The sequence below is a fragment of the Pyrus communis genome, chromosome 6 (assembly GCF_041283825.1).
Source record: "Pyrus communis isolate YQ-2024b chromosome 6, ASM4128382v1, whole genome shotgun sequence".
Taxonomy (NCBI): domain Eukaryota; kingdom Viridiplantae; phylum Streptophyta; class Magnoliopsida; order Rosales; family Rosaceae; genus Pyrus; species Pyrus communis.
Genome location: NC_142570.1, coordinates 20,333,019 through 20,403,818, shown reverse-complemented (window position 1 = coordinate 20,403,818; position 70,800 = coordinate 20,333,019). Strand labels below are relative to the sequence as shown.

General features: G+C 36.5%; 7 protein-coding genes, 2 long non-coding RNA genes and 1 other non-coding gene across 20 annotated transcripts; 4 read left to right on the top strand and 6 right to left on the bottom strand.

Annotated features, from left to right (window-relative positions):
• Positions 1-15,615: 15,615 nt before the first annotated feature.
• Positions 15,616-20,364, bottom strand: LOC137711372 (uncharacterized). Its single transcript, XM_068450605.2, has 7 exons — positions 19,954-20,364; positions 18,312-18,400; positions 18,103-18,178; positions 17,343-17,392; positions 16,959-17,267; positions 16,395-16,433; positions 15,616-16,308 (listed from the first exon to the last, which is right to left on the bottom strand). Exons 1-7 carry the CDS (start codon positions 20,126-20,128, stop codon positions 16,132-16,134), a joined length of 915 nt encoding a protein of 304 aa, XP_068306706.1. The 5' UTR covers positions 20,129-20,364; the 3' UTR covers positions 15,616-16,131.
• A 3,629-nt stretch (positions 20,365-23,993) lies between these two features.
• Positions 23,994-27,608, top strand: LOC148696419 (uncharacterized). Its single transcript, XR_015963678.1, has 3 exons — positions 23,994-25,971; positions 26,148-26,784; positions 26,917-27,608. It is a non-coding gene; the product is annotated as an uncharacterized LOC148696419 (long non-coding RNA).
• Positions 27,609-27,977: 369 nt separating this feature from the next.
• LOC137710322 (2-oxoglutarate-dependent dioxygenase 21, chloroplastic) lies at positions 27,978-32,829 on the bottom strand. 11 transcript variants are annotated; one of them, XM_088695917.1, is made up of 6 exons: positions 32,570-32,829; positions 32,133-32,471; positions 31,919-31,982; positions 29,641-29,839; positions 29,337-29,554; positions 27,978-28,724 (listed from the first exon to the last, which is right to left on the bottom strand). In XM_088695917.1, the coding sequence occupies exons 2-6, from the start codon at positions 32,200-32,202 to the stop codon at positions 28,160-28,162; spliced, it is 1,116 nt and encodes a 371-aa protein (XP_088552043.1). In that variant the 5' UTR covers positions 32,203-32,471; positions 32,570-32,829; the 3' UTR covers positions 27,978-28,159. The 11 variants fall into 11 exon arrangements, with proteins under 11 accessions (XP_088552043.1, XP_088552045.1, XP_088552044.1 ...); XM_088695919.1 differs by having other exon boundaries at positions 32,133-32,364; positions 32,570-32,771; XM_088695918.1 differs by having other exon boundaries at positions 32,133-32,521; positions 32,615-32,753.
• A 296-nt stretch (positions 32,830-33,125) lies between these two features.
• On the top strand, positions 33,126-35,606 carry CTF2A (FAD/NAD(P)-binding oxidoreductase family protein). The gene is made up of 6 exons (XM_068449256.2): positions 33,126-33,364; positions 33,492-33,638; positions 34,048-34,113; positions 34,215-34,377; positions 34,597-34,825; positions 34,919-35,606. The coding sequence occupies exons 1-6, from the start codon at positions 33,126-33,128 to the stop codon at positions 35,437-35,439; spliced, it is 1,365 nt and encodes a 454-aa protein (XP_068305357.2). The 3' UTR covers positions 35,440-35,606.
• A 678-nt stretch (positions 35,607-36,284) lies between these two features.
• On the top strand, positions 36,285-38,404 carry LOC148696418 (uncharacterized). Its single transcript, XM_088695924.1, has 2 exons — positions 36,285-36,845; positions 37,459-38,404. The coding sequence occupies exons 1-2, from the start codon at positions 36,825-36,827 to the stop codon at positions 38,023-38,025; spliced, it is 588 nt and encodes a 195-aa protein (XP_088552050.1). The 5' UTR covers positions 36,285-36,824; the 3' UTR covers positions 38,026-38,404.
• Positions 38,405-38,514: 110 nt separating this feature from the next.
• LOC148696417 (uncharacterized) lies at positions 38,515-42,390 on the bottom strand. Its single transcript, XR_015963679.1, has 2 exons — positions 39,291-42,390; positions 38,515-38,946 (listed from the first exon to the last, which is right to left on the bottom strand). It is a non-coding gene; the product is annotated as an uncharacterized LOC148696417 (long non-coding RNA).
• Positions 42,391-50,458: 8,068 nt separating this feature from the next.
• LOC137710502 (ras-related protein RABD2c) lies at positions 50,459-52,738 on the top strand. Its single transcript, XM_068449543.2, has 8 exons — positions 50,459-50,697; positions 51,044-51,116; positions 51,277-51,324; positions 51,407-51,454; positions 51,662-51,733; positions 51,827-51,982; positions 52,107-52,210; positions 52,373-52,738. Exons 1-8 carry the CDS (start codon positions 50,684-50,686, stop codon positions 52,464-52,466), a joined length of 609 nt encoding a protein of 202 aa, XP_068305644.2. The 5' UTR covers positions 50,459-50,683; the 3' UTR covers positions 52,467-52,738.
• A 235-nt stretch (positions 52,739-52,973) lies between these two features.
• LOC137710501 (Tetratricopeptide repeat (TPR)-like superfamily protein) lies at positions 52,974-55,676 on the bottom strand. The gene has a single exon (XM_068449542.2). The coding sequence runs from the start codon at positions 55,437-55,439 to the stop codon at positions 53,412-53,414; it is 2,028 nt and encodes a 675-aa protein (XP_068305643.2). The 5' UTR covers positions 55,440-55,676; the 3' UTR covers positions 52,974-53,411.
• Positions 55,570-55,642, bottom strand: TRNAE-CUC (transfer RNA glutamic acid (anticodon CUC)). Its single transcript has one exon. It is a non-coding gene; the product is annotated as a tRNA-Glu (tRNA).
• A 1,395-nt stretch (positions 55,677-57,071) lies between the features above and the next one.
• On the bottom strand, positions 57,072-60,248 carry LOC137710298 (RGG repeats nuclear RNA binding protein A). Its single transcript, XM_068449230.2, has 7 exons — positions 59,730-60,248; positions 58,574-58,907; positions 58,411-58,476; positions 58,157-58,292; positions 57,875-58,033; positions 57,741-57,797; positions 57,072-57,477 (listed from the first exon to the last, which is right to left on the bottom strand). Exons 1-7 carry the CDS (start codon positions 59,902-59,904, stop codon positions 57,295-57,297), a joined length of 1,110 nt encoding a protein of 369 aa, XP_068305331.2. The 5' UTR covers positions 59,905-60,248; the 3' UTR covers positions 57,072-57,294.
• Between the last annotated feature and the right edge of the window lie 10,552 nt (positions 60,249-70,800).

Here is a 70,800-nt window from a genome sequence, read left to right as displayed (position 1 = left end):
CTCTACACGACGTCACTGCTGAAGTCAACCTTCCAGAAGCTTGTCCGAGGAATTGGTATGCCTAACTATTCATATGCAATGCTTGTAGTTCTCATTTGGAAGTTATGTCAAACTCAGGGGGAGTATCCAGAAGTATACTCACTTGATCTTAATGTACTTTTTTTCCCTACGATTAGGAGCATTTTTCCCACTGGATTTTTGCTACCTAACTAGGTTTTAACGAGGCACCCATCCTGGGCTGATCATACCCTTAAGAGCTATCCTACTTACGTCCAAAAGATGTATAGTTTTGACTTAATGCAACTTCCTATTTTCTCCTTAGACTATGGGTTTTTCCCCACCTTGGGTTTTACCATAGCGAGGTTTTGTAAGTTTTACTTTTTATGCATTCTTCAATTGATTTAAAACTCGCATTCGCTCGTTGTGCCGACGACTTCATCAAATGTACTTGCTTCATCACTGAAGACCTGATGCGCCACTTACTTGAGTATTTACACACTCAAAGGGGAGTATTGCAGTCCTATTAGATTAGGAATGTAATTGTGTAAATCCTAGTATATCTTGGAATATCTCTTATATTACTATTAGGAGTAGATTACCTATTAAATGTTGTAATCCTAAAGAGAAAGGTTTTACCTATCCTACTACTATAAATAAAGGCACAATGGGGTAGAATAGAACACACCTCAATTACACACATCTCTCTTTCTCTCTATCTATGCCGCACCCCTCTGTCTCTCTGGCCCCCTTAATTGTTCAATAAATTATGCCTACAACAATTTTAACTCCGATTTTGATGATTGTTTTTCCAGATACACTCCTTTATCCAATATGAATACAATGAACTAATTCGATTATCAATTTAAAATATTTACAATAGCCACTTCGCCCACCCGATACTAGTAGCCTAATGTATCAAACCTAGAAGACTACTTGTTTTAGTATTTTCTTTTTTGTTCGGACATCTTGTATGTACATTTTCATATATTTTATAATTAAATACATTTTCTTGGTTTATTAATTATTGTTTAGAATTTAATTACAATATTTATTAAAAATTAAATAAAAAATATTTTTGCCAAAAAAAAAAAAGGGTTTGCGTGACGAAGAAGTAACCTGCGTCGCGCAAACCTTTTTTTATTTTTATTTTTTTTATTTTTTTATTTTTTTATTGTGGCAAAAATATTTTTTATTTAATTTTTAATAAATATTGTAATTAAACCCTAAGTGTTTGTTGAAAGTATAAATACCCTACATTCAACTCAAATGCTAAATCATACATTCAGATCTTACTAAATGAAGGAAAAAATACATTTCAGTTTCTTCTAGTTGGCAATTACAATGCATAAGCATTGCACATAATCCCACCAGATCTGATTCTAAACCTAACCAAGATTACAATACACATAAGTGACAATCCGCCAATGCCATCAATGCACAACACTATAATTACCAATGGTTGTCTCCACAAATACCGATGCACACACTTCAATATACTAACAGCCACATGAATCCTAAATGTATAAACACCATTCACACTCACAAGTTGCTTTAAGAATTAAACGTGTTTAAAAAGAAAACATATGAATTACATAGAATTCCTTTTCAGAATTTGGAATAATGTAATGTCGAACGAAGAACTTCATATGTCTCCGAAAGGAGTTATATCACACTGAACAACTTCCAAATAAAATTCTCCACAATTTTTCACATTTTTTGAATCATGAATAACCCTCCAACTCACATTAAGAAATTGAAAGGCTTAACAAGCCCCAATTTTCATAAAACAAAGAATGAACACATCTATCACTTCGTTAATCATGGATTTAATTTCCGCATATTTTGATCCCAATAGGTAATAAGTCATTCACAAACAAACAAAAAAGATCAAAATTTTCAATATATTGGGTAATATTAACCAAAATTTCAATACAATCATATATGAAAAAAAATGGAGGAATAAATATATATACCATCGAAATTGATGGGATACACATTGTACAAAACTAGTTTCAACGATCCAACTGTCAAACCTTTTGTATATACTTCGAGATCACATACGTCAAAAATCGTAAAAATCAAACATTCAGAGATTAAGTAACGGGACAAAACTTTTCGACGGTTATAAACAAAATCACCATTTAACAGTAGTTTTAACTCCGATTTTGATGATTTTTTTACAGCTACACTCCTTGATCCTATATGAATACAATGAACTAATTCGATCGTCAATTTAAAATATTTACACAAGTGGATACCACAAAATCTTGTGTTATATACTTAATGAAAGTATAAATAAACTCCAAGTGTTAGTGAATCTATTGTTTTGATGAGATACGCATTCTACGAAACTAGTTTCAAAGATCGAACCGTCAAACTTGTTTGTATATACTTTGAGATCGCGTACGCCAAAAATCACAAAAAACAAACATTTAGAGATCAAGTAATGGGACAAAACCTTTTAACGATTATAAACGAAAAATCACGATTTAACGGTTCTTTGAACTTCGATTTTGATGATTTTTTTACAGCTACACTTCTTGATCCTATATGAATACAATGAACTAATTCGATCGTCAATTTAAAATATTTACACTAGTGGACCACAAAATCTTATGTTATACTTAATGAAAGTATAAATAAACTCTAAGTTTTAGTGAATCTATTGTTTTAATGGGATATGCATTGTACGAAATTAGTTTCAACGATCCAACCGTCAAACTTGTTTGTATATACTTCGAGATTGCATAAGCCAAAAATTGCATAAAACAAACATTCAAAGATCAAGTAACGGGACAAAACTTTTTGACAGTTATAAACGAAAAATCATGATTTAACAATTCTTTTAACTTTGATTTTGATGATTTTTTACAGCTACACTCCTTGATCCTATATGAATACAATGAACTAATTCGATCGTCAATTTAAAATATTTACACTAGTGGACCGCAAAATCTTATGTTATACTTAATGAAAGTATAAATAAATTCCAAGTGTTAGTGAATCTATTGTTTTAATGGGATACACATTGTATGAAACTAGTTTCAATGATCCAACCTTCAAACTTGTTTGTATATACTTCGAGATCACATACGCCAAAAATCGCAAAAAAAAAATTCAGAGATCAAGTAACAGGACAAAACTTTTTGACGGTTATAAACGAAAAATCATGATTTAACGGTTCTTTTAACTCCGCTTGTGATAAATTTTTATAGCTATACTCCTTGATCATATATGAATATAATGAACTAATTCGATCTTCAAAATTTACACTAGTGGACCACAAAAACCCTTTGCGCGAAGCAGTTTGTTCATCACGCAAACACCCTTTGCATGACACATTGGTTGGTGCGTCGCGCAAGTTATTTTTTTTTTTAATATCTATGTTTTCCTTATAAGCCGTGATGTGGTGGTATGTGCAAACTGGGACATTTCCCTTCAATTATTTCAGCATTTGTATTTCATGTGAAACTATTTAGTATCAATTTTTTTTTAGTTGGTCCTTTTTTCTTGAGAAAATTGGTGGTTTAATTAGCACCTTGAATCTTGATAATGTTTGTTATTATTTTGTTTTCTTTAATAACAAGAAGAGAAAGGAATAGAGAAAAGGATGGAAGAGTTGATGAAGATCAAAAGGAGAATAAACAACAATAAATATTAAAAATTACTGATTGCTTTTAGTTTTTATTTTAAAATGTAGTTTTTGTATACTTTATCTGTCTCTCTCTCATTCGCACATAGCCCGTACATCTACTATTTTTCTTTCAATGTTACTCAATACAGAAATTGTTCTTCCTATTGTCTCCCTGTTATGGCTTTTGACTTGTGTTAGAATACAGGACAAAAAGACAAGAAGTGAACTTTTTGGTTTCACTTTGCGCGATGAAGGCTGGCGTCACGCAAAACTGCTTTGTGTGACGAAGGTGGGCAATTATCGTGCAAAACATCTTTGCGTGATGTAGGTACACCTCCGTCGCGCAAAGTAGTTTTGCCCAATGCCAGTCTTTGTGAGATGTTTTTTGTTTAGCGTTGCATAAACATATTTTGCATGACGAAATTTGCTCCGTCACGCAAGTTGCTGTCATGCAAACATATTTTTGTGCTAGTGATATTGAGTAGATATCGTAACTAATCATAATTCAAGTCCAGAAGAAATGTATGCATGCCATGTAAAACTATACTAATTAAAATGGAGGGGTTTCTTTAAATTATTGTATGTTGGTGGGATGCTTTTGTCATTGCGATTCCCGTTCAAGTTTGGTGGGGCAAGGGATGGATACCATTAGTGCGACCCAGCAAGTCTTTAAGTTGTGCAAAGAGAAAAGTATTTTCCATTAACGTGGTGCGCAGGACGAAGTCCCCAAAAGACTTGCGATTTCAGGGTCACCCTACAAACAGTGACAGATCCCGGAAATAATATTAAGAGGGTTAGTAAAAATAGCGCAAGCAGGGTGCAAATTTTTTTTAACAGAAATAGCATGCATATCATCATTTCATCGAGTCTTGGTAGGCTTGAAGTTATTTGGAAATGCATATTGCACACCTGTTAATGCCTCATTTGCATGTGTAATTAACATGTTTCAAGGCTGCTCCCATATGAATGCTTAACAAAGAAACACACTTATCTTAAACACACTTACATTGTGTGATATCATTGCATCTCATTAATATATTTGTCCAATAATGATGATGCTTTGTTATTCTCTGAGATCACCATTTCATTTACTTTGCATTTTTGGATAATTTTTTACTTGTTTCTTTCTTTTTTTTCTATCTACAATTGTAATCACAACCAACAAACAAGCCAGAGGTAAATAATATTAGGACTAGACTATAAAGGGGCAACACCTCTCTAATTCATTTTATCAAGCAATTGAAGGGCGTACATGAAGGGCAACTCCAACCTTTAAAGGGGCAGCACCCAAGTCATCCATGGACATTCACCAAAGTTCGAAAAGTCAGCACTCAAATTATTCCTAGACATTCACTAAATTCGTGGAGGGAGGTGGGGGTCAGCTGACCCTCTTGCCCCTCAATGCATCCGCCGTTGCCTACAAATAAGTGGAAACAATTAAACGAAAGAAAAAAGAAAAAAGAATACAATCAACGTCCACCACAAACCCTTGTGCATCTTCCTCTCTCTTTCTGTAGTCTCTTTCTTTATCATCTGTCATGAAAAATTGTTCCTGCCACAGGTCTGCATGGCACTTTCATGCCTTTATTTAATGTTTCTAAGAAACATATTTTCCTGTTGAGTAAATGAAGCATGCCAAAGTGATTCCCTAACTCTTTTCATTTAAGCGATATTTTAATTTACACCGAATGCGACACATTAAGTTTAACGTTTGACTCTTCTAATTCCAATAGTAAAAATATACCATGCCAAAATAATTTGTTTACGGCCTAGATTATAAAGGTACGTATGATAACTAATTCGTTATTTAATTTTCATATTTTATGCTATAAATAGAGGAAAAATATGTTGGAGAAATGAGGAATGGAGAAAGGTGAGAGGAGGGTAGACAAATATATGAAAGGAATATGTACGTATGTAATGAAACACAAAATGAAAACTGAAAATAAAAGGCTGAAAAATATAAATTTAAGTTGTTTTCATCATTCTACGTTCCTCAATTTTCTTACACATATATTTTCTTTTATTTCTAGTATCAAGAATGAAAAATAAAAACGAAATAGTTATCAAACAAACCCTAAAGCATTTAGCGACAAAATCAAATCGATGCGCTTTGTAGAATATTGGCCAAACCACAGAAAAGGTTATTCTCCGTATATATTGGCCAAACAAAATCAAATCAACCAGCTGCCCTTATAGCATGAAATTCTAATCACTTAAATGTTTGCCACAATAAAGATTTTATAATTACTCCTGGACTCTCTATATATCTCCACCCCTATTCCTCACATAATTCCCACTCACTCACTCTCACCTCTTCCTCAACCAAACCCTAACTCTCCCTCTCTCTCTGTGGCTCTCAGCTCTGACAGAGCCATGGCCCTCACACGTGCCATGCTTTTCCTCACAATGTCACTTGCTGTTGTAGCATTGTCCATTGCTCAAGCGCCATCCTCAGCACCATCCTCAGCACCGACATCTTCCACCCCATCAACGCCCACCACCATGGCACCTTCGCCGATGACTATGATGGCACCACCGCCACTGTCTATGATGACACCACCGCCAATGTCTATGATGACACCGCCGCCCATGATGACACCACCACCAGTTATGCCGCCTCCAATGGCGGCTTCCCCTACCGGAGTCAGCCCATCAAGTCCAAGTCCAATGGGTGCCCCAGAAAGCCCAACGCCATCTGCAATAAGCACACCACCAACCCCAACTCCACCCTCAGGTGCTTTTGTGCATGGAAGTAGCATGGCCTTGGTGGCATTCTTAGGTGGAGTTGCACTACTTTTTTAATCACAAAAAGGCCCTCGTTTGATATTTATCTGTAGATTAGAGATGGTGTATCATCATTATGTGTATTCTTTGTTTTCCATACTTCTTCTTTTAAAACTTTTTTACCCTTTCTTTTATTTTTTATTTTTGTTGACGACTTTTGGGAGCTCCATGTTATGATGATTTGTGAGAGGAGGGTGATGATAGTTTGGAGGACTCAATTTGTTGGATGTACTTAATTAATAGCAGCTCTTGTTTTGTAGCATTTTCATGAGGACTTTAAGAATAAAGAGAGACCCTCTCATTCTTGTTTGTGTTTCCAAATCTTATACAATCTACATTCCTAAGCATAGATACACGTTATTTATATTGTTCACTTCAATTTCATATGGTTAAGCAATGCAACAAGTCTCACAGTTTTAGAACCAGACTTATATTGTAATTAAAAAAAGGAAAAATTAGTATCCGGTCCCTAATTACTAATGTTCATTGATTGAAACTTTATTAGTTTTTAAATTTTGATCAAAGTCCCTAGTATTAATGCAATAATGAATTTACATGTCAATTACATAATTTTTAAAATAAAAATTAATAATTGATTTAGCATTTTAATACTCACACCTTTATTAAACTCCTAACTAATTTTCAATTCAAAACATTTCCAAAATAAAAAAAAAAATTAGAATAAGTTTGTACCCCTCAAGTTTTTTATAAATAGGTTTTCAATTTTTTAATATTATATGCACACATTCACGTAATTTTTCAAATTTTTAATCTTAAAATGTACTATACCAATTTGTTGTATGTAAAATGTACCCATTTTTTTTTTATATAAAATCTATTCAATTTTTTTTCTTCTGAATACATCTTTAAACTTATATGGGTACATTTTTTTTTTTATTATTTGAGAATGTATCCATATCAAGTTTAATCGAAGAAACTTACTAATGTTATTAAGCCTAATATCTACTATTTTTTTTGTGGTTTTGAAGATTGTACCAATATTTTGGTACAATACTTTTTTTTGTTAATTTTGATGAATGTACCTATGTTTATACACATACACACACAAAATATATTGGAGAGTATAATTTATATTTTAATATTTTTAATCCACAAATTATGAGTTTTTTATTTATATTTAAAATCTCATTAATATAAACAACTATATATTTCAATTTTTAATTAAAAAAAATATAGTAACCTACATAGAATTACGTTATCACATTAATTTCAGGGACTTCGATCAAAAATTGAAAACCAAAGGTTTCAGTCAAAGAATATTGATAATTAGGGACCGCATCTAAAATGTCCCAAATGCTGAATATGTAGAAAATGCACCATAAAACATTACAAAGACACGACGGATTTGCAAATAACACATTGAAAGAGGGATTAGCTAATCCCTCTCATATGACTTTATAACGCTTACATGAAGTATTTTCTTTATAACCTGACTTTCAATTCTATGGTTTAGAAATCTCTTACCCAATAGCTTTATGATTATTGAAAACAAAAAGCCATAACTACATTTACATAATCTATTAATCAAATATTGACCATGAAGGTTCTAAATTAATTTCTCAACATTGTAATTGTTTATATCTAGCAACTAATCATGGCTTAGGCATTAAGTGATAGAATAACCTTGAACTGTTTGATAAAGATGCATGGGAGAAAGAATGAATATATCAAAGAGCTTTTGATAACAACTCAACCAATTAATCAAAAAGGGAAAAGGGGAAAAGAAAAAGATGTTTAAAAATGCCTGCCCTAAGAATAGAAAAGGTAGTTGGCTTGCTGGAATTGGTAGGTGGAGGAGTGATGAATCGATTGGTATGTAGTGGAAGTGGTGGTGAATGAATGAAGAAAGATTGAAAGGGTTAAGGTGCTAGCTGTATGGACTAGGATTATGTGGAAGAAATGGAATGTTGAATTGCTTTTGGGGATAGGACATATGGTGTCCTTAGATTTGTGTTCTTTTCTTTTCATACAACTATACTGTAATTCTAAGGAGACTTTCTCAAAAGTAAGACTCTTCATGCTACCTCATTATTTAGCACAATATTTTGTAATGTTGACATGAGAATAGACATTAAACTATGAGGTGGTAGAGAGTCTATGGAGGATCTCATTTTTTGAGAGAATCTCCTTAGCATTTTTATGTAAGGAAATGAATTGTACTAAGTCGCACAATAAATCAGCAATAATTTAGTATCGAACTCGTATTTGCAAGAGTCAAATGTAACCTACTTACATGTAAAAAATAATATGAGTAGACCGTAGTACTAGTAGTTTTTGTTTTTATTTAATTTTTTAAATTTTTTATTGTAGGTTAAAGGATTAAAGGTGAATGGGCTTCCAGTGGTGGTTCGTGATGGGGATATAATGCATGTGACAAAACAACATAAATAGGAAAGTGATGTGCACATGGTTCTTTAGCCCCACAAAAAAATTGGGAAAGGGAGAGAGTTTTTGCATGCTTTGTACATAGGATTACAAATTTGGTTCAATACATTTTGTGTTTTGTTAGTCTTTTGCTCATTTCAGCTTCGATTCCTCTGAATTAATGCTCATACAAAATTTAGACTCGTTACAGAAGTACGAAATTATGATCGATGCTTAAAATTTTTTATTATATTTTTTTTAAAGTGATAATAACAATATTCTAATCAACGAATTTGTTTTTGTAAAAGAAACAAATTCAACTCGAACAAAATTTTAGATTCGATAAAGAAATAAGCTATCTTGGATTTAAGTATCATATTCTAGTAAGTAAACTTGTGGGCAACTCATTTTTTACTATGAGATAATCTGGACATGGATTCAAGCTTAGTTTTTTCTTCATATATATATATATATATATATATATATATATATATATTACGTAATGAGTCCATATAAGTCCACAAGGGATGCTTATGCATCAACATTACCTTGATTGGCTAAGCCCAAAAACATCGGGAAATCACTTTAGCCCAGATTTCCTGTTTTCACTAAACCTCAGAGCATCATGATTTGTTTGGTTAATATTCTTGATCTCGATAACGTTTGCAACTATTCACAAAGTGACTAGGACATCACACACTCGGCAGCTCAGTTCTCCCAATACCTCAGGAGATTTTTTCCCATTATTCTTTCACTTGACCTAACTAATCAATTTGCTCATGAATTAGGATTGGGGAACACCCATATTTTGACATTCATTTTATAGAGCCCACTCTGTAGGCAGCTGACTTCTCCCAATACCTCAGGAGATTATTTTCCCAATATTCTTTCACTTGACCTAACTAATCAATTTACTCATGAAGTAGGATTGGGGAACACCCATTTTTTGACATTCATTTTATAGAGCCTACTTTGTAACTTTTTCAATAATTCAAACCGTCTATCTTTTAAGTATTTTCTAACAATTGTTTCTACCAAAAATCACTTGCACGTGTATATATATATATATATATATATATATATATATATATATAAAGAGAGAGAGAGAGAGAGAGAGAGAGAGATTCCTTCCGTTGAGAGATTCCTCAATAATTGTATTTGAGGGACATTTTGTGTTGTTCATTCCGTAACTTTTTTTTAACAATCCAAACGTTTATATTTTAGCGCATCATTTATACAGTATTCTTACAAAAATTAGACAAATTCAAAACCATTAAGACATCCAATTGGAGTAAAGAAAATAGATTAATATTGTAGCCAGAAATAATCCCAAAAATCCAGAAGACAATATGTGAACTGTTCCAAGAATACAAGATTGCCCTCATTAAAATGGTTAGGACCCTCAACTGTTCTCACCCGCAACTCAACATTCCTAAAGGTCTAAGCAGCTAACTATGACTACTTAATTGTGTTGTGGAAAAGTCAAAGGTATTAAAAATAGGGTTAATTACTAAATCCTTTTTTTTTTGTTTAAAGTTCAACTTAACCAAGTAAGGATCCCTCTCACAATCAATTAGGGATACTTCCATCATTATTCAAGATATTTCCTCCTAATTAATATCGTAGGAATATTCTTTCCTCATTCATCCAACGGATGACACCTTGGCCAATAAGATGCCTCCATGTATAGGGCAAAACCCACCCCATGGTTGGCGACCTCCTCCTACAAATACCTCTATCTCCATCAAATTTTGGTGAGCTTTTTGCTACGCATACAACTCTTTTAAGAGAAACTAACTTCAAGACTGAAGATGGAGGATTTTGCTACCACAAATACGGTTTTTCAAAGAACGCTAATATGTTACCCATTGTTCTAAAAATCACGGCCTATGCGCTAGGCGGCTTGTCACCACCTCGATTAATGTCTAGGCATTTGAAAATTAAGAAAGGGCGCCTGCCTAGACCGCCTAGGCACCCTCTAGCCCGCCAAGACCCGCCTAAGTTGCAACTCACTTAGACAGAAAATAGATAATTTTCATTTTGCATTTTATTTTTTCACTAAATTGTAAGGGACTTGTTGAATACTTAAATGAACACACATTAGATGCTTGTTTCCCATGTTTTCATTATGTTCCAATATCTCATAATATATATGTCATTTTATTTTGCAGTTTATGATGAAATTATATATATTTGAAGTATAAATAGACACTTATTTACATGAAATATAACAGATATAATTAAATCCGCATAGGCGCTAGGCCTTAGCCCGCTACCGGACTAGCGCCTAACGTCTTTTAGAAGCTGGATGTTACCATTTAATCCAACGGTCAAATTGTTTTGGGTTTTGGGTGATTTTTGATAGAGATAATCTTTGAAAAAAGACCTAGATAATAAATTGTTGGATCGTTGAAATACGACACAGGATCGTTGATCTCACAAAAGATGTCTCAAATAAACTTATTTGAAGGATCCCTCAACAAAAGGGAATTATATATAGATATGACCAATTCACAAGTTTCATATTTAGAATACTTTGATGACTATAATATGCAATCTTACGTTGAAACTTAATAGTCATGTTGTAACATCGATAAATTTGAAGATGGATGTTGTAACAGAGATGGATGTAAGGGGTGGGGGCATCTCTCCAACTCCTTCAGAGGTTGCAGCGGTGGAAGCAGTCTCAGCAGGGAGAGAAGCTCGAGGAGTAGAGGCAGCAACAGTCTTGGCTTTCTTCTTCGGCCAAGGGATAGGGATCCCCGTGAGCCCAGAAGCTAGGGGAGGCCTAGGAAGAGATGTTCTGGTCCCAAATATGAATAACGATTACTGGTCATTCATGATATTCACTAATAATATCTTATGTCTATGTTGTAACAAGACGTTAGCATTATAACAATTAAAGTTGATCCATTACCATTGTCATTAGTAATACAATCTTAGTGTTCTTCTTCATTTATAAGTCAGAGTTCTAAAATTTGACTATCGTGGACAATAAGTTCAATACCACAATATTGAGCTAGGCTCAGTGACGTAGCCTAAATACTCCACCCAATGTAAAATATCGTTGAAAAAAAAATCAAGATAATTCATTGAATTTACTCTGTAGTCTAAATTAATTCTTTAATTGTATTAAAACAACAGGCACTGGTACCTTTCTTTTATTTTAATTATTTTGGGTAAAGGGTACCGTATAACTTTCGATTACGAAATATACATATAGGTGCAAACATAATTCCTCATTTATGTGAAAAAAGTTCAGTTTAAAATTTTCAGTGAGGAAAAGTATATTTTCTTATGGAGGAGGCTTCAAAATTTTATTTATTTTTTTGAACAAACGATATTATCTACATTAAGAGTGCGAGAGAATAGGCTAAGCCTCACAATGGGCTAACAATAATGTGGTTCAAATTCACTTTTAGGGAGAATCGAACGTAAGATCTCATATTTATAAGTGAAAAGAAATACTACTAGACTGTAGTACTAAGTGGCATGAGGCCCCTATTGTTAAGATACAGGTCTCTTCTTCGCTAATCTGTAACACTAAACACTAAAGTTTATTGTTCATGATGAGAATCTTTGAAAGAAAATTTAGGGCATATTTGGTATCCATTTCGGATACCATTTTATTTTAAAAAATAAAATAAGGAATGGAGCTAAATTACTTATTACCGATTAAATTTCAAAACCAAAAAAAATAGGATCTAAAGTGATAGCAAACAGGCCTAAATTTCTTGATCACTTTGGGAACCAACCTTCACTATCTTTTTCAGCCTTGACTATCTTTTAGCTCGCTGAAAGTCATTTTTATTTTATTTTAATATAAGCGATATTTTGTTTTTGTTGAACGATAAATTTTGTTGGATTAGTTAGAGATGGAATTCGAACTCATGCCGCCATGCAATTGATATTTTTACTCTATATTACTTTACGGAAAGAGAGAGAGATTGAACTCGGAACACAATGGATTGAAGAAAAAAAATTTAAACACTAAGACAATCGACCACTTGTTATGAATTTGGTGGAACACAAAATCCTTGTCTTTCTCTGTCCGAGAATTTGTCGGAACATTGTCCGTTACAACAACTATCAACGCATGTAGGGCTGCATCGACCTATACCCTGGTTGCGTACCTTAGCACCTAATCGTCTTTCAATCGGTTTCGACAGCCGTTCAATCGGTTTCAACGGTCGTTCGATCAGTTTCAACGGTCGTTCAAGTTCGAGGCCATTTGATTGTTGTTGTTCGCATTTGTTATGGCATTTGCACGTTGGTGGATTAGACGACATATTCCAAACCCAGTTGCCGGAAGGATAGGGAGATTCACAATTTGATTTGCAGCAAGGATTTTCACATTCACAACCGCCCAAATCATTAGTGCAATAGGATTCTCCCTTTACCAAGTCACCATTAAATGCTACAAAACCCATAAAAATGGATTAATCATTTTGTTTTTTAAACAAACGATAGAATATTTTACACTAAACCGTTAGAAATATTACTTAAGAGGAAATGAGAAAGACTAAAGAACCAAATTGTTCATTTGGTACACTTGATTGAATTGAAATGGATAACCGACCAGTGATAAATTATAAAATTATGGTCAGCTAGAGAATTAAACTTATCCATTCCAATCCTTCTTAAAATAAAAAGACATTCGCTTTCATTGTCAATAACGCTTGGAATTTGAGAGGTTTCCATTTTAATCTAATCACGCGTACCAAACAAGCTCAAAGTGTTTACCTGTCGTCGACAATGTGAGGAGAAAGAAATAAGTAGCTGGGGAGAGCTTGGCCATCTTGAAAGAAAAATAAAAAGTCTCTTCCTTTGCTTGTATTTTTTGTTATATGTTTTTAAAGAACAAAAGGAGCAAAAATAGCATGGTGACAGATTACGAAATCAAATCAAACAGGATATCTACAACCTTAAAAATAGATTTATAATTTATTTAATTCAATTACCTTTATGTTTGTTTGATTGCTTAGAATGGGATTAACCCACCCAAAATAGGTCTTTCTTGCTTAACCTAGAAAACTATTTTTTATTTTATTTTTTAAATACAATGATATATTTTATACTAAGAGAACATGAGAGTTCGGCTAAACTACACAATGAATAACCTAATTTGGTATTAAATTCGTCAACCACGAAATTCAAACCAAAGACCTTTGACTTACAAATAAAGATGAAGGTTACCAGATCGTAGTACTGTTGACACCTGATCTTCTTGATAGGCCATCAAATAGGAAACACCAGAGAACCTGGACCAATGGCCCACATCTCAGGACAGTAAGCCTACACACTTAAAGCCCATGGGCCTTGCTACCGCGTGGCCCACTTATGATGGAATAAAGCTTTTTGATACAGTAAAATACTTCCTCTTTGAGTTTTGATGTATTTTTAGTAGGACAACAGGGCATCTACGTCAAATAGCGAAAAACAAGTAATGCTAGAGAGAACACATTATTGGACCGCGTAAAGACTGCATTGTGTGATACATGGAGTCTACTTATAAACACTTTATACTTCCATCTATTTTCTCCTTTGTTGTTGTTTGCATTTGTAATGGCATTTGCACGTTGGTGAATTAGACGATGTATTCCAAACCCAGTTGCTGAAAGGATAGAGAGATTCGCAATTTGATTTGCAGCAAGGATTTTCACATTCACAACCGGCCAAATCATTAGTGCAATAGGATTCTCCCTTTACCAATTCACCATTAAATGCTACAAAACCCATAAAAATGGATTAATCATTTTGTTTTTTAAACTAACGATAGAATATTTTACACTAAACCGTTAGAAATACTACTGAAGAGGAAATGAGAAAGACTAAAGAACCAAATTGCTCATTTGGTACACTTGATTGAATTGAAATGGATAACCGACCAGTGATAAATTATAAAATTATGGTCAGCTAGAGGATTAAACTTATTCATTCCAATCCTTCTTAAAATGAAATGACATTCGCTTCCATTGTCAAAACTCAATAACGTTTGGAATTTGAGAGGCCTCCATTTCAATCTAATCACGCGTACCAAACAAGCTCAAAGTGTTTACCTGTCGTCGACAATGTGAGGAGACAGAAATAAGTAGCTGGGGAGAGCTTGGCCATCTTGAAAGAAAAATAAAGTCTCTTCCTTTGCTTGTATTTTTTGTTATATGTTTTTAAAGAACAAAAGGACCAAAAATAGCATGGTGACATATTACGAAATCAAATCAAACAGGATATCTACAACCTTAAAAATAGATTTATAATTTATTTAATTCAATTACCTTTATGTTTGTTTGATTGCTTAGAATGGGATTAAACCACCCAAAATAGGTCTTTCTTGCTTAACCTAGAAAACTATTTTTTATTTTTTTATTTTATTTTTTTAAATACAATGATATATTTTACACTAAGGGGACATGAGAGTTCGGTTAAGCTATACAATGAGTAACCTAATTTGGTATTGAATTCGTCAACCACGAGATTCGAACTAAAGGCCTTTGACTTACAAATAAAAATGAATATTACTAAACCGTAGTACTGTTGACACCCGATCTTCTTGATAGGCCATCAAATAGGAAACACCAGAGAACCTGGACCAATGGCCCACATCTCAGGACAGTACGCCTGCACACTTAAAGCCCATGGGCCTTGCTACTGCGTGGCCCATTTATGATGGAACAAAGCTTTTTGATACAGTAAAATACTCTCTGCGTGGCCCATGGGCATCTACGTCAAATAGCGAAAAACAAGTAATGCTAGAGAGAACACATTATTGGACCGCGTAAAGACCGCATTGTGTGATATATGGAGTCTACTTACAATAATCAAAACAATTTATTGCAACGGTCAATTAATGTAGTTACAATTCATCGCTCTCGTATTAAACAGCTTGAAAAAAAAAGGGTACTTTCTTGCGGTGCAAAACATGACCATAACGCAGAGAGTATGCCACGAACCAAAGGAAACAAAAGCTGCAGCCAATTTAAAAGAAATGCAATCGTCTGTGCCTAACAAATGTGTTCAATGAACGTAAAGGACGATGTTAAGCACAAAGGTACCCAGAAACAAGGAGGTAAATTTTAACCAGTGCACCTCACCTCAACTGGTTTGTATATGTAATGCTTACCTCTGTAAGGTAACTTGGATTATTCTTGTACGGTTTCTTTGATTAGCTTGTAACCCAGTGAACCCAGATAATGCTCCTTGGTGTTTGTTTGGCCGGGTAGCAAATCCATCAAGGTCCAAACTCTATGTTAAAAGGGGCGTTGGTTAATAACTTTTGTTGCTGTCATTGAACTTGAAAGCCATCTAACAGAACTTTATACTTCCATCTATTTTCTCCTTTGTTTTCTTCGACACTCAAAACAATCTGTACATGGAGATCTGTTTTTACTTGAATAACTTGCTTGCAGCTTGCTAGGTGAGACTTTCAGGTCTTCCACTAGTATGTGGCGAAGCTTATCGTTCTCCTCCATCAGCTCTTCAATGACTTGCTGGTGTTTCAATATCTGATGCATAGGCAATTTCAGTTTGCCAATTTTAATTTATATTAACAAATAAAGCAATGCTAACAAAGGGAAATATTAAACATTACCATTTGAAGGATTTTGTTCTCCGACCTCAAGCGTCCAGCCTACATAAGTAAAATCAAGAATTAGATAATCACTTAACATATTAGCATATTAGGGATCAGATCAGTATGAAAAGTAAGAAATCATGGACACATACGTCAGTGGAGAGTTCATTTGAATTGTCCATCAAATGCATATATGCAATTGTATACTTTTTGAACTGCTTTTAGGCGGATAAGTAATTTCAATAGCACTTAGATTGTCATTAACTAAAAACTTCACAATAACCACATCTGCAAGAATTATTGTTGACCTAATCCCAACAACAGACTTATAACTGCAGGCACCCCCACCAAAGAAAATAAGAAGAGAAAGTGCCCCTGGCCCCTTCTGTAAGGTTGCAAGAAAGAAGTTACTTCAGATAAATGTTTTTTCTTTTCTCGAAACTTTCTACTAACGGAGTCAAACCAAAGGGTATGCAGTAAAAGTCAAGAGAAACGTATCATTAATGCTCTGATGATTGGAAATTATAAATAATCCTCTAAGCAAGGAAATTGACAAATAAATATGTTTTATTTGTTACATACCCCTTCATTTGGTTCACTGTCCTCTCCCTTCAGAAGTGGACTCTGAAGAAAACTGCTGAGAACTTTTTCTGTTCGACTACCAAGAGGTGTATCAACCGGAGAACCAGTACCATTATTTCCATATCCAGGCAAACTTAGAGATGTATGGTCTGGTGGTTTTGTTGACAACGGCATGCTACTTCCCATTGAATTTTGGCTTGGGTCATTTACATTTCCCATGGCACTTTGCAAAGAACTTGGGAGGGCACCTTGACCAATGGCTAAATTGGGAGAAATTCCAAACTTCGTCATTATCTTTGTCATTCCTTGCTAAAGAATACAGAGTTATATATATCAGTAGTCTGTAAACGGCAACAACACCTGACCAGAGAAGCTAATACTTACTACAAAATGAAACTGAATTTGTTGCAACACCCCTGGCTTCAGAGCAAGGCCTGCAATCAGCAGTCAATAATTCAGCTACTGAAAAAAAATATTATTAAAATGTACAACTTACAGAGCACTGACATACAAGGTCAAAGGATTTGCTGCCAATTGAATTTTTAAAGAAGCCTATATGCATATTTAGGCCCAATGTCATTAAGTAAAGCCAAATTGTATGAATAACATATAAACTATAAAGTTACTAACATTTAATCACTGACAACATCTCCAGTAGTAGTCTAGAAAAAGATCATTCCATGCCATAATGTTCTTTCACTCTTTTTCTTTTTCCAATTTCACCAAATGCCAAAATTCGAAATAAATAATAATGATTTTTAAATTAACAAACACTCAATACGTATGGTACACACAAAAAAAAGAATAAGTGGAGTTGAAGGGCTGCTGTGAAAGCCTTCAAACCAAAACATGCATGAAAGTGTACTACTAAACTAGAACATGAAGCCATAAATGTCAAATTTGTTTACATTGCAAAATTTTCAAATACAAATTAGGTGACACATATCCTACAAAATTTTCTGATAGAAATTAGGTGACACGAAGACCAGAGATCAGAATGCATTACATGAACTCAAATTGCTTGACAACCATAGATTTCACCAGGAATTTGTAAACATTAGTCTCCATAATAGTGCATAAGAAATGGAAAAACATGAAACAGAACATATTACTGAATATCATTGAAACACATGAAATGACATACCAACTCCAAAACCATGACCAATACCAACTCCACATCCAATGCCCGCTTCAATGTTCTTGGCTCCCACCTTCCTCAACTGGAAAATGAGAAACCGGGATAGAGATTGGCGAAGTTTGTAAGTATACGACTCATTTGATTTTTTCTTTTCATGGCAATGACAGGGATACTCAGAGAACAAAAAAAAGAAAAGAGGAAGATATTTGACTTACAGCGTTGTTTACATGTCTGCTAGCACCAGATAATGCATCAGTGGCACCTCTTGTAGCACCCATGACTTGATTCAGTACTGGTATTGCACCTGGTATATAGTTTAAATCAATAGGCGTAAGCTAATATCTACAAGCATAACAACCATAGAACAGAAAGTTCATTGTAGTATTATCAATAGTATCTCTACATCAAAAGATGCATAACTACTTGCGTGACTTAAACACTCATCTAATATCAAACAGTTAAGTACTGAATTACATGGATTAAGACATGCTTGTAAAAACAAATTGTTTCTTACTCCTCTTATTCCTTGTTCTGATTTTCACACTAAGGGAAATAAAATATGTTAAAGAAGGCTTGAAAATAAATGATATCTATAGGTATCCACGGACAGATAATCCTCATAGAATAAAAACTAAACAAAAACATCTGTGTGAACCATTCACTAAATTTTCTAAGGATAAGTAAAGGCCAACAGTAGCAATATCAGCCTTCAATCATAAGTTGCAGAGAGGAAAATTACTCTAGGGGCCAGCACTGAGTCTATATTATTTTCGTCTTTGTTTAATTCCCAATATAATTCGGAAGGGGATATGCCTACCTGAATTCAAAAAGGATTAAGGAAACGTACAAGTTTTCAGAAATTACATGCAATTCTAGTCCACCTATCTGATTAATGTTGACTTTCTAAGACAACCCTGGTTAGCTAGTCCAGAACAATCTTAAAATATGCCAGCTGCCTTTTTAAGGGCAAGGGGAGTCTTGTTTTAAAAGAACTAGTATTAGACAACTCAACATAAATTTTTTCCAGCAGATCATGGATACGGACTCAGTATTCTTCTAAACACAATCACCTATCTCGCTGTACCGGTTAAGCAAGGCAACTTTACCAGTCCACCGTTACTTACGCAAGAATTAAAAAAGTCTTATAACTAGTCACTACCAGGAATCAAAGTAGGCATTATCCCAAAAAGAAAAAGGAACCAAAGTAGGCAGGAATCAATCATACATATTATAAGCCGGTCCATGTAAAGGTTAGCAGTTCTACAATGGTAATGTAGTATTATAATTAGTCATTACCGTATAACTACCATATGCCCCTAAGCACCGTGCGAAACCCATTGCCTCACAGATTACCTAAAACTTTCTCGAGAACTCCATTGTTTTCAAAACAAAGCAATCATTATTTGATTGATCCCACTCGAAATTGAAGCAATTGTAATGGATGACAACCAAAAACCGGCTTCTATATTTCACCATACGAAATGCTAATAGCTTAGTAGTTAAACAATGGTGGCATAATTCATTTCTTTGAATGCAACCAAGTTCAACATTGAATTTATAGAGCAGAATAAAGTGATGTAATGGCCAGAGGGAGATTTAAACACAACTTCTCATTACACACTGATAAAGACAACTGTGCACAAATTCCTACATTTTCTCAGCAACCAAACAGACGCAATTTCTAAAAATAATCAACAATTGCAATGACAAAGAAATTGGGGAAGTAATACAGGTTTCTTAGCAATTTGTGTCTGATGGGTTTCACCATTTCTGGGTTTGAAGAGCCGCCCCAAGTCCATCTTCCATATAAAATTAGATTTTAGAGAGAGAAAGCTGTACAAGAGAGAGAGAGAGTACCTAGATTTATGGGGCGGCCAACACCGATACCAACACCGCAGCCTATGCCAAAGCCTGTAAATACTTGACCCACTTTCAAGGTAAACGGATTCTGGATTCGGATTCCCCCACTTGGCCTTCTCTCATTGGTCACCACCACCACGCCACTCTTGCTACTGTTGCTGCCCCCCTCCATTCCTCAACAAGCTTCTCTATCCCTTTTCAAAAGCCAAAGCGCTCTCTCTCCTCAAAAGCTAAAGCCTCGCGCTTCTCTCTCTCTCGTTTTACTTTTTTAGATAATTCCCACCTTGCTTGCTCTGAAGTGCAAGTCGGAAATCATTAGGCACAAGGAGGCAAAGTGATGGGGTCTGCTTCTCTGCTTACCAGAAAATGTGTAAACTTAGGCCAGCAATCGGCTCCCAAAAGAAACACGCCGCTTGGCAGTGTTTTTCAGAGTCTTGACATGGTTAAATTACCAAAACTACCCTTTACTTTATGTCTTCCTTTTTCTTGTCGAATTATGCCTTCTTTAATCGTGCTCGATACTTTGATCAAAGATTTCCGAATTATATCTTAGAGTATTATTCTTCTCTCATTAAAGATTAAGGATCTTTTGTTGTCCACTCATATGCTTATATTAAGAAAGTTGAGGTTCCTTCTTGTAGTCCATTCATGTGCTTATGTTAACATAAGTTGAGGTTCCTTGTTATACACTCATATGCCTATGTTAACAACATTAAAGTTTTGGATCCGTGATGTTTTGGAGATTCACAAATTTTGTCTTTTATGTTTCAAATTAATCCTTCATGGTTGTTCTACACCTCAATTTGGCATTTGTTGTCCAAATTCGTTAAAAACTCTGTTAGTATATTGATGTAAATCTGTGTAGGACCAGAACTCCACTTATTTGTTACATGTTGATTAACAACTCATATCTTTTTTCTTTTTTTTTTTTGTCAAAAAAAAAAAAAACTCACATCCATTACTAAGGAATTTTCATCAAAAGTTTGGACAAAGTTTCTTCTTTTTTTTTTTTCTTTCGAAAAACAACTCTTTTCGAGTAACTCACGTCTAGTACTGCTTAGAAAATAGTTGAACAAGAAGGGAAGGGTTTTCCCTTGATCAACAAGGAAAGGACTCAGCCGGGAGGTCTATATAAACTAACCATATAGTGTCTTCTAGTGTTATAGAAAGACAAAATTATTCAAAGAGCCAGCAACGTTCTTCTATATCTTTGCCACTCTGGATTATTCATCTTGCATCCATCGTTTAATTATTTATGATTTAAGGGTTTATTGATTTCATAATGTTGCTCTTATATTTTAGCATGAAACCTTCGTATCCTTCAGTTTAACAGTGTCAACTGTCAAGCCATGACAAAGTGCTTGACATCAAAACCATGATTTAGGAAGGCCAACTTGTACCCAAGCTTATATCCACTGACCACCTAACTCTATTTTCCAATGGCAAACTACTTGAAGATCACCGCAAACTTAAATTTTATGGAATCAGTTCAAACTTCACCATTCGATACACTGTTGACCTTGCTCACCACCACAAACAGTTACTCGCCAAGTGCAGAATCCCTATTGAACTGCCAACACACGACTGGGCCTCCATCGTCCTCACATACCAATTTCAGTCTTGACCAAATTGATGAGGACCGTCGTGAGTAGGTAGTAATTTTTGTTTGTTTTTGTTTTTTGTTTTGTTTTTGTTTTTGTTTTTGTTTTTTGTGTTTGTGTTTGTTTTGTTTTTGTGCATGTTTGTTTTTGCTCATAACTATTTTATGGTTTTTAGTTTCAGTTTTGAGGTTGCAGACTCTTGGTTTAATTATGATCTATATAATTCTTATGGAGATGGAGGCAGTGGCGGTGTGACAACCCGTCCCTAATTTTTCATGTAATTTCCTTTTCGAGTGTGGGAAATGACGTTTATGCCTTTATTGACAAAGTGAAACCTGACGTGGACGTAGTTATTCGGCTTTTAATTTATTTTTCTATTATCGTAATTAAATAGTACTTGTTGTTACGAATGCGTGAGAGCGAGTTAGACCCGAATCGGATTTGTAACGAAAATGTTACGCTTAATTAAAGTGCGTTAACAACGGGTAGAATTGAACAGGTATGTGTTAATTATTTAGTGTTAGAACTATTATTTTTGATAAGGAGATAGATTTCATGTACCTTGAATTATAAAAAAAAAATCTTATCACTTTTCTCTTTTAAAAGTTGGTCCCAGTGACCATACCTCACCACCAATTATTTCACTTCCCACACTTTTTCACCCAATCAGAAATCTTTCTTCTTTTTTACCAATAAAAAATTGTCTTCTCTTTCTCTCTCTTCTTCTTCTTTCCCTCACGCCAGGTCTCCATTCTCTCTGCATCAACTAAGACCCATCATCAAATCTCACAGATTGAACCTCAAACCACCACAATCGTACTCTTCTCATCCTTAGCAGTCCATCTGTACAAACCGATCCTAAAATGGTTGAGTTTTGAGCTTCCAACTCGGAGCTGGTGGAATCTCTGACGATTTCCAGTTCTTGTTACAAGGTTTTGGGAGATTTGGAAGCACCTACTCAACTCCCCGTGGCCACTAACCTAAGTTAGAAGTCAATCTAACATGTAGAAGCACAGTTTTGGGACGTTGGAGTTAGGGCCGAGAGTTTCGAGACAATTTTAGTCCATTTCCGTCCACCTTTTGGACTTTTAAGAGGTATAAACTTGGTCTCCTCTTTTGAGCTTCATTTTCATTTAAAGTACATCGAAAATGGTTCAGAATTGAGAAAGTTATGAAGTTTAAAAAAATTTCCAGAAATCCAATAACTTTTTCCATAATCCGGCGAACCAGACGGTGGCAGCGAATGGTTGTCGTGCACAGGTCCGTGACGTCATGTAGAATGTTTTTGTATATTTAAACACTTCGTTTGAGCAAACTATGGGGGAATTTTCCTAGCCTTTTAGTATATGTCCTAATTAATTAATTACTATAGTTGTTTCACATATAGGAGAGAATTACCTCGAGGAGGTACGTGGACAAGCAAGGCTAGGAGGTTACGATTCGACTATGTATCAGTGAGTGGGCAATTGTTTTTATATATTATATATAAAGTTTTATAATTTCAACAAATGGTTTTGGATTGATTTTAGGGAACTTTAACGAAAAGCTCCCAGTACTGTTTACTTTAACGAAAAACCACATTTTTACACTAAAAAATCAATCATGGTACTATTCACTTTACCATTTATTTTGTCCTTATCGTTAAAACTCAAAGTTTTCAAACTCTTTTCATTAGTTTTCCTTTGATTTTATGTCTATCATGCCATGTTTTATTTAATTTTAAAAATGCCATTATATTGTTGAGATTTATATATTGTCATGGCATGTTCATATACATTATACCTACTCATCATGCATGCTTGCACCAGTGTGTTAGGAAAAACTTAGAGTACTCAACTCTAACACAAGTGTTGGAGAGATAATACAAGTAAACAAATTACTTGTATTACACAAACAAAATATTACAACACTCTCAAAGGACACTCTTAGAAGCAATGACACTCACTTACTTTCTAGAGACACACTCTAGATCACTCACACTACTACAAGACTATTCTTGCTTCTCACTCTTACTTGATTGCTTGCTTGCTTGATTACAAGCTTGCTTGGTTGGTTACATAGCACCACACCCATATTTATAGGGCATGTTTGCCGACTTTGGACAGTGCTAGATCATTCTAGCTGCTAATCATGCATGCCACCGGCATATGGCTAATAGTCATATAATATTACAACTTGCTAGAATTATCTAGCTTATTATGCATGCCCACCGACTTTAACATGCAAATTTGAACTAGAATGGTCTAGTTCATTTGCAGCTGGACAAAGTCTTCTAGAAGCTTCTACCTTCCAAGCTTGCTGCTTGTATTTGCTAGACTTTTCTAGAATCCAAACACCAATTGGGCTGGTGTTGATCTTCACAGTGTAGAACTCGCCTAGGGCCAGGGCCAGGGCCAGGCCAGGCTTCACGTATATGCTCACATAGCACCACACGCTCACCTTGGATCCATTGTAGGTGCCAATCTTCGTCTGCGTCTGCATTCCTCCTAGGCTGTGCAACTGGTTTGGTCTGTACAAGATCAGTAGAGTAGGCGGTAAGGGTAGTTACACCTCACCACCATGAACGACAAGGAGATGGCGGTAATGATCGAATTGTTTGGCCTTGGATAAAATGGGGACTTTACAGTGAAAAACGGCTACCATAGAGCTCACCTCATTCGGGTCCCTAGTGAGGAATTTCATCCTCATTCCTCTCACCAGATTGATACGAAGGTTTGGCACTTGATTTGGAATGCAAAAGTGGTCTCGAAGATATCTAATTTTCTGTGGAGGGCAACATCTACTTATTTACCAACCAGGTCGACGCTTGCTCATTGACACCTCACTACCAACCATATTTCCTATTTGTAAATCACAAGAAGAAACAATTGAACACATGCTACTGCTCTGCTCGTGGACATTGCCGGTATGGTTTGGGTCTCAAATTGGTTATCGCCCTTGTGCTCAAAGAATTTCTTCGTTTGACAAATGGCTTCTTGACATGATTAATACTGCTCATCCTGATGCTCGTGACCACCGTGCCATTATTATTGGTATTACCTGTTGGGAAATATGGAAAGAACACTGCAATGCTTTTTTTTCATGCTAGGAATCCTGACCCTGTCCTGGTGAACTAGAGGTGCTTTGTTTCGATACAAGAAAGAAATGGTGAATTACAAGTGTAGGATGGCGCCTTCTCAAATGGTCAATACAAACAGAAGTCGAGTTACATTTTGGAATCATTTATCTCATCCAATGATTAAGGTGAATGTTGATGGGGCGTGGAAGGCAACCTCTAGGGAGTCGGGTGTTGGTGTGATATTGAGAGACTATTGGGGGTCTTCGCTTGGAGGTGAATTTTTTCACTTATCTCGTGCATCAACTGAGGAGGTGGAGGAGAAAGATGTCTTGGAGGGAGTTAAGTTGGCAAAAAGACATAACCTCGTTGATGTTATGATTGAGAGTGAGTGTAAGTTGGCAAAAAGACATAACCTCGTTGATGGTCTTCCATGTCCCCCTCTCATGTAATTTCCAGGTCAGGATGGAATAGCTCTCCTTTCCTGATTGTGGATTTTTTAGGAAGCTTTTTTGGCTTGATAATTGGGTTATTACCTCCTGGAACTCTATTAGTTCATGCCTTGTAATAGCTCAGGTTATCATCTCCTATTAAGGAGTCTGCTTGTCCTCGGTTTATCTTGCCTTTGGCATCTACACCAACACCTACTCAGTGTATCGCGATGTCAAGAAGCGACACAAAGCTATATTCAGCATGGTTACCCAAAGTAAGGATGAAAGTTTTAGGGCTTGAAGCGATTCTATGCGAAATTAGCTGAAGCAGAGAAGCCTGACGACAAGCTTGCCATCATTGATTTCAAAAGTCGAACAAGAAGTAGTATGACCATGCCACCTGGCAGAATGCTTTGATGTAGGAAATGACATCATTGATTAGGATGACAAAAATATGAGGAAGGCTCATGATCTAGACCCCAACAAGAAGCTTGAGTAGAAAAAAGAAGACTACAACACTCCGCCTCCCCATCTCTGTCAAACAACATGAGAGGACTAAAAGACAAACCAACTCCGCCTAGACCAAGAAGTACACAGACTTGAACACTACCATCAACAACACCCTTCACATCACCAAGGACAAGCTCTTCCTTAAGCTGCCAAAACCACTCCCTGAGCATCTGCCCAAGAAAAAGCCAAACAAATACTGTTTATTCCATTAGTGCACCATACAACTCGTGGGAAGCCGGTTGGCGCTGATGTTGAGGTACAGCTATAGAGAGGGTCACGAGGGGAATCCAACTGGTTAGATGCACCGGCTATACAACTCGGGGGGAAATCAAATGGTCAAATGTTGGTTGCAGCAATGCGGGCGGAAGTCGACTGATGTTGATGTTAGGGCGTAGCCACGGAATGAATCGCGATGCTGGTCAGGCCGATTAAACTTTTTTTTTCTTTTTTCTTTTTTCTTTTTTGAGAATTATGTTGTTCTTCCTAATTCAGTCAAAAGCCATTACATCTCTAGCATTTCTACCAACAGAAGTGTCATTGGATTAAATTAAGGTATTGTGAGCATTTTCTAAATTTTCTTAGTGTCTTTGGCAGGTAGAGCGCGACGTCATCTTCAAAGAAAGCTGTGAGCTGCATCGAGGTTCCAAAGTACATGCAGGGAGAAAATCTTATCTGAAGTAGGGAAATTTGATCTGAAGCTGCCGAGGCTAGATAAAAAAACTTTCAAGGCTTACCTGAAACACAATGATGCTGCTTTCCCCCTGGACTTTGTCATGATGCTTGTAAAGGACTATATATCTCATCCTTTTTTAGAACTCTTTAGACTTCAAGCTTCCAATTGCTGGGTTAATCAAGAATGTGTTCTGCGCAATAAGGTGTGCGCATGCTCAACGATCATTTCTGACCATCGGCCTGCATTCTTCTTTTGGACTGGCAAAGTAGGCAGGCTTGAGCATCGGCATGCTGTTTGCAAGGTGCGTGGGCATGGTGATTGGCGTGTTAAAAGGAGCACGAAACTTAAAGAATGATGTCGAGTTATTAAGAGTGATGACATCGTAAGTCCAAGTATGAAAAGTGGTGCACATGTCTCTAAGTGCTTCGGAAGATCTTCGTAGATGTGGATGGTTGTGGAGTCATGTGTGCCATGAAGTCTGATGGCCCGCCTACAACCTGTGTAAGCAAGAAGGTGTTCTGATGTGGCCATCCCAAAGATCAGTAGGAACGTAGGAAGGTAATGAGTTGTCACGTCTGCAATTTCGTGTTGAGCCTGCACTTGTTAATCTTCATGCTCTACTTCCTAAGTTATCCACCTTGTGTTGGCATAATGATGCTAATTGATGATCATCTTTCCTTTACTTCGCAGATACGTCACTTGTTAGAAGAATTAAGCTACCAAGTTAAATCTTTGATTGGTTCTCAATTTAGCTTTGTTAAGTGTAAGGCTAAAGAAGAGTCGAGAAGCAATCTCGATGGTGTCCCGACAGTCAAGGAGGACAGTGATGCACAAGCAACTGAATTTTCAAGTCAGCAAGTTGCGGTCCTTATGGTAGGCTAGGTTTTAGTGGGTGAGAAGGACTTGGTTGACAACAGAGAGGTCTATATTTGCGTCTGCAAAGCATTCCATACCTTGGGGAAGGTCTTAGGAAGCAGTTGTCAGTGCTAGCATGGAAAAGAGCAAGAAGAAGGTGAGGCCGCTTCTGCAGGGAGGGAAGAATCTGCCTTGGCTACTGTTCTTACTTCAGTAGCCCACTGCCCCATTGAGGTGGAAAGTTTGACAAAATATGTAGTCTTCCTCGTCCACTGCCCCAACATCTGATCAAATGAAGGCATTTAAAGGAAATATGCCAGCATTGTTGGTTGCGCTTGGTGCAGTCCGTAGTGTGGTAACTGATGAGCTTGATGACGATTGCAATGAGGAGATGTATACTAAGGAATACTACTTCAGAATCTAAGACCTTGAGAAAATTCAAAGTCTGCTCAAAGGTATGTAAGCTGAACTTGGTCTACCAACTGTATCAATTGACAGTTCATCATGAATATTTTTACTTGAACTCACACCGCTGATTTGTTTCATACAATTGAATGCATAAATGATCTCTTAGACGAATGAAATTTTTGTTTGGATGATTTTGAAATAAAAATTACGAAACTAAACGCTTCTAATTATAAAACTTTAGGGTAAAATGCGTTATTCGCAGGAGATGACATATGTGCATTCTTCCTCCGTAGGATATGAAAAACTTATCCATAATAAAAGAACGTTCAATAACAAAAATGACTCCACAAATACAACCGAAACCAAACATATAAAGACTTCCATAATTAAACAACCTAATATCAGCAAATAATAGCTGCAACGATTAACTTATCAAACATGTACAGGTAGGTAACAATTTTAGTTTAAAGATATGGTAGAAAATTGAGTAAAGGATGAACCACACAAACCATCTTTATTAACATTAATACATATAGGTGCTCGATTGCTCATATTTAGTTGGTTAAGAACATTCACCTTTATACCTAACGTGGTTTTCCCTCCGCAATATCGCATGTATCAACAAAGAAAATATCAATACATAGCTAAAGTGTCCGAACAAGTTATTTACTCAAATCTTCAAACTCTCTATGTAGGATTTTTCTTCTTTGGAGGAGAGAAACTTGATATATTCATCTAAGCTACTTGCCTTGTATCTTTTGGGATGCTGCTCATCAATGAGCTCCATGGCAGGCTCCATTATCTCTTCCATGGGTAGGCTAAGAAAGCTACCTATAGAAATCCTATTCCTTTCAGGGTTTGGAACCACCCTGTGGAAAACACTCTTGTACAACCCGTTGCTGAGTATTTCGAGATGATTCCCTACTAGAACCTTAAGGGTAGCGTCGGTTGCCGGAACAGACTTCCAAGCATTGTTGTCTGCGAAATCCATAATCTCAAGCCCCGACGTACTTTCGAGAATGATGGTGATGATACTGTGGTCTGTATGTGACGATATTCCGAGTATACTGCTAGATGAGGAGCACCTAGGATATCGGCTGCCTACTATCATTTGCATTCCTTGCCCCAGGCTGCTCCTCAAGTAGGTTGGACCGAGGCCTAAGCTCTCGACTATGGCTCCAATTATATCGATGCTTAATCTCTTTACTTCCGCTGCATACCTTCCCAAACTTTCTCTAACAAAATAATATCAAGTTAATTCCTAACTGAAATGTGAAAACAATAATTTAATTTTGGACATAAGCATAATACCAACTAAACAACGATATCATTGTGTTCAAAACACACATTAATAAATGGGAAAAACAAAACAATTACGAAGGGACTTGGTCCTTGATTATTTTAACTTCTTAGCACTATAATTTCACTTTGTTAGGTAGAAATATTGAGTTCAAATCTATGAATCGAGATCCTCTCTAGATATCGTAGTCTCGAGCCAACAGATTGAGTAATCCTCTGGACCCTCATTTCAAATCTTATGGCCCAGTAGTAATTGCCACTGGCCCACCTCACAAAAATCAAGGGTCTGGATTACGCAATTTGTTGGTTTTAGATTGTGAGATCAGGAAAGGATCTGAATTCAAGATCTATGATGACTTTCGTGAAATAAAAAATTAAAAAGAATTATGGGGACCCGATTACAAACAAATTGTGACTATGAAGGCAAAAATTGTAAATGAATTCGTGAAAATATAAAAAAAGAAATAGTACAAAAGAATCCAAATTAACATTGCCCCCATTATTTGGTGATCACACTCATTAGAACTTTGAAGAAAGATTTTAATTACCTGAAATCTGTGGGATTATGAGGCCATAAATCAATCCAATTTTCAATAGGGTTGGCATAAAGTTTGATAAAGTCCCTCGAATTAGTCACAAATCTTACTGGCTTGCTTATATCATCAGACGAGAATAGCTTCTTCTGATCCATTGGCAAATCAAAGAAGTTTGACAACGAGCCAAGAGCATTTTCAGTGACTGTTTTGCTTATTCCATGATTGATAACCTAGAAAGTACAACGCTAAATATACTATCTGGGGTAACAATTTAAGAACAACCGGGAAATCAACATGCAATTTTTGTTTTGGTTACCTGAAAAAACCCCATTTCTTGGCAAGCACGGTGAATACTTTTGACCAATACCGACCTTGTGTGAGAGTCCTGGTGCAGCTGGCTAACATCAATAGTGGTCACTTGCGAGGGATGCAAAATTGGCACCAAAATCTTCATCTTTTCCTCCATAAGGTGCAGTTTAGCTAGCTGATGAGAGAGATCTACAGAGTTTGGAAGACTGAAACAAGTAAAGATTAAACCCAGAAAATATATTATATACTTTTCTGTGGACATTGACTACTACATAAACTACTGTATACAGCACCAAGGGCACATCGGAATGTATATAGAATTCAAAGAATCATATGCATCTACTTGGATTACGATTGATTAATTTTCCTTTCTAACCTCTATGTCCAAAGGTCGTGCTCTTCCAGTCTTGTCGTCTACATATGATTAACTACTTTATAAGGAACGAGCATAACTTCATATATCCATGTGATACTTACCAGAATCAGAACCCTTTGCATTCGAAAATTGACAAAATATGTTGCATTGTATAATCCACAATGAATAGTTCCATACGGAAAGACTGGGCTTTTTATGATAAAGTATTACATATATCATATTGTGTAAGTTTTAAAGATGCAAGTTAGGGATAATATCAGTGACTATGGGTCACAAAAGTAGCTATATTCACACCAATCATTATGGTGAGAAGCAAGGTAAGACAGTAAACTCAGTAATTCGGCCAAGGTAAGGCAGAAATTAACTTGATTTGGGATAGAACCGGACATAGTTACAATAAAGAAGTAGAAAATTACTCAACCTATTAAGATATGTGAGAGAGAATTGCAAATCCCTACTCGGAAATAGTCGTTTACAAATCTCTCATACATGTGTTCCAAAGTTAATGAAGAACCTTTGGTACTTGATAACTTGATCTCAATCTCTTGGTACTTGAAAATCTTTTATCTATAATTTTATTTTATTTTATTTTTTGTTTTTGTTTTTTTCTGTGGTGGGTTCAGACGTTCACCTTAGACCAACTCCAATGGTGGGCTAAAAGCCAAATTACTCCCCGAAATTTCCCCCCAAACCCACTCCAACCCAAGGGGAAATTTTGGGCTAAATGCTAAATGCTAAACCAACGCCAAATTCCCCCCAAAATTTAGCCCAGAAATCGGAGTGGACTCCACTCAATATTTATCGGAATTTAAATTTTTTCAAATTAAAATGTTCATAAAATTAATTTACGATAGTCTGCATATTTTTTAATTTTTTTATTTTTTAATTTAATTTAACAAAAAAAATAGCCTAAGTTCATTCTTTAATAATCCCAAGCTAAAATTTTAGATTAGAACGGTTGGAGCAGAAAAATTGTTTTTGGGCTAAAAGCTAAATTTTCCGGGCTAAAATATTTGATTTTTAGCCCAACCATTGGAGATGGTCTTAGTGGTGGCATTTCACCTTTCACCCTAATTCGTACGTTCTTTTTAGTGGTGGATTCCTCTCCACTAATCGAGTTTTTTCCAATTCTGAAAGGAATGTGATTCGTTGTCCTCATCAGTAATCTAAATTTTGAGATTCGTTGCAGGTAGACATTATATGTATTAATCTCTTCCTCAAATTTCAATCATCACTGATCCTTTTCTCCCTAGCTACTAACTGTTTAACTTACCAACCCTATCATTTGTATAAAAAATAAAAATAAAAAATAAAAAATAAAAAAAATGCCCCTTACCACCAAAGTTCAATGATCAAGAACTTTTAATTCAAACTTTACCAGAAATCGAGGCTTTTCTGCTGAGAAAAAGAAGCAAATGCAAAAAAAATATTTGAACTTTCATAACCTGTTCGCCATCGATGACGTCAACTGAAGTGTCCATATTCAGTGAATGTTGCTATATGTCATCGATATTTGGTATTTTCTCGATACAATCTATATTAGCAATTCAGCCCGCCTGTGAGTTTTGAGACCGTGTTTAACGTGCGGAATATATTAAAATCTATTTACATTTATATCCAAATCTATTTACATCCTTATGTTCAATAAGGTAAAAAATACGTGTTTGTAGAATGGATTTTGAGTTATATACTGAGCTCTATTGAGTCCTCTTGCCATCCAAGGATGTGAGTTCATTGGTGAAACCACATGGATCATTACCACAAATAAGTGCTAAAGAAAATAGCCTTATAATCAAGTAGTAAGTGGTTTAAGTCTATTCTAATATATAAATGTGAAAATGGATAGATTGATAGACATAAAAAAAGCAAGTTATGAAGATTGAGAAAGTAGAGAGGAACTGAAATTGACCTCAGCAATAGTAGTACTGCAGTCTGTAGAGGGTGCCCAGTTCTTGGTCTCTCCAACTTCAAACCTTGTCCCACATCAGAAACAATGAGATCATTGTCAATAGAAAGTACAATACGAAAGTTGGACACAAACTACTCAAACTCGAGCAGCTATGACCAAATGATGATAATTGTATGAAAAAGAAAAAAAAAACAACAAACAACACTCCACATACAATTTGAATTGAAAATTGTATTCAAAATTCCGCTCCTTATTTGAATCAAAAGAATGCAGAAATCTGTCATTGCGCATGTACACCTTGAAGATCTTTTAGAAATCTGATTAATCTTAATCAGATTTCAAACCAAAAAAGGGCAGGCACTACCATTGAATCAAGCTCCAGACAGTGCACCAATGGCAGCAAGCAAACCCACCACCATGTCCCCCGGGCCCCAACAAGCTAAGAACTGAGACGCATAAGAAACTTCTCTCAAATAATTAAAAAAACCTTTGAGCAAATTTCTCAGCTCTGGCCGGAGCGGGAACCGAAGCGTCGGACTCAGCTCGTTTGCTGCTGAAAACCAATCAAACCCATTGGGCAAGACAACCAAAAATGAAATCAAACTGCAAAGCAAAACTAAAAAAATTTAGAAATCAGTCCTTAATACGTACCAGTTAACAAAACGGCGAAAAAGACGAAATCGATACGGTTCGCACCCAAAAACAGAGAAGAACAGCCAACAAGTATTCCAAAAATCAAAGATCGTGTCTGCCCGGAGATAATTTTGTGAAACCAAGAGGAAGAAATTGATAGAAAACAGGGGGGCACAACGATGAAGGCGGAGGAAAACCCAGAAGAGGAAACCAGAAAATGGAGAGCCAAAAGGTAAGTCAAACAGATGAATCGAAGGAGAGAAAGAAAGGATGGAGGACGCGTGGGCTGGATGGGTAGAATCAGGAACACTATGTCAATATACGTTGTTAATGTTGACAAGCCCAGCCCAGACGAGCTCCACAACCAAAAGGGCCTCTGAAATATCTTTCTTTCCCGGGTTTATCTGATCCAAATGTTAGAAATCCAATTTCATGGTAACCACTGCTTTTTCCATGGCTATTTGGCAGACCAACACCTCCTCTCTCTCTCTCTCTCTCTCTCTCTCTCTCTCTCTCTCCCTCCCTCAAAACTCTGCAATGTTAATTGAATAATAAAACACAAGTGAAAACAACCATGGCTACGTTATCTTTGTCCCTAGTGTTTCACAACCCACTTGTTTCACCATACCATTCGAAAATTGGATCACTTTCTGGCACCCAATCCAATTGGTTTCAATCTCCAATCAGAACCAGAACCAGAACGAAACCCAATTCTCGCTCAATCATCAAAGCTCAATCCGGTGCTCGCAGTGAAAACATTGTCATCGTCGGCGCCGGAATTGCCGGTCTTGCCACTGCACTCTCTCTTCACAGGTTACTTCCAAATATCAGCAACATTAAATCTTTGACCATGCAGTTTTAAAAGTGTGTCATACAATACAAGATACACACACACGCACATATACATGTATGTATTAATATTCTCCTTTTGGATGAATAGGCTTGGAGTTGGGTCGCTGGTGCTTGAACAAGCAGAGTCACTTCGAACTGGAGGAACATCACTCACCCTTTTCAAAAATGGGTGGCGAGTTTTGGATGCAATTGGAGTTGGAAACCATCTCAGGACTCAGTTTCTTGAAATTCAAGGGTATGTTAATCAGTCTTATGTTTCTTCATGCTGATTCTACAAATTACTAGTATATATGTCCACATTTAATTCATCGTCTGCGTTTCCTCATTCTTCACACAACCACTCCCAGCTCTGTTTCCAGTTACACCAGAGGGAACCGAACTATGAACCTTTCCTAACCCTAACGAAGGCTTTCGCGCCTTGCTGTTAAGTAAGGTGGAAGCTAGCTACTTGCTTGTTAAAGGTGAAACAATTGCCCCACCCGTTTTATGTTAAACAATCTGTAAATCCTCAAAGAGGCTTGTTGTACGCCCTGACCTTGGAAGGGGTAGCCTCCCCTCACCCTAAACTTTTTGTTACAAAAAAATAAAAATAAAAAAACCCTACCCAATTTCCTCTGATCTGGTTCATGGAATCAGCTGTGCAGGATGGTGGTAAAGACCGACAATGGAAGAGAGCTACGGTCTTTCAAGTTCAAAGAGGAAGATGAAAGGTAATGAAGTTAACTCATGTTATTCTTCCACATTCTCTCTTTTCTTAGAGAACATGGCAAATCAATCTTTCATTCTTTCTCACTTGAAATGGATGAAACAGCCAAGAGGTGCGTGCTGTAGAGAGGAGAATACTGCTGGAGACTCTTGCCAATGAACTACCTCCGGGTGCAGTTCGTTTCTCTTCAAAGCTGGCAAAGATTGAAAAAACTGAAAATGGAGAAACTTTGTTGCAATTGGTGGATGGTACCCAGCTATATGCAAAGGTTAACCTCAGTCCACTCTGAATTTCCCTTAACACTGTCAGTTTGACAATGCTTTTAGAACGACTAAAAGTTCTTCCAGATACGATAACCACTTTTGACAATGTTTCATACGTGTTTTCCGGGATATAAATCGCTTTTCGTTTAGCAGATTGATGAAGGGTGAAACTGAGATCACCAAATGTTTCTAATTTTTCAATATGTTCTGATGAACTCCAACAGATAGTAATTGGATGTGATGGAATTCGATCTCCTATAGCTACGTGGATGGGGTTTCCCGAGCCTAAATATGTAGGGCATTGTGCTTTTCGTGGTCTTGCAAGTTACCCCGACGGGCAGCCATTTGAACCAAAGTTGAATCAAATCTATGGAAAGGGACAGCGTGCCGGTTTTCTTCCTATTTCTCCTACGAAAGTCTACTGGTTCGTCTGCTACAACAGAGCATCTCTAGGTAATTTCTAATCTGGCCAACAATGCAGATCGATGATTGGAATCTACAAATATTCCCATGGTTGATTTTTCAATGTGGTACATTTTATTGCAGGTCCGAAGATTACTGACGGGCCATTTTTAAAGAAGCAAGTTACCGAACTAGTCAAAGACTGGCCTTCGGACCTATTGAACAGCATAGATAATACCCCGGATGACACAATCATTGGAACACCACTCGTAGACCGGTGGCTATGGCCCGGCATCAGCCCTCCGGCTTCAGCAGGAAGAGTTGTGCTGGTAGGAGATGCATGGCATCCAATGACTCCGAATCTTGGGCAAGGTGCTTGTTGTGCTTTGGAAGATGCAGTAATTCTGGCAAGAAAGCTTGCGGGTGCCATCGAGTCAGGACCAGCGTCCGTAGAAGATGCTCTCAGCTCGTATGGAAGCGAGAGATGGCCACGCATCTTTCCGCTGACTGTACGTGCAAATCTCGTAGGGTCACTCCTACAGTGGGAGGACCCTGTTGTGTGTTTTTTTCGGAACAATGTCATCTTTCCCAAGCTTGTTAGGTTAGGACCATTGTTGGAGCACACAAATTTCGACTGTGAGCCTCTACAAACTTCAGTTGTGTAACATTGGCGGCAGTGTCATCATCCCCAGAACTAATTAGGTTAAAAACATTGTTGGAAGTTCAAAGTCTATTAAAGACAAGGGATGAGAAATATGCTTTGAAATGATCTTAAAGTACTAATTGTACATGACACTATACTGTTTATGAACGAGGTCTATGTTAAAGCGAACGAGGTCTATGTTATCTTACATTCATATAAATTTCTAAGAGCTCCTCGAGTAAAAGGGCGGACCCCAATCACGATCCATAAATCGTTTCTTCAGATTGAACTCCAACTCTATGTTTGATGGAAAGCTGCTCCTCCCCAAGATCAGTATCTCCCACCAATCATGATAACTTTCATTCTGGACAAGAAAAATAGAAAGCAAGTCACTTAAATATCCACACATCTGTTCAGCTACAAAGCTCACTCAGCAATACAAACGACCACGAAACAAAGCGGAAGGACAACAAAAAGTTGCCTTCACAAGAAAACATTTTCTTCGGCTTTTCGTGATAGCAAAACACACATCAAGAAACACAAGTTTGGTCCAAGGAAACAAATTAGTTTCAATCGCGAAACTGACTGATGAATCGAAAACTGTAGTTTCTAACTTCCTCAAACTGCACAAGAAGAGATTAACTTTTGAATCCTAACAGTACCAGTTCAAGCTAAGGCACCACGGTAGATAATAAATACCAAAACATGCCATCACTCCAAAGTTTTATAATCTTCGAACTTGAAGTAAGAAAGAATCAAATATTAATCCATGTCGCCTCAACCAGCTAATTTTTCTTTTATATTTCATAAAACAGATACTGCCACAGTATTTAAAAGCAGAACTGCGGACCAGGCGTAGCTAAGTTGGCTAGCGCAGTGTGAGTCGACTCTTTCTGCACCCAAGTTCGAATGCTCTTTCCACAATTTAGATTAATTTAGAGTAAACAAAAGCAGAACATATTGCCGAGAAGATGAAATTAAACGGAACGATCATACAGGAAACAAAACATAATTCCAAATATAACCCGGAAAGGAAATCAACAATATATGGGGACAAATGGGCAAAACGGGAAGGTTGTGTATATTGTACCTGGATTGGAAAAGAACCAGAGGATGAAGGCGCAGAGGACGAGCAGGACAGGTATCAAGTGGATGGCGTTCTCTGCGGACCTGATGCGGCGTCGCTCTCTCTTTGCCACATGAGAGAGGGGATCGTATGTGGGGAGATGCAGATGCTCGTGCTGGTCGCCATCTGAGCCGTCGTCTGTGGTTGGTTTGAAGGTTGAAGGTTGGGGTGAGGAGGAGTAGGTCAGAAGCAAGTCCTCCTCCGAGGAGACTCTGGAAGCACTTGTGGATCTCTGCATCTTTCGAGTTGTCTGAATCCTTCCTTGTGGTTGGAATGTTAAGATGGGGGTCAACAAAGAGACGGTAAAACTACACAATTTGACCCAAAATTACCACTCAGGTTCATACTTAACGTCATGTTGCTTAAAATTCGTTTTGTCGTGGGGAAAAATAGCAGTTAATTTTGTTATAAAAAAATGCTTAATGTTTCGTTGTAATTTACTTTTCTTATAATTTAGATTTTTTTTTTTTTGTCAAATTATAATTTAGACGTTGAAGTAGTTGAAACTTAATGTCATATTGTAACATCTTTAACATGAAAATTGTGAGCCAAAAAGTAATTAGCAATGATTAGGTAATTGCAACAAGATGGTCACCTTATAACAACTAGAGGTGCAATTCGGACAGATTAGAAGGTCAACACACTTCAGCCTTGGGTTAGGTTCGAGTTTAATCAAGTTCGTGTTAGCTTGAGTTTAGCCCAAGAGCTCAACCCACGGGTTCAATCTACAAAAACTTGTGAAGTTATCATAGACTTGTGAGTTAGTTCCACCCAGGGGTTACCATAGACATGAGAATTTTCAAATTCAAAACTTAATTACAAATGAAGAGAAATATTACTAAATAATAATGCTAAATGACTTCGTTGGCACAAAGGTGCGAACTTTATAATAAATTACACTCTTTGCTTGCACAGAAAGAGGCATTCTGGAGGCAACGCCTTGGGGAAAACTGGTTACGTCTCGGTGATCAGAATACAAAATTTTTCCACCAAAAAGCAAACCGAAAAAGGTATGCTAATTCCTTAATGGGATTATTTGATAATCAAGGGGTTTATCGGGAGGATAAAGCAGGAATGGAGGAGATAATGGTGAGCTACTTTATGAAATTGTTTGACTCGGAGGGTTCAACAAATGCTGATGAAAATTTACAGTACATCCAACCGAAGGTGACCGAAAGTATGAATGCGGATCTTATGAAGCCGTTTGAGGATGAGGAGATTAAATGTGCGCTCTTTCAGATGTATCCGACAAAGGCTCCCGGTTCGGATGGAATGTCTCTACCCAAAAACATTGGGATATTATTGGTCAGGATGTTTGTAACGGGAGTCCAAACACTTCTCTCGACGGGAACAATGTTGAATAAGATCAATTACACCCACGTTACCCTTGTCCCGAAGAACAAATATCCAGATGGCACAGTTGCGTCCGATCAATTTGTGCAATGTAATGTACAAAATTTGCTCAAAAGTTCTAACCACTAGACTCAAATGGGTGCTTCCGAAGACCATTTCGTCAAATCAGAGTGCTTTTGTGCTGGGAAGATTGATTTCGGATAATAGTTTGGTAGCTTCGGAAATTGCCCACTACATGCATAAGAAAGCGTCGGGTAGGAATGAAGTGATGGCGTTGAAGCTGGACATCAGTAAAGTTGAATTAAACACGGTAAAATACAAAAATATATATATGACAATATTTGGGAATTTCTTGTATATTCATTAATCTCCAAAGTTGAGTATATATAAGAGTTACAATTGGTATTACATATGCACTTCGTTAATGTGGGACAACAGACTACTATTTACACTTTAACTAATTAATATATAAATATATAACTTGCAACACTCCCCCTCAAGTTGGAGCAAAGATGTCATGCATTCCCAACTTGTCAAGCGAGTTGGAAAACACACTATTAGACACAGCTTTAGTAAGCACATCAACAACTTGATCTTGAGATCCCACAAATAGAAAATTAATAATTCCAACATCCAATTTTTACCTGATGAAATGTCGATCAATCTCCACATGTTTTGTTCGATCATGTTGCACTAGATTATGAGCAATCTCAATAACAGCCTTGTTATCACAATGAAGTTTCATAGCATCCTTGGGTTTAAATCCAAGATCTCTCAACAATTTTTTCAACCACAACAACTTACATACACCACAAGACATACCACAAAACTCAGCTTCAGCACTTGACCTAGCCACCACTTTTTGTTTCTTGCTTCTTCAAGTAATTAGATGACCATCCACAAAAGTAACGTATCCAGATGTAGATCACCGGTCCGTGATAGAACCAACCAAATCTGCATTTGTATACCCTTCTACATTCAAATGACCATTCTTGGAGAAAACCAAGCCTCTGCTAGGAGCCATCTTCAAGTACCTCAAAATACGGATTACTGCATCCATATGAGCTTCACTAGGTGAGTGCATAAACTAACTTACCACACTAACTGCATAAGCAATGTCAAGGTAGGTGTGAGACAAATAATTTAATATCCCCACAAGCCTCTGATATCATTCTTTATGAGTAGGAACTTGATTCGGAAATAAGCCCAAACGATAATTCTGCTCAATCGCAGTATCAACATGTTTTCAATCTAACATACATGTTTCAGTTAATAAATCAAGAACATACTTCTGTTGAGATATAAAAATACCATGCTTGGATAGTGCAACCTCGATTCCAAGAAAATAGTTTAATTCACCCAATTATTTCATCTCAAATTCAGTAACTAGGTACCTTTGAAGGCGTTGTACCTCCTCTTGATCATCACCAGTCACTGTCATGTCATCAACATAAATAGTCAATATAGTTAGCTTATCATTTTGTAGCTTTAGAAACAAAGTATGATCTAAATGACTCTAAAAATACACAAACTTCTTCATTGAACTTATAAACCTCCCAAACCACACTATAGGAGATTGTTTCAAACCATATAAAGCCTTTCACAATCTACACACAACACATTTTTCAGGAGATATACTTATTCTAGATGTGAGATCTATATAAACTTCCTCATTAAGATCACCATGAAGGAAATCATTTTTAACATCAAACTGCAATAGGGCCAATCCTGGTTTGCTGCTAAGGACAGAAGAACACGAACAATATTAAGTTTGGCAACATGAGCAAAAGTCTCCTGATAGTCCACACCATAGGTTTAAGTATAACCTTTAGCAACTAATCTGGCTTTATACCTGTCAATAGAACTATATGCATTATGCTTAATAGCGAACATCTATCTACATCCAACAGCTTTCTTTCCGTTTGTCAATGGAACCAAATTCCAAGTGGAATTCTTTTCCAAAGCTTCCATCTCAACATTCATGGCATTAACCCACTTAGGGCCAGATGTAACATCCCACATCGACCAATGGAAGGGGTGATGTGCCTTATATGTACATGCCCACCTCCTTTAGCATGAGGCCTTTTGAGAACTCACTAGCTTCGGGTTCCATCGTTCGGACGAGAGCATTCCTAGGATGGGTGATCCACTAGGAAATTCTCGTATGAGTTCCCAGAAACAAAACCGTGAGGGCATGGCCTGGGCTCAAAGCAGACAATATCGTGCTACGGCGGAGTCGAGCCCGAGATGTGGTGGAGCCTGGGTCGGGATGTGATAATTTGGTATCAGAGCCACTTTGTCGTGTGGTGCGAATGTGCCGACGAGAACGTCGAGCCGTTAAGGGGGTGGATTGTAACATCTCACATTGACCAACAGAAAAGGGTGATATGCCTTATATGTACATGCCTACCTCCTTTAGCACAAGGCATTTTGAGAACTTACTGGCTTCGAGTTCCATCGGAACCGAAGTTAAGCGAGTTCGGGCGAGAGCATTTCTAAGATAGGTGACCCATTGGGAAGTTCTCATGTGAGATCCTAAAAACAAAACTGTGAAGGCATGGCCGGGGCCTAAAACGGACAATATCGTGCTATGGCGGAGTCGAGCCCGGGATGTGGTGGAGCCCAAGTCGAGATGTGACATCAGACAAAGCATCCTGCAATTTTGTTGGAACCAATACATTAGATAGTTGACATATGGTTTGGACAAACGATGAGTAGACACAGTTGTTGATAAGGTACTAGGCTTTAGCATGCATATCAAACTTATATTGTACATTAGGTTTTTCATGATTGACTCGTGGAGGCAACTGATAAGTAGAAGAATCATCATAATTTATCTCATGTATGTCACCATCTTGTACCAAACCATTAAAAGAATCATCATTGGATGAACCATCAACAGGCAACTCGTTAGTCACACCAGTAGCAGGCAAATGGTCATCAAGGGGCAATTCATCAGACATACCAACAATATGCAACTCGTTGGGCATATCCGACGGGTCGTCAGTAGAAATAGTCTTGGGAATGATAGTTGGCCGATCGCCATCTATAGCTGACTCAGGAATGATAGTTGACTGATTACTATCTATAGCTGACTGGTTAGTGATGCTAACTAAGTAAGCACACAAATTAAAACCCTCTTGTGACAATTGTAGTAAAGATGCAAGTAGGGATCGTTCTAGACCGGGGATTAGGAGGGATTACTAAATCACTTGGAAACTGACTCAAAAACGTAAAACAAACGTTAAAAACACTAAACTAGACTCAAAGAATGTAAAACTAAACAATAAAATATTAAAACAAATCAAAAGACTCAAGGAATACAAAACACTTATAAACACAAACTAAGACACTTTCTAACTAAATTAGACACTAAGGTAAAGGGGGATTGGTTTTGGACGAGATTAAACTAAATACACAGATTGTAATTTAAAGGCAGAATATAAATATGAATGTGATGAAAATATGGATGAATGCTAGCTAGAAGGTTCTTCTCCACACATGTCACACTTGCATACAATTTGATTGTCAGTTGGTCTTTCGATAAATTATGAAACTCAACACCCCGGGTTAATTAGGTCCGCTTAAATTAACCGTCAAGTTTTCCTTAAGTTAATGAATTGGATGGGTTAGCGCAACGCAATTCAAAACATTCTCCAAAAGTCCTTTACGTGAAAAGCACAATAAAGATACAATCAAAGATCATTAAGCATCATGAAAACTATAAGTGTTGACGAGGCATTCGTTACTATGATGAGCATGAAACTAGTGCCAAGAATTCATTTAACGCGATTGTTTATAAGCAACCTCCACTACTTGTGAATATAAATTCATAACTATTAGGTGAAACTCACTTATATTCTAGCGTCATATTCATGCATGAAAATTAAGCGTGCACTCTCAATAAACATACATAAATAAGTTATCGATCAAGCAGTTAAACAAATTGACTTCACCATTCGTGAAATTCCAACCAAAAGTAATCAAATCATATTGCAAGCATAAACATGGTTTCGAATCACCCCCTAGCTAAATAGGGGTTTAGCCTCTCATGTTCACAACAAGAAAAATAAAATTGAATTTAAACATAAAGAACAAAGGATGGATTACACCTAGAACGCCCAACGAATCCACTTGAATTTATGCGCGTCTAAGTCCTCTTTCCTCTTCTCCTTGATGCGGCAGTGAGGTTAAATGGATGATTTGGATGTTATTTTGGGTTGGGGATGGATTTAAGGAGGTTGGGTGGTGCGGCAAGGTTATGGGGTGGTGTAGGAAGGTGGAGGAAGGCTGCGGCAAGATGGGGGAAAGCTGGAATGAATGGGAAAGCTGCGGCAAGGTTGTGAATGTGGCTGAAAAATTAATTGTGAATGCACGGATGAAAGGGGGGTTATGGGTTGGTGGCTGCGGCTTTTTTTTTAGAGAATGGAGATGTGTGGTTGAATGAATTAAAATAATGAATGATGAATGAGAGAGAGAGCTCGGGTCAATTGGATGGGGACTTGCGGCAAGAGGGATTAAATTAGGGTTTTTGGTGGCTCCATGATCTGAATGGAGAATAAAATAATATGGTGGCTGCTAGGGTAAAAATCAAAGGTCAAAATCTGAAAAGAATAAAAAAAAGAATAGAGACTAGGGTTAGAAAAAAAAGGTGCGGCTGCATGAATTAGGTTCTTTGATAAAATGGGGGCCACGGCTAGAAAGGGAATAAATGGGATGGAATTAGGGTGAATGGCTACGGCTTATGGAGGAAATGGGAGAGAGTGGCTGAATCAATTAGGGTGTGACGGCTAGCGAATAAAAATGAATTAGGGTTATTAGGGTTAGGATTTTTGTGCATAAAATGGGACCAAAGTGCCCCCCCTTGCACGGCAAGGGAAGGAAACAAAGGGAAAGGCACGGCTTAGGGCTAGAATTTGGACTAGGGCCTTCGTTTTGTGTCCTAAAGCGCCTACAAAGACTTCAAAGTGGCTAGAAAATACGGACGTTTAAGATTAGGAAAGGTTACCAAAACGGGAAACTTAGGATTAACTTTCCTAAAATAGGAAACCTTGTTTGAGTAGGATTCCTCGTTTTGGTAAGAATTCATCATTGGAGTAGGAATTCGTCGTTTCTTCAAGTCTTAAACTCATTCATTCCTCTTTCGCTCCAAAAGACTCCAATTTGCATCTTCTTGCACACTTTGGCCTTATAATCTGAAAATACACAAAAGTGGCCTTAAACACTAAAATAACTAAATAAACACAACATAAATGCACAAGAACAAGCTAATTAAGTCGCATGAATATGCTCCTATCAGTTAGTATCACGTAGCATAACTGGTTTCGTCCCCAACTCTACCTATAACACATCATCCATATCATCTCTTCGAATCTGCACTTCACTCCCCCTGAAATGGAGAGTCGGAAAAAGGCTTCACAAAATACGGAACTTCCTCATGGAATATGACATCCATTGTAATATAAGTTTTTTGAGTAAGAGGATGATAACACGTATAGCCTTTCTGATTGTTAGCATATCCAATAAATACACATCAAAGAGCATATACATCAAGTTTACTCCGCTGATGAGAGTAGACATGCACATACGCCACACACGCAAACACCTTTGAAGGAAGTTTGGATACATAACATGTTTTTGTAGCACATCAAACAGTGTCTGAAAATCAAGAACCAAATGGTGTCTGAAAATCAAAAACCAAACGGTGTATGAAAATCAAGAACCTTACTTGGAACATAATTTATCAAGTACAGAGCAGCCAAAACAGCATGCCCCCACAAATGATTAGGAACATATTTATCCAACATCAAAGAACAAGCAACCTCGATTATTTGATGATTCTTCCGTTCGGACACATCATTTGATGGGGTGTAAACAGAATAGTCGTCTGGTGAATAATACCATGATCACGGAAAAAACATGCCAAAGTGTGATTCACATATTCTCCTCCATTATCAGTCCTGAAGACCTTAACTTTTGTCTGAAACTGAGTAGGCACAAAATTCTTAAAGAAGTAAAGGGACATCACTCTTATTCTTCATCAAGAACACCCAAGTTAATCGAGTACAATCATCAATAAAAGTAACAAACCAACAAAATCCATTAGAAGTAACCTTCACCGGACCCCACACATCAGAATGTATCAAATCAAATGACAAAGTAGCTTTAGAATCACTTATGGGAAAGGAAGCATGATGACTCTTAGCCATGACACATGTTTCACACTTGAACTCTGAATCACTACAAGTGCGAAACAAAGAAGGAAATAGATGCTTCATATAATTGAATGATGGATATCCCAAATGTCGATGCCACAACCAAACTTGATGTTTGTCATCCACTTTAGCACTTAGAACTTGATGATTATTTGAACATGAAACAACAGTATCCTCCATAGTCAAGATGTACAAACCCCCATTCTTTTACCACGACCAATTATATTTTGAGTTTTGAATGTCTTATAAATAACAATACATGGGGTAGAAGTGAATGGAATAATATAAGGTATCAAGTAGTTTTCCTACTGACAAAAATTGCACTTAACATCAAGAACAAGTAAAGCATAGACGAGCGATATAAGGTCGGGGTGAGAGAGATAGTGCCTTCACCCTTCACAGAGGAAGATGCTCCATTTGCACTGATAATATACAGATCACGAACATAGTCACGTAACTCATCAAACACTCTAGGGTCACCAGTCACATGATCAGTGGCCCTAGTGTCAATTATCTATATATTTGTTCCACCGAAAAGCATAACAACATTATGATTATATTGAGCCATTTAGTTAAAACACGAACAATAAGGGCACAAAAGATACGCAGCGGAATTAAGATAATTTACTAATACACTGTAGCAATGTTCACGACACTGTAGCATGGCACTGTTCACATTTTTTTTTTTTGGCACAAAATTAAAGCACACGGGTCACCAAGAGCGAACTACTTTGATACCAAGTTGAATTAAACATGGTAAAATACCAAAAATATATATGACAATATTTGAGAATTTCTTGTATATTCATTAATCTCCAAAGCGGAGTATATATAGGAGTTACAATTTGTATTACATATGCACTTCGTCAATGTGGGACAAGAGACTACTATTTACACTTTAACTAATATATAAATATATAATTTGCAACAAGTAAAGCATATGATTGTATTTAGTGGAATTTTCTTCAGAAAATAATGGAGAAATTGGACTTCGCGGAAAGGTGGATTAATCTAGTGATAGCATGTGTGTCTATTGTTTAATATTCTTTCAAATTAAATGGTGAGCCGGTGGGATATGTTTTTCCAAAATAGGGTATTAGGCAAGGAGATCCCCCTTCTCCGCTTCTATATGTTTTATGTGTGGAGGGGCTTTCGGGCCTGTTTGATGCTTGGGAAAATCAGAACCAAATTAGGGGGTGAAAGTATGCAAAGATGCCTTGTCCATGAACCATTATTGTTTGTTGATGATAGTTTCATTTTTTCTTTGAGTATAATACAAGAATGCTTACAGGTAAAGCAATTACTGAATATCTAGGAAGATGTCATGGGGCAAGCTATTAATTATTCGAAGAGTTGTGTAGCGTTTAGCGGTAACTTAACTGATTATGATGGCCAATTATTGGCAGATCGTCTAAATATGCCTCGGGTTCCTTTCCATGATTCTTATCTTCGCACGTAGTGTTTATGGGAAGATCGAAGAAGAATACGTTCGCTTACATCAAAGATGGACACTGGAAGAAACTAAATAGGTGAAAATGAAGCCTCCTGAGTAGTGCTAGAAAAGAGATTTTGATCAAAAGTGTTGCCCAAGCCGTTCCTATGTATATGATGCAATATTTTCTGTTATCGAAAACATTCTGTGATGAGTTGAATCAAATGGTGGCACAATTGTGGTGGGGTAAGGAACAAGGGAAGCAACAGATACATTGGTTTCGCTAGAAAAATTTGTGTAAGCCAAAAGGAAAGGGTGGTCTTGGCTTCAAAAATATTTATACTGTCAATCTTGCTTTGCTTGCCAAACAAGGGTGGCGGTTAATGCGCCAACAATCTTCTTTGGCGTCCCGAATTTTCAAGGCTAAGTATTATCCGCAAACAGATTTCCTTTTGGCTCCGGTTAAAAAGAACTCGTCATATTGTTGGAGAAACATAGCAGAAGCCCATAAAATAATTAGAGCAGGAGCTAGGTGGAGAGTGGTGGATGGTGCAACCATTAAAGTGTGAGGTGATAGTTGGTTACCAAGGAAAAATTTCTTCAAGATGCTCAGTCCTATCTTGGTGGGAATGAATCAATCGAATAAGGTGAATAAATTGATTTCACTAGAGAGGGAGTTAGGTGGAATTTGGATCTTATACATTATTTTTGGAAGAAGAAGTGAAAGTCCTAGGATGGGTACTAATTTAACCTAGAAATGTAACTAAATTTCAACTTAAAACTAAAGCAATTTAAGGTTTAAGTTAATCAGTAATGTAAACTATCCCTACACAAATAGTCAAAATAAATATAAAGAGTACGCACATGATGTAGGATTTAACGAGGCAAAACCCACCACTGGGAAAATCCTTGGGCTACCAAGCCAGGAAGCACTAAGAAAGAAAGAATACATAAAGACTTACAAGAACTCATCAACTAGACAACCATACTAGTTGGCAGCTTTGTCTTCGCGCTTTGCTACTCGATCTTTCTTCAGTCTTCGAGTTGAAGTGGCACGACATTAACACGATCGTCAATCACCTTTTCCTCGAACTTTGCAAGATACTAACTCGATCATGCATAATGTTTATATGATGAAGTGTTTGGTTGAAAAATCAATCAATTACGAAAATCACAAGGCACATTTTCATAATTGACATTCAATAAAAAACCAAATGAAAATCAGCATGAAAATAATATTTTCTCTTTAAAAACACATGTTATTGAAACCGTAAGATGGCAGCAACATAAAAATAATTTTTCTTTTACAAAAACACGCTGCTACCTTTTGTTACCTTTTTTTCGAAGAACAAAAATTTCATGCATATACGGCTTGTGCAAAACCAATTTCAAACATTCCTTATAAACCCTCAAGGCACGGGAACCAATTTGGAACTGATAAGATTTTATAACTAATAATAGGTTTTAGGTAAATGACAATCCTTTTAAAACCACAAATCCTAGATACACACGGCAACAACTTATTTTTAAAACAATGACAACCATGCAATCCATTTAGTTGGATAACTCTCATCAATATGCAATCAGATAAGTCTTTTGAAAATACAATCAAATTATCTTGAAAGTAGTTATAATAAAAGACCTATCTCAAATACAATATCATGAGATATAGATGAATGTAATTGGATGCATGCATGCAAACATACCTGAATGTGTATCTTGTTCACGTAACATCTTCTCATCAAAAGAGTAAGAGACCTCCCTAGACTTAAACAATTACAATTGAGAATATATAACAAGTCTAAGCTATTACAGACTCATGCATTTTGTCAAGAATTGCCAATATTGCACTAACAAGAAGCTCTTTTGATTCAAAGCATACCCATTAGTATGTTGCAACCGCAAGATCGCTTGATTTGGAATGCGGAACCGAATGGGAATTTCACAATTTCCATAGAAGTTAAATTCTTATGGAAAGCTTTGTGGAGGGCTCGGGTACCAGAGAAAGTGAAGAATTGTGTTTGACGGATTTGCTAGAATGCACTAACAACTCGGGATCATTTAAGAAAGAAGAAAGTCACATAGGAGCATGTATGAGACGAATAGAGGGGCGTTGGTGGGGTTAGGGTGGTGATCTAGGACAATAAAGGTGCATTTGTGGCAACCTTGTCGACTAGGCATGATGCCATCTCTTCCCCACTACTGGCTGAAACTATGGCAGACAAAGATGCAACAGATTTGGTCATAGTCAGACAGGAACACCTACAAGCCACTATTTTTTAGGGTGATGCACTACTTGTCATAGCAGCCCTCAAACATGATGGTTAGGATGATTTTTCGTCGTTTGTAAATATATTACATGACACCAGAATGATGATTAAATCGTTGCCCTGGTGGAGGATTGAACTCAGGAAATGAATAAAGTCTCGCACAGGTTAGCACAAATGAGTTTGAATTGTGTAAATCCTATTCCTTGGTTTGAAGAACCTCTTGATGTAATTTTGGACCTTCTCTTTAAAGATAGTAACTCTTAAGGGTTCGTTTGGAAGTACTTTTAAAATGACTAAAAACGCTTTTAGAGAAAATGTTTTTGGGTTCCAAAAGCACTTAAAGTGCTTTTCCAGGATTTATTTGCATCTTTACAAAAAATTGGTTCTAAAAACATTTTTACCAAAAGCGCTTTCAATCATTTTAAAAGTACATCCAAACACGCTCTAATTTTTTTGGTGTGGGGCACTCTTTTTTCCTTAGACTGGGTTGAAATCTCTGGTAAGATTTTTATCAAGGCCCTTTGTATGCACCCTATCCTCATCAATTTGTACATATTTATCCAATTAATGATTATCGTACCAATTGCTCAAAAATAGTGCTAAATCACAGCCAATACTACTTATTTGTGTAACATCACCACGTTATTTATTTCTTTTTGGTTGAGGTTGAGGTCAACATGAACACGGAACACACGCATTCCTTGTATGGACGCTTTCCCCAAATGCTTTTAGGCTTTAAGCAATTATCACTTGGGAATTAAGATTTGTGGTTTGCCATTTCTATATGAAATCTCAATAGCACGTTCATAGCGTGTGAACCTCAATTTTGTTTGCAACACGAAATGACTCAAACACCCCCATTTCTTGTGTTTAATTATTTCATGGACATTTCATAACTTTCTAAAATTAGATAGGAAAACATGTATTAAAATTTAGTAGAAAGTTATGAAATCATAAACACAAGTTTGCGCATTGGAGAGGATTGGATATGTACAAATAAAATTGCAATGTACTAACGAGTTTATAAATTTCATAAGGCATATTTTTTTTTTTTTTTCGGTCAACTGAGATTCTCATAAAAAACCGCATATAAAGATAAATAAATGAACACAATGCAACATTACACAGCAAGCTCCCTTACGAGTCGCATCACTGATCTAGCCACAAGGGCACTAAAAGAAAGGTAAGCAGAGTTAAGCTATGCCTAACCTTGATTTACATTCCTCGATGGACATGGCAGCTCATCATTTGGCAAAACCAAAAACCAGAGAGGGAGAAGGTTTCGAGGCCCACCGTTGACAACACAGCCTCTCAATACCCAGACTAGCAGCTTCATGTGCTACTTTGTTTGCTTATCCACGAATCCAGTTCCACCGAACTTTGGAATCCCTTTCAATCATGATGTTTCGCAGACCATGTCTTTAGCTAATACCAGTCCTGCAAGTGCAAGTGCAAGTGCGCCTCTGCCTTAGTTTCCTCGACAGACAATCTCGAATGACAGAGCCAAGCCAGCCTTGCACGATGATTTTCATGCGCCGTCTATATTTATTTTAACAAAAGAACGGGACATTCGCCTTAGCGTATTTATTACAATTTACATCGGGTCCTTCTTGAAAAAAACATTGCACATTTCCTTCCCTGTCTCTCAACAATAACACCCACCATGTTAATTAATACAGGTTGGATATGTACAATTAAAATTGAAATGAACTCGAACCTTTATACGATGTAATTTGAGAGCCGTCATCGCTTTTATTGAAGTTAGGACACTAATTGACCAAAAAAAAAAAAGAAGTTAGGACACTAATTATTGTTTCATGAAAAACAATCATTAAAATGATAAAGCCACGAAACACATTTTTCATGGTGTCATACGACTATTATGTTAAAGCCATCATTAAAAAGCAGAAAAAATGGTAGCATGATATTTAGATTTTGGCTCAACTACAAGTTACAATTTTGATTATTAAATTAAACATGTGTGAGTTCCAAATAAAAACGAGATGAAAGTTAAAAAAAAAAACAAATATAAGATAGAAATTATTCGATGTGATTAATACGGTGCTTCTTTGAGCTCAAAACCTCATCTTTTCCAACTAAAATCTATCGTCTACAAATGTGTCAAGGCCATCATGATTTCAAATGAGAAAGAGAAGCCAAGGTCTAAACGATTTGGCATGGGGACGATTTGGCATGGGGCTCATAAGGTGCTAGGGACCACTTTGGTCCTTATTATTGGCTCCGCCAATGTACATAAAAAAATCTAAAATTTCTAACCGACAGAGCCCTAAAATTGATAGACAACTGTACAAAAAATAGATGGGCAAGAAATTGAATAGAGGAAACGCTAAATCCCTAAATTTTTTCTTACAAATATTTTTAGAATAATGTTAGAGAGATCAAATTTCTAAACTAAATTTATAAATTAAATTATGTGGATGTTGATAATTGAATTATTAATTAAATTTTGGTTAAGCGACACTTAATTAATAATTCAATAATCAGAAACTACATAATTTGATTTAAAATTTTGATATTCCTATCATTATTCAAAATAAAGAAGATTACACGTGGCGGAATCAGGTCCCTGTTACTACGTCACAGGCACGAGACACAAAATTCCGACATTATAGGTGCCCCTTTATAATACTATACAGACACGATACGCACCAAAAGGCAGCATCGTCTCTTTTCTTCGTTCCCTCCCTCCCTCCTCCTCGGTTTCTCCTTGTTTACAATCCTCTGCGTCTTCCTCTTCCACTTCCCTTCTCTCTATCCGTCTCTCCGGCGAAGATCTCAGGCATCGCGGCAACTGCACGCTGGGACTAGAATTTCTCCCCAATTTCTCCGACTCGTTCTAAGTCCCAGCCATGAATCCCGAATAGTGAGTTCAATCCCACGATTCTTCTAATTTTTTTTTTAAATTTTGTATTTTAATTTTATGCCAAAGATCGAATTCGATTTTGTATGCGATGATTTTAGAACCTCAATTTTATTGGAAAGTTTAGTTTAATTTAATTTTCTGAATTTTATTCTGCATAATTGAGGGTTTTGGAGTGTAGATCCAGACAACGGGTGATCAGATCCGTTGAAATTTTCTGTTAGATTCGTAATTCATGTAAAATTGTGGGGTCGAGTTGCTGTTCTTGATAATTTTGATTGTTGTATACAGTTTTGGGATTGTGAATTGTGAATTGTGATGAGTAACTTGAGTTTTGAATTGTGTGCAGTGACTATTTGTTTAAGCTTTTGCTAATTGGAGATTCCGGTGTCGGCAAGTCATGTCTACTTCTGCGGTTTGCTGTAAGTTGTAGTCGATTAATCATCGAATTTCTTAATTTTCTTAAGTTGTAGTCGATTAGTCATCAAATTTCTTAATTTTCTTTCGGTCGTTGCGATTTGCTTTACGGTGATTGAGATTTTTGCCTTCTGATTGATGTATTTCATTTTTTTCGCAAACCAGGATGATTCATACTTGGATAGCTACATCAGCACAATTGGAGTTGACTTTGTAAGAATTTATTGAGTTTTACTACACTGATTTCTTTGTTTCCACTCTCGCTAATCGCTGTGTTATCTATTGTGTTGTTTAGAAAATTCGCACTGTGGAGCAGGATGGGAAGACTATCAAACTTCAAATTGTAAGGTTTTATGGTGTTATTGTTTAATGCGCCACATACTGAGATTTGTTCTGTCGAAGTTATCTATCATGATGAAGTTGGTATCTGTTTTGGACATTTTCAAATGAAACTGTAGTTATGTTAAGTTTAACAAGTTATGTGAACAATGTCTCATCTCACCTTTTCTGTGGTCAATTTCTAATTGCTTGTTCTTTTGGGGGCGTGCAGTGGGATACTGCTGGCCAAGAACGATTTAGGACAATCACTAGCAGCTACTACCGTGGTGCTCATGGTATCATTGTAAGTGTGTGGTTGCCTCATAATTTGTTATTTTTTCTTCTTTGCTGGTTATGTAAGATGGATATTGGTCGTATGCTGTTGGGTTTCTTGCAGGTTGTTTATGATGTCACAGACCAAGAGAGCTTCAACAACGTTAAGCAATGGTTGAATGAAATTGACCGATATGCAAGTGAAAATGTGAACAAACTTCTAGTTGGAAACAAGTGCGATCTTACGGCAAATAAAGTTGTGTCCTATGAGACAGGCAAGGTAAATATTGACGAGGAGATTCTAAGTTTTACGTATTGTATACTGTTGCTGGTTCTTTTACCCATTCTTGGAGTTGCGAAGTACAATGATTTTTTTTTCTTTTTCTTCTGTTTCCTTTCTCTAGGCATTTGCAGATGAAATTGGAATCCCATTCATGGAAACAAGTGCTAAGAATTCCACTAATGTTGAGCAGGCCTTCATGGCTATGGCTGCTGAGATCAAGAACAGGTACTTATATGCATTTTTTTTGGTCGTCTTTGTATAGCTCAGCAGGAACCTGTCTTCTCATAATTTTGCTCATTTAGCAACATATGCTCGTAAAATTTGAGTCTGCAATAGTTATGATTGCGTGGTTCTAGCCCGCCTGACTTCTAAACATTTTACCTGCAGGATGGCAAGCCAACCGATGAACAACGCCAGGCCTCCAACAGTGCAGATTAGGGGACAGCCTGTGAACCAAAAGTCTGGTTGCTGCTCTTCTTAGAGGAGAGGAGGAGGAATATAATTGGTGGGGTGGGGGAATGATAAGTATCCAGTGTTCCTCGTGGCATGTAAAACTAGTTGTTTCATCTTAACGTTATGATATGAAGATGATTATTCGTCGTGATTGTCTTCTTGTCAGTTGTCAGCACTTTGTTAAAGCTTCCATTCTTTTCAATGTATTTGTTTTCGAAAACTTTGTACAAATTAGGAATATTGGTGAATAGAAGTATTTGCCTTGTTCTGTTCCCCTAAATGTGAAAGATGCATTATTTATTTTCCATTATTTCAGCAACTGCATTGCGATCGATATGAGTTGAGTACGGCGTGGATTATATCTCCCTTTTTGACAAATATTGTCCTCCAGTGCCAACTGTAATGACTCAACAAACCTCTTCCGTCCATGTTCGATCGAATACCAACTAGAATACTAACTAGTTTTTTGTCTAGTGGTATCTCTCTTCAGTCAGCCTGATTTTTGGTCTAGTGGTATCTCTCTTCAGTCGTCAGGTTGTAGGGTTTAAACCGCTTCCTCATTAAATAAAAAGAAAACGAAAAGAGAGAATATATTCTTGTGAATTTAATCTGCACTCTCATTCTAGAGAACAAAGAAGGTTGGCATGGAGTTCGTAGGTCTCAGAAAATCCTTCCTAAGCTTGTGCGAGTCACAGGCTTCTCTTCAAACGGCAGTGTAAACTCGGACGGTGTCATCTGGGGTGTCGGGTTCAGAAAGGACTCCGAGCAGAGGTCGCAAGACAGTCTATTAAGTGTAGATGTGTGGAGTTTTGCCTGAAGTATGTGTAGTGATTTCGTTGAGCAGATTGCTATGACCCTCATTATCCCTTTGAGTCATCCATGGGAGTACTGCTTTGCTTGCCCACCAAGCACCGCTGCTCAACTGGAACACTGCAGGGAAAACTAGCATTGGAGCCTACCGATTTTTGCACCTTTACCAGTAATCTCCACAAGAACAAACCCCATTTCTGAAATGATGAAACCTTGTGGTATCTCTAACTATTATTTCCCTTTTTTCAATTGCTGATACATACTTGGTGGCACGATGGCAATCCCCGCATATTCTCAAGTTTTTGAAGATGCGAATAGGGCTTCCCAACGGCACTTTTATAAGCCCGAATGCAATTGCTAGTTTTTCGCTGTGCCATAACAGAAGTTGCTGTTTCTGCTCTTCCCCGACATCATGTAATGCAAATTCAAGATCTGGAACATAGCCTGCCAACTTCATTTTGCGATCGAGCTCAAATAGTTTTTCGTGTATAGATGGCAACTCTGGATGTGCTCTATCACCTGATCTGAACTCATGCACTACACTCTGCACCTCAATCCAACTATACCCAGGTGTCTTCACTACCCTATTTTCTTTCATCAATCGCCTGACCTTCGCAACATGGTCCCATCTGTTTGTTGCAGCATAAACATTAGCAAGTTGAACATATCCAGCTGCACTCGCTGGATCAAGATCGAGCAATTTCTTGGCAGCAAACTCAGCTAGCTCTAAGTTCTTGTGGATCCGACAAGCACCCAAAAGAGTTCCAAAAATGGCAGAATGTGGTTCAAATGGCATTTTCTTAATCAGATCCACAGCTTCAACTAGCCTACCAGCTCGACCAAGAAGGTCTACCATACACGTATAGTGGTCTGGCTTTGCTTCAACTCCGTAATCCCTTGCCATCGAATCAAAATACCGAACCCCAAGATCCACTAATCCTGCATGGTTGCAAGCCATTAACACAGCAACAAACGTTATCCAATCTGGCTCTTTTCCCTCATTCCTCATCTGATCAAACAACTGCAGAGCTTTAAGACCTGCTCCATGCTGAGCATAACCAGCAACCATTGCATTCCAAGTAACAACGTCCTTTCGTTCCATGTCAATGAACAATTTCCAAGCATCCTCCAAATTACCACACTTACAATACATGCTAACCAAAGAGGTCCCTGCAGTTGTATCATTATATAACTGAAATTTATAAACCAGCTGATGCACTTGCTTACCCATCTTCAATGCTGATAGGTTACTGCAACCCAGTAGAACACTACTCAAACTTGACGGGTTTGGCCTAACCCCATCTCCGATCATTGACCTAAAAATTTTCAAACCCTCTTCAGCTCGACAATTTTCAACATAACCTGATATCATAGCATTCCAAGATACTAAATTTTTCACTGGCATATCTCTAAACAATTTCTCGCCCAATTCAATCTTCCCAAACTTCATATACCCTGTAACCATAGCAGTCCACGCCACAACACTCTTAACCGGTGCCACCTCAAACAACTCCACAGCCATGTCCAAATCCCCACATTTCACATACCCCGAAATCATTGCACTCCACGAGACACTGTTCTTCTCTGGCATCACCGAAAACAGCTCACGAGCTTCCCTCATCTTCCCGTTTTCAGCAAAACCCGATATCATAGTATTCCAGGACACCGTGTCCTTAACAGGCATCTTATGAAAGAAATTCAAAGCAGCATCAACATCCAAATTGTGCAAATGACAAGCCAACATAATATTATACGAACAAGAGTCTGGTTCAGGACATTTCTCGAACACCTCACAGGCTTCTTTCATTTTCCCCGGTGTTTTCGCATACCCGGATAAAATCGAATTCCAAGTAACTGTCGTCCTTACCGTCATCTTCTCGAACACCCCAAGAGCAGAATCTAAATCCCCAGCTCGAATGTAGCTGGTGATCATCTTATTTGACCTAATGACACCACCAAACTCACGTTGATCAAACGGTTTAGATTGATTGCAGAAACTGTTACTGGTTGACGCCAAGTGGGTTTGTTGTGGTGGGCAGGAGGGGAAGTTGGCGGGAAGAGCTTCTTTGTTTGGATTGGAATGAGGGTTTTGGATTGTGAAGGTGGAGAGCGGGCCGGTTTGGTGTTTGGTTGGTGGGAAAATTTTGCACACCAACCACGGTTGTGGTTTTGTGTTTCTAAGATTTGCCATGGTTGGCAACTTTGCAGTGAGAAAACAAAAGGATTGAGTTTACAACTCTTACTCAAAGATTAAGGTCCGATTGATGCAACGATTGTTTATACTTCGCCGGATCTTGAAAATCAAAACGGAAAAACGATTTTTCCGTTGCCGGGACTTGAACCCGGGTCTTTCGGGTGAGAGCCGAATATCCTGACCAACTAGACTACAACGGACTTGTTGTGAATGCAACACCCCATCTTGTATTCGCAGACTGACCTGGTGGGTACCCTGCGCCCCATGTTTAAACACAACAACAAAATTTTTTCCTACTAAATAGAGTGGGCTGCATGAATCCTGAAACGCTATTGCACTCGGTTTGTGTCAAATCTTCTATTAACTCCAAGTACTTAATGCATTTTTTCACTTTCCAAGTCTTTCTAGACCTTTCTCTTCCCTTTTTCCCATGAGCCTCTTTCTCATAAATTGCATATTCTAACCGAACCATCTATAGGTCTTTGTTTGACATTTGTGGTTTAACCATGGTTAACAAATTAAAAATAAATTATAAATTTGAGAGAAGAATACTTGGACATTCTTGTAATGGTTTGAAACTGATGTTAAAATTATTTTGATTTCTCACTACCACTTTATTTACTAAAGCATAGGTAGTAAAATTGTTCTAATAATGACTTCTCCTACGTTTTTAATACATTTAATCGAAAAATACGTAGATCCCCTTTACACTTTGTAGTCCAATATTTCAAAAATCATAAATTATATTGATCGAGGAGGAATGGTCGATTACATTCTCATTCATTCTTTTGTTTTGTTTTGTTTTTTACTTGCACGACTCTTGACTATCTCTAAAGTGTGTAAGCATGTCATTACTCTATATAGAACATACTATAACACTATCCTATTTACGAATTGTAATGCGAATCAAATTTAATAAAGCAATGCTGGATAGACTAACTTTTTAGACCAAATTTGTAAAGCATACGATGTGTCATCAATATAAAATAAACACGTTAATCAACACTTAAGTGATAATTTAATTATCAACAACCAAGTCATATGATTTACAAAATATTATCTAAAGGTTTACTCAAAAACAGAAGTTGACTGAAATGGTAAAGACGTTTTGGTTAGATTAGGCACTTGAGTTTGATTGCAATGAGTTTTATCCATTAATTATTCTCTCTCAAGTAATTGATCATGTATTGAACTCATCAATAGCATTCACGCCCATCATTTTAAAAACTCAAATTTTCCCACCAACTACAGGAGTTTGATTTTATAAAATTAGAATCAAACTCAATTTTCCGAGTCATTGCGGAAGGCCTAAGAGTTTGTTTCTTACCGGAACTTATGACACCACAAGAGAATTGGTAAGACGGATTATGCGTCACCACATCATTTTACCTATCGAGACACTATGGGGGCTAATACCAGCCCCACATCAACCGATAGAGTCCCAGTCGACGGATAAGTAAACAAGCTAACTGTTTCTCAAATAGTCCGTTGCAGATTACTTATACCGCTCTCTCCCTCTCATAACGTAACTCAGAACACGATATGAGAGATCAAGAGAGCGTATAAGACCGTGCGTTAATCTCATCGGACTATTAGAGAATAGAGAGAACAGAATAATTAGCACAACCCTTTGAAGCAAGAAAGATTTAAAGCAAAGCATGAAGAAACAGACTCGGTTCTTAACCTATTCCAACTCAAAACTGATGCATGACGACTAGTCTGCCACTCAAAAAAGTGCATAGATAATTAAAATAGTTCTTAATATTCTCCTGTGAGTAGTCTGCCACTCTAATGGTATCACATAAACACCCAAATGGATTCAAAGCATAGAGCTGGAAGAACCAGGAACCTCTCACTTCCCACCGAGGGAGGGGAACTGCCCGGGATCCTCAATGGAAGGAGCTGCCACATTGCTCGAATAACCTCCAGGTCCTCCACTGTATCCACCTCTTGGCCCACGACCACGGCCTCGACCGCGACCACCATAGTACCTCTCACCCTCAGTGGGCTTCAGAAACTGATTAATGCTAACAGACTGCACACAAATATGGATAACAGTCAGTCATCTGATCATTTCAACAATTGGAAACCAATACTATCCTCCAAGTTTAACCCTGATGTACCCGTTTTGATAACCAACGGTGACTAAGCACTAAAAGTTTCGGGTACAGGACAACTAATGTCCAAATTCTCAACACAAAATATCTGGTAACATAGCTATGAAAGGAATAATCACTCGAGAAACAGAATAGAACCACAGAATTAAAAAACCAATCAGGAATAAAACGAAAAGGCAACCTTCTTGGCTCTCTCTTCTTTCTCAGCAGCCTCCTTGCGCTTATCCTTCTCAGAACCCTGATAAACAATAGCAAAGTAAATATGATAGCCATATCGCATAAAAGAGTAGTATATCTAGGGTATCCATCACCTACCAGCTTGATAAAGATTTCATCATTTTCCTTCTTGTTTGAAAGCAGCTGCATGGCCTTCAAGTCTTTGTCTACATCAACCTTTCTTTCCTCAGTCTTCAATGCAAGCAGAGCCTTCCTCTTCTCTTCACGCACCTTCTCGTACTCTTCCAATGTCATTTCCTATAACAATGCGAAACAATGTAAGAGTTTAATACAAGGATACGATCAGAAAATCCAATTGCAGCCGTTATATCTATGGTATCCAGAAAAGTACCATCAACAATGTGAAAAAATATAATTTACCTTCTCCTCCTCAGGCTCCTTCTCTTCCGTCTCATTCACAGTGCTATCCTTATTGGCATCTGCAGTCTCATTCTCTCCCGACTGCTTCTCAGCACCAACATTCTTCTCAGTTTCAGTGCCAGGCTCATCAATCTCCCTAATATAGCAAAAATGTGTATGCAAAAAGTAAGGTACATACCAAACAAATGTGAAACAATTTGTTTCGTTAAGTTCTAGTTTGAAATTCATCTTGAAATCAGAATATAAATACTTACGGAGCAATGTCATCAGAGGGTGTTCCCCAATTCCCCCGTCCAGACCCTTCACGCTTAATATCACTCCTGATATTAAAAATATATTCAATATCAAAATGAAGAAAGCAAGAAGATCCACATGTGAAAAGTTAAATATATACAGAACTGATTGTAAAATACTAACCCACGTCCTGTACCACTGTGACGATCAAAAACCCTCCGAGGGCGTTCCCCTTCACCATCCTCACCATTCTTGTAACCACCACGACGCCCACCACGGAAGGAGCCACGAGGAGCACCATAGCCACCACGTCTTTCAGAGGCTTTCCCATCTCCCTCTTCAGATGGTCTGTAGCCACCAGAAAAACCATTGGTGTTCTCATTGCTGATTGGATCTCGATTAAATCCACCACCACCACCTCCTCCACCGCGCCCACGACTGAACCCACGTCCACCGCCACTACCACGGCCACCTCCACCTCCACCTCCACGGCCACCTTCATACTTTCCCTCCCTCACTGCATATGTTACACACGGTTATTTGATATGCATAATAATTAAAACATTATATGTATAAAATATAACCATACATATGTGATTCAAGAGAGGACCACAAAAAATCTTTCCAGTATCTCGACAAAAAGCACATGTTATTGAGCAGAAAAACTTCAATACTAATGTGTAATAAAATATTAATGAAACCTCTGCTAAACCAACATAAATTCGACAGTTTATTTTTAAATTTGAGCCACATGAACTATAAGAATAAGGGCTTACCATCTCAAAGTACTTAAAAACAAAATATTTTCCGTTAACTGGCATCCCCTGACTGTACCTCTTAATAAGATAATAATCAATCAGATGTCAAGTATAAAAACTGGGACATTAAAAGCACGATCGTGCCACGATTCCTTAGATTTCAATTTACCAGTTCTAATGGTTCAATCTCAATTTGGAGATGGAAATTTTACCACAATAAAAATCCAATACAGTCTTTGTTAATTACCCTAGAAAACCAAACACTATGAACATCCACTGCCACACATACAGAAAACTCAACACCGCATCTCATCAGATATGTACAATATCAATGAAGAATCCCCCAAATATCAATAACTTATCAAAACAACCACTTTCAACTTCAACAAAAAAAAAAAAACATAACAAATAAACAAACAAAAAAAATCATTTTCTCGATGGAATCCAACAAGTGAGAATAGGATAACAACTAGATTAAAACGCAAATTTTAATCTCCATTTTCAAGCAAACCCAACATTGTTTTCAGCAAACAAAACCCAGAAATGAAGTTAAGCAGCAAAGAAATGAATAGAAAAGAGACCAGATTGTGCAGGGGGGAGTGGCTTGGAGGGAAGCTTAGCAGGCTGAGCAGGCTGGGTCTGCTGGGGTTTCTTGGGCTGCGCCGCCGGCAGCTTCTGCTGCTGAGCAGCGAGAAGTTGACTTGGGTCCTCATTGTCGTCATCCCCCAAGAGATCGAAAGGGTTCGCGGTTGCCATTTCTGCAGCTCCGAAAAGTCCGATTCAATACCCTACAAAATTCCCACCGACTTTGAAAAGCAACCACGAAACCCTTCACTGATTATTCGAATCCATGAATCGGAGATTGGCTGCTGGGGATTTTAGGGTTTAGAGTTTGCTATTTGGGAGCAAAGAAAGTTGGAGTGAAAATTTGCTGCTGCTGGTGGCGTTGTGGCTGCTGAAAACCCAAACCGATGCGGCACAGAGAAATACAAGTGACAAAACCTGATCTTAAAAACCCTAATGAATATTACTAGTCTGCGGCCGGGTTTATGTTAAGCTTTCGGTGTACTGTGCATATCTTGATGGGTAAGTTGTGTTGCTGGGGTGCTTGGACCAATTGGACGTGAAGAAAAGGGCCCAGTGACCAACTTCCACTTTCTCTATCATTGTGAACTTTCAAGGATGTATTTATTTATTTATTATTTTTATTTTTTTTAGAGTTGGAACTTGGGAGTAGTGGTGGTGATAGGTTGATTCAATACAACATCATGTTTTAAGATTGGTAAATGCTAGGGAGACTATGCTTTTAGGTTATATTTTGTAGGTTACATGATGTAGTCGATGATGGTTGGATACCTTGTTTAATGATTTAAACAAAAATTTCAACCATCAATTATCAACATTATGTGGTTTACAAAATATGGTTCAAGTAAATGATCTCTCTAGCATTGATTTTATTTGAAGTCTTAATTATTAAAATGTCCTATGAATATCACGAAAGTGTTACTTTAATTTGTGTTTTAGAAGTACATCACTTTTAATTCTAAGGGGTTGGTCCTGTAAAAATGGGGTAAAGGTGGGAACTCCCAACACACGTTCGAACTTCCACAAATGCATTTTTAGGAACATGGCCTCTACTTTGACTCAGACACTAAAAGTACGTTGCCGTTTCATGTGGCATTTGGGCTACATAAAAGGGAAGATTAGTCTACTATCAAAGTATAATGAGAACCTCCTATATTCAGAAAACAAAGATAATGGGAAAAAATAAAACCACTTTCCTTGTTGAGGTGAGGGCAATTTGCGAGGTGTCTTGCAGTCGGGGTGTTTTGGTGTAAAGACATCTTCTTTTTTTAGTATGTTGGAGGGTTAATTTTAAATAGTACATGAAATTGAAGTTATGTAGGGAGTGTGGATGCAAATTTTGTACAAGTGATTGACTAGAAAACCTGTGAAAAACATATTAATGAAAGTCAATTGACTAAGGCCTGGTTTGATACTGAAGTAATTCTGAAAAAAGTATCAAAAAGAGCTGGAAGCTGTTTTTGTGTTTGGTAAACATTCAGCTTCAGTTTTTTTTCACAGTTTTGGGTAAAAAAAAAGCCAAAAACAAGAAGCTGCAAAACTCAGCTTTGAAAAACCAGCTTTTTTTCACATCTGTTTTACATAAGAGTTTACTAAACACTATAATACTGCTCTTTTTTTTTTTTTTTCAAAAACACTTTTACAAAAAAGTTTACCAAACATTCTGTTGCTTTATTTCACAGCTGCTTATTCTCATAGTACATCAGAAACAATTTTTTTTTCAAAGAACAGCAATACCAAACCAGCCCTAATACCGATATGGTGTTTGCCAAATGACTTTTGATGCCTAAGTCAATGAAACTGAAGAGTTATAAATTATCCGATTACATGAATGACTTGAGTATTTATAAAGGTGAAGTCCATCAATCGCCTTCTATGTAAGGTGACCTGTTGCGCAGTCTCCTATGGCAGGAGAAATTGTGGAGGTCTTCTACTTTATCCTGACCTTTACATTTAAGATGTGGGCATTAATATGGAATTGTGCAAAGAATGTTGGAACCTAATTGGACTTAAAACTCATTTTGATAAGGTCAAATGACATTGAAATTTGAAACTGTTAACGTTAATATATGACAAAACTACATCCCTTTGAAGTATGACATTGAGGATAACATGTCAGTGTAGTGGATAGCTTATATGTTTGAAATCTTGGATGTACTAATTATCAACTACTTCCTTAATAGGAGGAGGCAATTACGATTTAGCATCTGTAAAAAGGATTGGTCCCTGCTCATGAGAAAACATGTTCTTTACTACTAGCCCTATTCTTATAAGAGCATAAGGTTCCAAGTGAGCAGAAGCTTCTTCCTTGGTGATCATTCAATGGCTTACTCAAGTTACACACATATCTTCTCTTATTACTACTATGATATTTACATGCTTTATATAGTTCCTCATCAATTTATAATATTACGATAATGCTAAAGTAAAGGATATATTCCAACATTTGGCATCATAGCCATTTAGCTTATCTAAGATTCATAAGGAGCATTGATTTAACATTAATTGTTTTTCCTTAAAAATGATTATGGATTTGCAATTTGTTATATTAATGGTTTGAGTGAAGATTTTTTTTAGTCGCATGTTGAAGAACATAATGGTAAAGGTAGCTCAGTACGAATGTCATTGAAAACTAACGGTTTTCTTGCAAGAACCGCAATCTCAATAGAATTCTTGAACTAATGTTCATATAAGTTTTTCTTGTAGTCGTAGTCGGAAAATTGGCACCAAATAACAATATATCTCCTTAACAAGGTCCAATTTTTCACCACTGGAGCGGAGATGGATGCTCTGCGAAGCCAAACCACTTTTCCGCTAAGTAACCACCGTCGTAGTAGATGGTTTGATGATTTTACACTTGGTTGTGCATTTTGTCCAGCATCAAACACATTTTGGCTGTGAGAAATCTATCCTCGTGGGTCACTTTCAAAATTACACAACTCCTAGTGGAACTTTTAAGAAATCTATCAAAGTTTTAGATCCGTACGATGAAGATCAGCAAACACAAGTTCCATCACTTTAATACTCCCTCTTGGGGTCGTGGATGATCTAATGTTGATATAGTTTTTCACCAAAGTGAGAATTATTAGAAAGTTTTGTTCAAGGTATTTTTTACATAAAATTGTGACTAACAGATTATAACATGAGACTAATCTTTCCAAAAAGAAATAATGATTGGTTCAAACTGTACTCTGTGTATAGTATTTCATAATTCTCTGAAGCAACTTTAGTCTCTTGTTCAAAGATGTGATTCAAGTTGGAATGTGATTTTTTTCAAATAACTATAAAAATAAGGATGATAATGCATATTCACTACTACAAAATAGGGTCTTCATGACACTTGGTAAATTTTTAATAACATTGTTTTATTAAAATGTTACTAAAATAATATTTGATTCTTGTATTGATTTACATTTGGGTTTTGTATAGTTTTGAAGGTTGAGACGGAGAAGAAGATGTTGATTCTTCACGGTAGGAAGAATACGAGCAATGTGATTAATTCTGTGTTATTGAACCTTTACCGTTTGAAGAAGTACAGTGCTGTGCAATTTAGCTGCATGAATGAAGATATTAGCCCTTTTGAAAGTAGGGGTGATACTTCCCTTGAGTTTTTCTCTCATAAAACCGATTGCAGCATTTTCATCGTAAGTATAAAACTGCCTCAACATTTTGTTCCTCCAAATAATTTGATTTCATGTGACCTTGGTATATATGTGTATATATATTTGTGTGGTTGTCTCATCCTTGTTAGGTATTTTATTAATACAAAAAACAGAAAAAAAAGAAAATAGTTAGAATGTGGGATAACTTCCTCGTAATTCCATGTACAACTTCATTCTTTCTGTTTTCTGAAGAAACAATGGCAGCCTACCACTCCATATTCTCTCTTCTTCCTTTTCTTTCCTTTCCGTACTCTTTCTCCATAGGTTTTCTACACTACTACAAAAAACACTTTGCGAGACGAAACACACATCATCGCGCAAAGTCTTTACAAAAATAAATAAAATAAAAAAATTATTTTTTAAAATCTTTGCATGACGTAATCCAAATATTTTGTCGCTTAAACGAATTTATTTTTCGTTTTTTATTTAATTTTATATTATAAATTTTAAAATATAGTTTTTTTCATAAGTTTTTATTATGAAGTTTTGGTTTGGCGCCAGAAAATTGCGCGACGGACCAACGGAGTTGCGCAAATAGCCTTTGCACGACGTTTTGGTTCACTGTTGAAGACTATTTGAATGGTATATATATTTATTAAGTAGTGAGGATAGTGATAGTTATTATTGTAGTTCAGATGATAATTAATATAAACTTGCAAAATTGAATGGTATATATATTTATTAAGTAGCTTTAAATTTATTTATTTTGCACTTATAACACTTAAGAAATTGAACGGTATATATATTTATTAAGTAGCTTTAAATTTATTATTGTAGTTCAAATCGGGTTTTTGTTAGAAAAATATGTTATTGTAGTTCGGATCAGGTTTTTGTTAGAATTAAATTGACGATAAAATTAGTTCATTGTATACATATAGGGTCAAAGAGTGTAGTTGTAAAAAAATCATCAAAATAAGAGTTAAAATAATAGTTAAATCATGATTTTTCATTTATAACCATCGAAATTTTTTGTCTCGTTACTTGTTATAAGATCTTGTGGTATCCACTAGTGTAAATGCTTTAAATTGAAGATTGAAGATCTTGTGGTATTCAATCATTGTACTCATATAGGGTCAAGGAGTGTAGTTGTAAAAAATATCAAAATCGGAGTTAAAAAAACCGTTAAATCGTGATTTTTTGTTTATAATCGTCGAAAAGTTTTGTCCCGTTACTTGATATTTGAATGTTTGTTTTTTGTGATTTTTGCCATATGCGTTCTCGAAGTATGATCGTTGAAACTAGTTTCGTAGAATGCGCATCCCATCAAAACAATAGATTCACTAACACTTAGAGTTTATTTATAGTTTCATAAGTATAACATAAGATTTTGTGGTATCCACTAGTGTAAATATTTTAAATTAAAGATCGAATTCATTCATTATATTCATATAGGGTCAAGGAGTGTAGTTGTAAAAAAAATCATCAAAATCGGAGTTAAAATAACCGTTAAATCGTGATTTTTCATTTATAACCGTTGAAAAGTTTTGTCTCGTTACTTGATCTCTGAATGTTTGTTTTTTTGCAATTTTTGGTGTACGCGATCTCGAAGTATATACACAATTTTGAAGGTTGGATCCTTGAAACTAGTTTTGTAGAATGCGTATCCCATCAAAACAATAGATTCACTAACACTGAGAGTTTATTTATACTTTCATTAAGTATAACATAAGATTTTGTGGTATCCACTAGTGTAAATATTTTAAATTGAAGATCGAATTCATTCATTGTATTCATATAGGTTCAAAGAGTATAGTTGTACAAAATCATCAAAATCGAAACCGTTAAATTATGATTTTTTTTGTTTACAACTATCGAAAAGTTTTGTTTCGTTACTTAATCTCTAAATGTTTGTTTTTTGTGATTTTTGGCGTATACGATCTCGAGGTATATACAAACAAGTTTGAAGGTTGGATCGTTGAATGGTATGTGTGTGTGTGTATTATGTAGCTTTAAATTTATTTATTTTGTAACACTTAAGAAATTGAATGGTATATATATTTATTAAGTAGCTTTAAATTTATTATTGTAGTTTGGATCGGGTTTTTGTTAGAAAAATATATTATTGTGGGTTTTATGTAAAAAAAAAAAATCGAATTTGAAGGGAGTAAAGTCACATTTTCAATAAATTTTACAATATTTTTTTTAAAATATAACTTATGCGACGCCACAATGGGATCATTGCGCAAAAACCAATAGCACGATGTCATAATGTATACATGCGTCGCGCAAACCAATTTATTTTTGTTTTTTATTTAATTTTATATTATAAATTTTAAAATATAGTTGCTTTCATAAGTTTTTATTCTTTTTTAGAAAATTTGCTCGACGAATTTCAATATTTCGTCACCTAACACTTATTTACTTATTTATTTATTTATTTTTATATTTTATATTGTTAAACTAAATTATTTTTATATTTTTTATTATTTTCTTTGCTAGCGGTTGCCTAAACTTTATTTATTTTAATTTATTTATATTTTAAATTGCAAAATAAAATTATTTTCTTTTTTATTATTTAAAAAAAATATTTTTATAAATTTTGATCGATGAACCAATATTTCGTCGCACAAAATCCTTAAATTTGGATGGAAGCCAAAAATGGGACGTGGGAATTTTTTTTTAAGACTTTGCGCAACCAACACTTTGTTGCGCAAAACTTTACGCGACCAACACTTCGTTGCGTAAAACTCTACAAATCTGGGTCGGCACCAAAAATGGGATGCGGGAAATTTTTTTTTTTTAAGACTTTGCATGACCAATATTTCATCGCGCAAAATCCTTAAATTTGGATGGGAGCCAAAAATGGGACGCTGGAATTTTTTTTAATTTTTTTTAAAGACTTTGCGCCACCAATTTTTCGTCGCGCAAAACTTTGCGCAACCAACACTTCGTCGCCCGAAACTCTAAAAATTTGGGCAGGCACCAAAAATGGGATGCAGGAATTTTTTTAAGACTTTGCGTGAACAATATTTCGTCACGCAAACTCGTATCCTTCGTCGTGCAAAGTGATACGGTTTTTAAAACCAAAATAACTCCTCCACCATTTTCTCAATGTCTTTCTCTACTCTTACCTTTCCTCTCTCTTTCTCTTTCCCCAAATCCGACCCTCTCTTTCACACTTACTCCTCTCACTTAATCTCTCTTCTCTCTCTTCACTATTTCTCACTCTCACTCTCACTCACTCTCCCATCTCTCTCTCACTATCTCCTCTAATTCTCTCACACTCACTCCTCCCTCTCATTCTCAAGCTTGCCAAAAGGTATATTCTCCCCAAATTTTAATTTTTTTCATTAATACGTGTTTTTCGAGTTAGTTCTGAGTTTGGTGCAGTGTTTGGGGTTGAGTATAGGGTAAGGAGTGGAGTTTGGGGTCAAATTTGGGGTATACCAATTTTAGGGGAGATTATGACAATTTTTTGTTATTATTTTATGTTATTTTTTTGTTATTTGACCATATTTGTTTTTTTTAATTTTTAATTTTTTTTATAGGGAATTGTCGAGACTTTGACAGCTAAAGTTGAGGATTAGGACGCTATCAGAACATATCCCCACCACTACCACCACAATAGACTTGTATTAGGATTTTATTATTGTACTTTGTTAATTTACGTGTACATTTTGAATATTATATATATATATATTGGATAATTTGATCACTATTTTTCATATGTAATTTTATTTTGAATATGTCAATTTAAATTAAAGTAATTAAAAAAATAAAATCATACAATTAAATTAAATAAAATAAGTAAAAATTCGAAAAATCTTGAGCTACCAAATATTTCGTTGCGTAAACAATTAATATAAGAGAAATAATAAAACAAAAAGTCAAAAACCTTGCGTGTAACATCCCACATCGCCCAAGGGAGTGGATCATGTAAGCCTTATATGTACATTCTCATCTTTACCTAGCACGAGGCTTTTTGGGAGCTCACTGCCTTCGGGTTCCGTAGGAACTCCGAAGTTAAGCGAGTACGAGGCGAGAGCATTCTCAAGATGGGTGACCGACTAGGAAGTTCTTATGTGAGTTCCCAGAAACAAAACCGTGAGGGCGTGGTTAGGGCCCAAAGTGGACAATATCGTGCTACGGTGGAGTCGAACCCGTGATGTGATGGAGGCCCGGGCCGGGATGTGACAATTTGGTATCAGAGCCAATCCTGGTCGGAAGTGTGCCAACGAGGACGTCGGGCCCCTAAGGGGGGTGGATTGTAACATCCTACATCGCCCAGGGGAGTGAATCATGTAAGCCTTATATGTATATTCTCATCTCTACCTAGCACGAAGCCTTTTGGGAGATCACTAGCTTCGGGTTCCATAGGAACTCCGAAGTTAAGCGAGTATGAGGCGAGAACATTCCCAGGATGGTGACCTACTGGGAAGTTCTCATGTGAGTTCCTAGAAACAAAACCATGAGGGCGTGGTTGGGGCCCAAAGTGGACAATATCGTGCTATAGTGGAGTCGAACCCGGGTTGTGGTGGGGGCCCGGGCCATGATGTGACATTGCACGACAAAATATTAAATTAATTTATTTTAATTAAAAAAAATTAAAAAACTGCTTCGTCTCGCAAAGATTTGAGCGACATTTGTCTTTGTCGCGCAAAATGTAGCTTTGTGCAACAAAGATTAATTTTCGTCGGGCAAACCCTATCTTCACGAGCTTTGCGCAACGAACCATTGAGACGAAATTGTACTTTGCACAACAAAATTATTTCGTTGCGCAAAGTATTTTTGTAGTAGTGCTAGGATTTTATTTTTGCTCTTGAATACACCGAAACAAAATTGATCATTTTTGGTTTTTTATTTTGTTGTAAAATATAAATTGTGCTTTTGGGTGTTTGAAATTCTTGCAGGTAGAAATAGCTGCTATGAAATTCTTCCAGTTTTGGTAAAAGTAAGTAATTTTTTTTTTTTTTTTTTTGAGATATTAGTATCTGTCGGCATAGATTGATGATTGTTTTGAAGTCAAAAGTTACAGTAGTTTGGTTTTCTGTTTTTGTATAGTTTTCTTTTTCACTATTTTTCTGTAATAGGATTTGCAATTTCTCTGTGGGGATTGTTTAACCTGTTTACTCAACGTTTAAAGCCATTGAGAAGAAGAATCAAGAGGAGCACCAAAGAATGCTCCTTTATTTGGCAGGTTTGAAGTTAACATTGCCAATTTTTTCTTTTTTCCAAATACACTGTAGGGATTGCTTTACCAATTCACTCAATGTTTCATTACTAATATAGTACTATTTTGATATGCTTTGAGATAAATAGACACTCACTAATGAATGGTTGGTTAATGGGTTTTTGACGAACTGACTAACGCTACGTTTTTTATTACAAATTGTTAATGAGTTTTCAATGAATTGACTGTAGGTATGATTTTAGTTGTACCTTCTATGAGGTCAATGTGCAAAGCAAGTGTTGGACTGAGTACTAAAATTATTTTCCCTTATGTTTTGACAAAGTTGAATGATTTTAAATATATTTTGGATTTGATTTTCTTTAACAATATACTACAAATGAAATGGATCTTAAGGGTTGCCTAATGATGCATATACATTAGACAAAGGATCTCATTGTGACGTCTGAAGATGAGTTGGGAATTTAATTCGAAATTGTTTTATGATTTGAAGATTTATCTATTCTTATTTTGTTGTAATTTTTTTTTTAGAATCCATTTATCCCATTGTCATTGTTCTAAGATGTTATGGTTCGTCATTCATGCATACTTTGATTGCCATTGGTATGATGCAAAGCGTCGCATGTTTGCATTGGTGACATGACTAATGGTTGAGGTCTATAATCTTTCTCTATAGGCTTTCTCATTGTTCTCTTATGAAATTAGTTTGAGAAAATTTTGGACTATCTCATTGCCTACTGTATACATTCGCATGATTTTTTTCCTTCATCAACCATTATTTCTATAACAAATCTTGCCCAATGATTGTAGAGGATAAGTAGAGCTTTGAAAAAGAGACAACCAAAAGCAAGTATCATCTGGAATAGTTTGGTGTCATTTGGATTAAGAATTGAGTGAGCTAAGTATGTTGATGATTCCATCCAATAGATGAAACACGAGGCTAGCTAGTTTGTGAAATTTTAAATTAAGTGAACTTATAGTTTTATTTTAGTAGGAAAGCTCTACATATTTTATTAAATGTGTTGACTGTGAGATTGTCTTTTGTAATACTTTGGTGGTGGATGAATTACAAATTTATGAAGTAATACTAGTTTATTTGAGGTAAATATCTTGTTTTTTATTTTTTTTATTTTTTATGAATTATGTAGATCTTGTTTTCAAATTAAAAATAAATTATATATGTCATCAAACATATTTTAGGACATGTATTGAACTGTTTATGACACGCTTTGTGTGTCGTTGCTAATATTCAATGATGTTGCAAATGGTTTCGGTTCTATAATACATGACGTTATACAGATGTCATGTTTAGTATACCATGACACTCATTCCTCTGTTTATGACACATATTCCATGTCTCAAATTGAAATAGATGACATTTTTTTTTTTTTAAAAATTCAGTGACGCTAGTTAGGTGTCTCTAGAAGCTATACATGACACTATGCGCATGTCATGTGTAATATACCATGACACTCATTCCTCTATTTATGACACTTATTATGTGTCTTGAATGGTAATAGATGAACAAGTTCTTAATTCAATGACGCTTGTTAGGCTTCATTTGAAGTAATATTTGATACTCTTTCAACATCATAAAAAAATATCTTTAATGACACCCCTAAAGATGATGCGAAACCTTTGCATCATTAAATTTTTAACATGATATAAACTGCATCATGTATGTAAAAACTTGCAGTAGTGATTCAACAGTTTATGTTTCTTACCCAAATGTGTAACTGTGTTTAATATTTGAAGTTGTTTCACATCTGGGTAATGGCGTAGCCACCCATAAAGCTAAGGTGGGCTATAGCCCAGGGAGGTTTTCTGTAAGAGTAGTGCTATCTATGCACTCATTTTTACTTCTCACACACCCCTCTTAATTTTCGGTTGTTCGAATCTAATGAGTTGGAGATGATCACTGACAGAAAATTAATAAGGATGTGTTGGAAGTAAAAATGGGTTTGTAAATAGAACTATTCTTTTGTAAAATCATGTTTATAGCTTACTCAATTTCAATAGAGGTTATTATTTAATGTATATTTTATAGAGGATAGGTAATAAATAATATATATATATATATATATATATATATATATATATATATGCACATAGACTTGGTGTAATGCAATGGTAACTTAATTATTAAATCATTGTTCACATAATATTTTATCAATATATAATGTGATCGTTTTCAAGCATGCTGACAATTTTCTTAAGATTAATTAAATATCAAAGTAAGTCATGAAAGAGATTAATATATGGATTCCTTTTGTTTGG

Excerpts from the sequence above, each read along its gene's own strand:
- LOC137710298 (XM_068449230.2), bottom strand. The coding sequence starts at position 59,904 with ATGGCAACCGCGAACCCTTTCGATCTCTTGGGGGATGACGACAATGAG. Across the intron at positions 58,908-59,729 it reads ACTCCCCCCTGCACAATCTG|TGAGGGAGGGAAAGTATGAA; the intron begins GTCTCTTTTCTA and ends TAACATATGCAG. Across the intron at positions 57,798-57,874 it reads ATGAAATCTTTATCAAGCTG|GGTTCTGAGAAGGATAAGCG; the intron begins GTAGGTGATGGA and ends ATTGTTTATCAG.
- CTF2A (XM_068449256.2), top strand. The coding sequence starts at position 33,126 with ATGGCTACGTTATCTTTGTCCCTAGTGTTTCACAACCCACTTGTTTCA. Across the intron at positions 33,365-33,491 it reads ACTGCACTCTCTCTTCACAG|GCTTGGAGTTGGGTCGCTGG; the intron begins GTTACTTCCAAA and ends TTGGATGAATAG. Across the intron at positions 33,639-34,047 it reads CAGTTTCTTGAAATTCAAGG|GATGGTGGTAAAGACCGACA; the intron begins GTATGTTAATCA and ends TCAGCTGTGCAG.
- LOC137710322 (XM_088695917.1), bottom strand. The coding sequence starts at position 32,202 with ATGACAGATTTCTGCATTCTTTTGATTCAAATAAGGAGCGGAATTTTG. Across the intron at positions 29,555-29,640 it reads AAGAAATGGGGTTTTTTCAG|GTTATCAATCATGGAATAAG; the intron begins GTAACCAAAACA and ends TGTACTTTCTAG. Across the intron at positions 28,725-29,336 it reads CATAATCCCACAGATTTCAG|AGAAAGTTTGGGAAGGTATG; the intron begins GTAATTAAAATC and ends TTATTTTGTTAG.
- LOC137710501 (XM_068449542.2), bottom strand. The coding sequence starts at position 55,439 with ATGGCAAATCTTAGAAACACAAAACCACAACCGTGGTTGGTGTGCAAA.
- LOC137710502 (XM_068449543.2), top strand. Across the intron at positions 51,455-51,661 it reads AGACTATCAAACTTCAAATT|TGGGATACTGCTGGCCAAGA; the intron begins GTAAGGTTTTAT and ends GGGGGCGTGCAG. Across the intron at positions 52,211-52,372 it reads GCTGCTGAGATCAAGAACAG|GATGGCAAGCCAACCGATGA; the intron begins GTACTTATATGC and ends TTTTACCTGCAG.
- LOC148696418 (XM_088695924.1), top strand. The coding sequence starts at position 36,825 with ATGGGGGTCAACAAAGAGACG. Across the intron at positions 36,846-37,458 it reads TGGGGGTCAACAAAGAGACG|AAAGAGGCATTCTGGAGGCA; the intron begins GTAAAACTACAC and ends TTGCTTGCACAG.
- LOC137711372 (XM_068450605.2), bottom strand. The coding sequence starts at position 20,128 with ATGGAGGGGGGCAGCAACAGTAGCAAGAGTGGCGTGGTGGTGGTGACC. Across the intron at positions 18,401-19,953 it reads TGGCCGCCCCATAAATCTAG|GTGCAATACCAGTACTGAAT; the intron begins GTACTCTCTCTC and ends ACTATATACCAG. Across the intron at positions 16,309-16,394 it reads AGAACAAAATCCTTCAAATG|ATATTGAAACACCAGCAAGT; the intron begins GTAATGTTTAAT and ends CCTATGCATCAG.